Consider the following 60,948-nt stretch of genomic DNA (forward strand, 5'->3'; position numbering starts at 1 on the left):
TGGTGCTGGCTAATAACGCGCCTCTTCCTTTTCTATTCTCGCGCATGCGCATGGGGTTGCGCAGAAGGGGTTTTCGGCGTTCAGGCGACCGACAGACAGACAGACGGATGGACGGACGAATCGGCTAGCCATATACAGCTTCGCTTTCATAAGCAAGAACATGCATAATGGTTCTTTACAATAGTAAATCTACCTTTATCGAGAGCACCGAAAGCACTTGAGCCAATGCTAGACGCATTCTGGGCTTGCGCGAGGAGTCATTAATGTAAACAATGCATGCGCTTGAACTTCGCTTACGACGTTTCACAATAAACCAACAGCATGCAACATGCACATTTTACCAGAATTAAGGAATGCGCATGGCTCGAATTCTAGGACAGGCCACGAATTAAGCCCCTCAGTTATGCGATGTATGTCGCGTTGTTGGCTGCCTACTGCACAGTGGATGCCGACATAACCTTTAGCAACGGTTAAGTGATATTTGTTTTTGTCATTCGGAACATCACAAACTGAAGGATGGGCGCCTACAGCACGCGTTTGAAAAATTAGGCCATATTTTCCAATTCATCCATAAGAACTTAACATCATTTAGTTTGAGAGGATACAATTTCGTAAGCGCAATTTTTTTTCGTCAAGCTATTCAACGCCGGTGTTCCAGAATTTTCGACACTTACCTCTACGGAACTGTCGATCCTATAGGGATGTCAGTACTATCAATGAATGAAAAAAAAACACTTCAGATATTTGTAGGCGTTACTAAGCATTGGCGACTGCTAGCGGATTCGCCAAAAGAAAATAAAATGCTCTCGGACACTAGCCTAGGAGTGGTTATTGCGACCTGAAAGCTTTTTTTCCCCTTATTGGTGAACATAAGTTTATGAGACAAATGCAGCTCCCAAGAGCACGCGAGTAAGATTGTAATGAACCCGAAATTTAACTCCCAGTAAATATGTGCGCGATGTACTTTGCCCAGTGAACTAACACCATGCATGAAAGTTCACTTCACTGGTTATAACAGGCAGGTATTCTTCCGGCAAACGAAGCTGACCTAACTTGCAAAACACACGTGGGCCGTGGCAGCGCGATCAACCCGTAGCCCGCGAATGGCGGCCGGAAAAAAGTAAAAATAGCTAGAACTTTTTGAAAATAACATAACATAGAAATTTTGAGCGTAATTTGAACATTTTGAACCTAACATTACTCATTTATTGTCTTGATGGGTGGTGATCGTGACGGAAGGTACGAACTCATTTATTGTCTTGATCGGTGGTCATTATTTCACTCGCCACTGCAATCGCATTCTTTGATAACGTCAAATCGATGCACGTACGCCGCCGGGTGGTCGGTTGGGCCGGATCGTTGTGGCATCGCTAGCGATATGTCTGCAACACGGAACGCGTCAACCGCTCCCTTTTTCGGTACCGACACATCCACATTGAAATCACCGACAACGACAACAGGGATAGTGTCATCGCAGCTAATTAACGCAAAGTGAGTAGCCATGAACTTTACGGGACTATGAGTCATTGCATTTTTTTGCCTGCTTTCGCGTGTATTAGTCATCGCTCACGGAGGTTTGAGCTGTTCTTTATGTTGCGTGCGTGATTAGAAAGAATTTAAGCACTGTTCGTTTCACTTTCCTGAGTGCTTGTAGCCTCTGCCTTGAGGGGCTATGCGCCTTTGCATTTTTTGCTTGCTTACGGGAGCATGAATGCTTACGGGGGAATGAGTCATTGATGACGATGGTCTTTGTTCACGGTGAACACAAATGCATGGAACCCCATAGCCATATACAGCTTCGCAGTCACAAGTTTGGTGACGTTGCCCTCACGTGATAGGGCGGTATTGCGCGCCGCAGCCAGTCAGCGCGCGAGGAATGCCGTAGTGGCGACAGCGAGGAGTAAAGAGGAGTACAGTGGTGCTGGTGAGGATGCGGCGGCCAGGATGTAAGAGTGTCGCTACTTTCCCGAATAAAGGGGTTTCACGTGGGAAGAGCGCCAACGCGGTTATTTTTCGTGTCGCCACACAATCTTGCCGCTCTTCTGAGCACCCTACATTAAGGCTCTTTCAGGGCGCTGTTAATTGTCTAGTGCGGTTAGGTGGTAGACACATTTTCGTTGTAGAGCCCGAAAGAACAGGCGCGCGACTGTCACATTCACGAAAACATATTGTTCTATGCTTCTTACCATTGTCTACAGCTTCCTAACTGACACTTTTAAAACTATAACAATTCACTTACCAGTTAGGAAATTAATCCTAACTATATCAGTATTCGAATGTCACCAATAAGGATATTACCGCCGGATGATCAACTCGGTTGCGTAGCTGCTTCAATTTGTTCGCGTAAAGGTGTCCGAATTCTAAATCATCCTAATGCATGGTAGCTGGGCGACGCTATGCAAAGCAGCATCTATATGCTGAGAGGCACGGGCTGTGTCATCCGGTAACGTCCTCCCACGTCGCGCGCTGTCAAGTGTCCGGCTCGGCAAAAAATTGGCTGAGGCTTAGCTTGGTTAAGCCTAGTCAGATGCGAAGCATATTGGTGGCTAAACTTGGTAAGTAACTTGTCGCCGAGCCGCATACTGAGCACGTTGCTTGGCCAGACGTTCTTCCCGCTCTTCATCAATCTCTGTAGCACGCCGCAACCTTCGCTTCTCATTCCAACGAGCAGCTCTCTCTCCAGGAGGCATCTCACCTCGTGAGTGTCTAGCAGAGGCAAGCGCAGCTCCTTATATACCGCCGCGACGCCGCGAGCGACGGCGCGAGTTGGAGCCCCGTTTCTCCTCTGTCGTGACGTCACGGTGTAACGTGGTATTGAAGGCGACACCGCCGCGCCTGAGGAGCTGGGTTGAGCTCTAGTAATATGCGTCGCATAAAAAGAGTATTGACGGCATGATTGTGCGCAGGTGCAAAGACCGAACGGCGACGGTGAAGCGCACCCAGCAGCGGCAGCAGTCCGAACGCGGCTCGACGCAGGCGAAGAACCCTGCGATGCAAAGCGGCGTCACCTCGGCGTCGTCCTCCGCGGTCGCTGCAGCCCGGTCGGGCATCGGCCACGAACCCACCGAGCCGGCTTCGGACAAAGACCGCGAACGAAGCACCGGTCGAGCACCCACTGGTTACTCGCACACCGGCCAAACGGGTCGATTCGAGCCGAGCAGAGGGACCGGCGTGTTGAATACAGCAACGGGAACTATGGGCAAAGCGACTTCGACGCGTGATCCGACAGCCGGAGTTGTGGGCCGCGTGCAGCAGGTTGGAAAAAAATTTTCTTTGATAGTTTTGTTGGTCTTTAAAGAAGTGTTGGCGTGACAATTTCAAGTTCTTTCTCTCTCTCTCTCTCTATTTACGGTAAATAGAGTTACGAACCCTCTAAGCCCAGAAAAAGCACTAACAAGCGGCAGCACGCCCTTAGTAATTCTTTACTATGTTTATTTCAGCGAACCACGGCACGAATTCGCAAAAAAAAACATCTTACGCGAGAAATGTTTGTAGGAGAAAATTTCAATTCGATCATCCATGAACTTATTGTCATTGACGGCAATGACGAAGAACACTTAAGGAGGAGCTTTGTGAATCTGGCCCTGCAGCTTTGCTTTCGGTGCCGAAGAGGTGGATTAGTAGTGACGTCATGATACGCTGGCTCGCTCCACTCCAGCGATCGCTGCATCTGCGAGAAGCGCTGCAAGAAACACGCAGCGCAGTCTTAGTAATGGCGCGTTCGAGTGGGAGTTCAGCAGCAGATGCGCCGAGGCAGCTTGCGGGGACGTGACCTCATGTTCTGCCTCTGGAACATGCAACATTTTATGTAATTCGCTCGGTGAAATGACGAAATAATATTAGGCACCCACATACAACAACTCTATCCTCGGAGAACAGATGCGAACGGCGACTGATGGAGGTAGTACAATGCTCCGGTGTAGTTTTGGTGCCAATTCTCGCTTTTGGCATTTTTTATTATTTCGTCATTTCACCGAGCGAATTACATAAAATTGGTTCAAGAACGAAAGAAAAAAGCTAACTTTAATCAAAAAAGAACCTTCCAGTCAAGCAGCCACCACATGCCAACAAGGGGGACCTCGAGTTTAGAAGTACCAGACGTGAAGAAAACTTCCACAAACTTCCAATGTAATAGACATTTCAAAAACATTAAGTGAAAATGAAATAGGCGCACTCAGCAAGGGCCTAAACTTTTGTCCCACGAACCACACAATAAATAAATTCGAGCTTCACAAGGGCCTCTCATAATTCTCCCGACGAATGCGTATCAGACACTTTTTCGCACACACACCAGACACCGGGACGACACCACTTAGAGCCCAATCCACTTGAGCTCCCGAACCAGAACAAGCCATAGAACTTCACATATACCTTAAAACTGACACTAAAGAAATTATAAGCCAATCCAAGACATGTAAGAGACCTAAAAACATAACTGCTTCGGAGAGTTATATCATTTCAAATCTTAGTTGCCGGAATGACATTGTTATTAAGAAGAAGATAAGGGTGGAAGTATAGTTATTTGGCCAGTAGAAAAATACAAGCACGAGGCTTACAAACAACTAAACAACCCAGAACATTACCGTAAGCTAGATGACGATCCGACATTATCCTACACAGTGACAATTACCAACAGGCTGAAATCACTTTTGGCTGATGAATTGATAACACCGTCAGAATACAAATTTCTTGAACCAAAGAACAAAACTGCCGAGAATTTTTACCTCCTTCCAAAAGTTCATAAAATTCCATCCGCTGAACTATATACTGCTATTATCCCAGGTGGCCCGGTAGTATCAAATAACACCCCGACAGGGAGCATCTCCACATTCCTTAACCACTTCCTCGGTGTCTTGCCAAAAGCACTTCCATCATTTGTACGAGATACGTCCCACCCGCTGAGAATTATAGAGGACATTAATACTAAAGGCACACTACCCCACAACACAATTCTCGCAACACTAGACGTCACGGCCCTGTACACCAACATTTCGATCACTGATGGTTTATCTTCAATAAAACAAATGCTGTCTAAACACAATGCAGAACACGCTACTGAAGTCTACTTCTCTCTCCTTGAATTAGTTCTAACACATAACTACTTCGAATTTGACGAGAGTTACTACCTACAGATACATGGTACAAGCATGCGTACGCCTTTTGCACCAACCTACGCGAACATATTTATGGGGATTCTAGAAACAGATTTCCTATCGCGCTGCACTGACAAGCCCCACACATACCTACGATACATAGACGACATACTCATAATATGGGGAACTGGTCAAGGCAGTCTAGATAAATATGTAGCATTTCTAAACTCTCTTCACCCAACAATAAAATTCGCATCAGAATCCATCAGTGAGCACATAAACTTTCTGGACACAAAAATATACTCTGTGTAGGAAACCTTCTGACAAACAACTGTACCTAGAATATACGAGCCACCATCCCAGACATTGCAAACAAGGTATCTTTAAAGGCCAAGCCACACGACCACGTCGCATTTGCGTTGAAAACCAAGACTACATAGATATACCCGATCACTTTAAAGGGCCCCTGAAACGGTTCGGACAAATTTTGTAGGCTCGTAGGGTACAGCTTAAGTAGAACATTCGCACCACAATTTAAGTGAAGCGTTACGTATTAATGGAGCTGCAAGCGATTAGAAGTTACCCTCCTCCCTAGCTATGCTTTTCCTCCTCAACTCGCTCGCCGAGCGAGCGGCGCTAAGCTCCGCCTTCACTGGTTCAGCGTCACGATGCAACGTCACATCGTTCACTTCCGGTTGTTTAGGAGCACGCCCCCTCCCGCGCGAGACCTCTCCGCTAGCCGCTTGGCCGTCGACCGAGAGCTATCGAAGCAGCGTGCGTTGCGAGCATTCTGTCGTAGCGCCGAACGTGTCCGGTACTCCGCTAAAAACAGGCAAGCTGGTCATTTCGGCAAATGACTGGAGGCATAAACTCAAGCTGATGAAGGAACTTCAGCGTAGACGTACGTGAGCAGCCTGATCGGTCTGCACGGTCCAGACACTTGCTGGCGCAGCGCTTAACCAGTCAAACAAAGCGCTAATATTGCTCTAACCAAGTGTAAAGCATTTTAAACATTTATGAATCAATGTGTTGATGATTACACTCCTGCGAAAAATACACACCAGCAGCAAAGAATACACTTCGTTGCTGCTACTGTGTATGGTTGAGCTCTGTGCCACCAGGAGGCTGCACCGTGCAGACCGTTCACATTTGCCCTTCTGCTCATCTCGTGGCTCATCCTGGCACAGTCAAGCGGCCAGACCCTGTCCCCTTGCACTTGTGTTTGCCCTAATACTGGACTCGCGGTTTGCAAGTCGCTAGGTTTACAGTCCACAAGGCAACAAAGTCGAATCATAGTGCTCGCGAAAAGACTGAGACCGACTCTGACCGCCGAGCTCTCGTCAAAATGGAGTACGTTGTAACAGAAGCAGACGACACTTGCTGTGTGCCGGAAGTGCTGAAGTGTACTAAAAAACTATTCTTGTGTATTCTCTTTAAGTTATTTTCTTTTTACAAAAACAAAGTAACTAACATTCCAACTATTACGAGCATCATTTGTTCCCCATAAAGTTGGAAAAATTATCGACCACGCGCCCTGGTCAGCCAATCAGATAGCTCGCCCATGTGACGTAATATGGGTTATTTGCATCATATGGGTAGGGGCGGCTTAAAATTCCGCCGAGCAGTGCGCTGCGATCGGCAGCGATGTGTATTTTTAAAACCTTATAATAAATTACACGCTTTACGCAGAGCACTTAGATGCATCAATTAATGATCAGAAGAACCTACTCTAACGACTCAGTACGTTTGTAGAAAATCGCCAAAATCGTTTCAGGGTCCCTTTAAAGGAACCCTATCAGACAGGACCCACCCAAACAGTGTCCTTCAAATAGCCTACACTGCTGCAACCAAACTTGATCGAGCCGAGGTCCTCAAGCCCCACCCGAGAATCACAAGAACAACAACGCCTCTTCTTACTACTAAATTCTCAAACGCACTCCCAAACGTGAATAACATCCTCAGTAAATACTACCCAATTCTCACCAGCAACCAGAAACTTGAAGATTTTTCCCGACCCGCCCAGAGTAGCCTACAGACGCAACACTAATGTTAAAGATATTCTTGTGCATGCCAAACTAAAGACAAAGAGGAAGTTGGGAACCAGTCCCTGTGGCCGCCCCAGGTGCTCTACATGCAAACATATTCAATATACTACTACAGTAAAGAGTACAGCGTCGAATTACGCACACAAGGTAACTTCGGCTTTCACCTGCACATCAAGCAACGCAATCTATTGTCTAGAATGCGCTGCTTGTAGCAAACAATGCATAGGTGACACTGGACAACAAATTCATAAAAGACTCAACGGTCACTGCGTGGGCACAAAACACAATTTACCTAAAGCAGTAGCCAGCCACATTAATGAACATGGTCATATATTTCACAAAGCAAGGCTCTATATACTGCAAACAAATTTCCGTTCACCTCGCGAAAGGAAATATACGGAATCGTACCTAATACACAAGTTTAATTGCCTACACCCGACGGGAATTGATTTGGCACGTGGCAACGTAGAATCTTTAAAAGCGGTAACTTAAATCTGAAATTATCATATCATCAACCAAGAAAGAAAACATATTATGCCACCAGCTAACCTTAATTCTCAACCTTACCTACTCTTCCATTTCGAACATTTTTTCCTGCCTACTACTCAATTTATTACACTCTTTCAGATTTTTATGTTTATATGAACTGTACGACCCCCTTTTTCCCATGTACACTTGCCCACGCCCGCTTCTGGGCACGTCACCCTCCTATTTGTTATTCCGGTTTCGGTTCCCCCCTTTCTTTTCCTTTTTATATATATATATATATATATATATATATATATATATATATATATATATATATATATATATATATATTGCCACCTGGTGTTTTGAGCCAGCGCTGCGTGCCCAGCAAAAACGGTGATTGAAGACGACGAAGTCAAGGATCTTGCGCCAGCTGGTGAACCGTCCTCCTTGTGTCTGACATTTTCGTGTCTGGCTGCTGATCCTGCTGCTTATTCTTGCCTTAGCACGTGACAAACTGGTGGAGGTGCGGGGTAGGTTGCCTCAAAGCTTGCGAATATGACATATGTGGGCTGTCATGTCTTAGCGGTCGAGCTTCTGTTTTGAAGGGTGGTTCTTTTAGCGCATGCTGAACTTCGTCACGGAGAACGCTGGACAAGGAGCTGAGCGTCGGCTGTGAAGGTACCGACAGTTTCTGGAGTTCTTCGCGGATCACGGAACGAATGAGCTCTCGAAAGAAATCGACGTGGCCCCCGAGAGCTCCGAAGAAGCTCGTTCGTGAGGCAGCGTTCACTTGGCGTTTGTATGATGGTGCCCGCTGCCAAAGCGTCTGTTCCATGGTGACCGCCTCGGAACGAAACTCTGACACAGTCTTGGGAGGACTGCGCACGAGACCGCCGAACAGGTGCTCTTTCACTCCGCGCATCAGGAACCGCACCTTCTTTTCCTCCGACATGCTGGGGTCGGCTCGTCGAAAGAGACGCGTCATGTCCTCGACGTACATTGCGACACTCTCGTTCGGCATTTGGATACGGGACTGGAGATCACGCTCAGCTCGCTCTCGGCGATCAGGGCTCGCATATTTCTCAAGAATCCGCCTTTTGAATTCTGCCCATGAAGTTAAGGCATCTGCACGGTTCTCGTACCATACACGTGCGCCATCGTTAAGGCTGAAATAGACATTTTTCAGCTTGTCTGCGTCATCCCACTTGTTGAACGCGGCAACATGTTCATAGTGCAACAGCCAATCTTCAACGTCCTCATGTATGGCGCCGTGGAAGGGATTCGGCGTTCGCGGATTGAGTAGCATACAATGAATCGGCGTTGTGCCTTCCATACCGGTTGGGGTGGTCGGAGCTGCCATTTTCTCTGGGAGGAGTCCAAACTCAGGGGCTTGTCCACGGATCCTTCTGCTGGCGCGGTGTGCAGGCGTAACCACCGGTACGGGGCTGGAGCTCCTGCTGCCCGGAGGGATTTGGTGCATAGATTAGATTACCCCGCACCTCCACCAGTTCCACCTCCACCTCGGAGCTATCCTGGTGCAACGACAAGACGGCACTGAACGAGTTATAGCCTACGCGAGCCGCACTCTGTCACGCCCAGAGTCCAATTATTCCACCACAGAGAAGGAGTGCCTCGCGGTTATTTGGGCTACCACAAAGTTTAGGCCGTATCTCTACGGGCGGCCATTTAAAGTTGTGACCGACCATCACGCTTTCTGCTGGTTGACCAACCTCCGAGACCCTTCTGGACGATTGGCACGTTGGAGTCTGCGACTCCAGGAATTAAACATCGCCATCGTGTACAATTCAGGCAGGAAACATGAAGATGCTGACACGTTATCACGGGCACCTATTAAATCTCCGAATCCTGACGAGGAAGACGACAGCGCCATTCTGGGAGCCCTCAGCGGGCCGGATCTGCTCGCTAAACAGCGATCGGACGCTGAGTTAAGACCCGTCATCGATCACTTAGAAGGCGGCATCGCGTCCATTCCTCGCCCACTTTCGCGACGGTTGTCGTCATTTTGCCTACGAGGGGGCATCTTATACAAAAGAAACACAGGTGCCGGCGACAAACCACATCTGCTAGTAGTACCTCAAGCCCTTCGCGACGACATCCTATTAGCCTGCCACGACGAGCCGACATCTGGCCACTTGGGCTACTCAAGGACTCTGGACAGGGTACGGCAACTGTACTACTGGCCTAGACTGACTGCTTGCGTCAAACGCTACGTGAAAGGATGCCGTGAATGCCAGCGCCGCAAGTCACCACCCTGCAAGCCTGCAGGCCTTCTACAACCCATCGACCCTCCGCGTACGCCGTTTGATCAAGTTGGAATGGACCTTCTTGGACCATTTCCCTTGTCTTCCTCCGGCAATAGGTGGATCATTGTCGCAACTGACTACTTGACGCGTTACGCTGAGACGAAGGCACTACCACGCGGGACAGCATCTGAAGTTGCCCAGTTTTTTATGCATCACATTGTGCTTCGGCACGGCGCACCGTCATTCATCATCACTGACCGAGGGACGGCATTTACGGCGAAGCTTCTGGATGACATCTTCAAGCTGAGCTACACGAGTCATCGAAAGGCCACTGCATACCACCCTCAGACTAACGGCTTGACAGAAAGACTAAACAAAACACTGGCAGACATGCTCGCTATGTACGTGGATGTGCAGCACAAGACGTGGGACGAAATCCTACCGTACGTAACGTTTGCGTACAACACTGCCACGCAGGAAACTACACGCTTCCCGCCATTCCGCCTCGTTTATGGTCGAGATGTCCAAACTATGCTAGACGCCATGATGCCATATGAAGATACCGACCAGCTCGACCAGTTAGCTCCTGACGTCGAGGAGTACATTCAGCGCGCCGAGGAAGCGCGTCAACTGGCCCGCGTGCACATAAGACAGCAGCAGTGTACCGATGCAATAAGGTACAATCTCCACCACAGACAAGTGACCTATGAGCCTGGTGACCAAGTTTGGGTTTGGACACCCATTAGACGGCGAGGCCTCAGCGAGAAACTCCTCAGCAAGTACTTCGGACCATACACAGTACTAAGGCGTGTAAGCGCCGTGAACTATGAAGTGATCCCAGATGGAGACCTGCCGTCGTCCAAGCGCTGTTTACCACGCGCAGAGACTGTACATGTGGTCCGCCTCAAGCCGTATTTTACACGGTGAAGTGTACTAGTGAAACAACCTTTTTTTTCGCTGTCGTCGCGTCTTCCTCCAAAGAACTGTGAAGCGTTTTTTTTTTTGTTCCCGACCACAGAACACATTTTTCCGTGTGCATTTCCCTATGTGTGCTAGCGCGTCCCCCCCCCGCACTTTTTTTGTCTTACCTAATTTGTGTAGTTCCCCGCAGGGGCGTCTGCGCAAGCAGGCGTTTGGTGTGTTGCGACACCACGGACCCGAGCACATGGGGGTTGGACCCTCCCGCGTGTAGCCGTGCGCGGCTTAGCCGTGTCTGGGGAAAAGGGGATCCTGGGGGTTGAGCCGATGCTGGGTGCTTGGACCTTTAAGGCCCCCCGGCGGAGGCAACACACCCCTTTGGCCTCTGCTTCACATAGACGGCACCCCCGGACTGACCCACCCGGGGGAAATCGGCAGTCGCCTTTTCCTGTCTCTCTCTTCGCACACCTTCGTCTTTCCCTCTCACTTTTAGTCTTTCCTGTCCTCTTTTTCTTCTGATAACTTCCAACTTTCCTGGCGGCTAGGGTTAACCTGGTGTGCTATGACCTACCTTGGTTATAACATATGTGGTTATAGCGATGACGTACAGTTGGCATGGCAGGGCTTGTTTCACCACATACCTTGCCTTGTCCCCTTGTTGGGCTCGGTGGTGGGTGACTGGCGTCGTCGCTGAATACTCAACATATCTCATGGGAACTTCCAACCCTTTTTCAACCGATCGTCCCTCTAAAAGGGGGCGCACCGATGCTACATTTCAATTTTCTCTCAAAGCCACTCAGACATTCCCGAAATTTCACGTTGTTCACAGTGAAAAACCTGACAAGAAGGCAAGAACGATTTCACCATTCGTTGTGACGAAGTATCTCACAGAGACCATTGGAGGCGGTTATAAAATCACCAAGCTGGCCAGTGGCGACTTATTACTCGAATTGAAAGACAAAACACAACATGACAAGCTAACGAACCTTGTAGAACTTGGAGACATCCCCGTCAGTGTAACAGCACACCGAACCATGAATTCGTCCAAAGGCGTAATTTCTGACATTGACTTAATGGACTTGACCGAAGAAGAACTCCTGGAAGGATGGAAGGACGAAAACGTCATAAACGTACAAAGAATAAAGATCAGACGGGACAACAAAGAGCTGCCAACTAAGCACCTGATAGTTACCTTTGGCTCTAGCACATTACCAGAGACATTAGAAACTGGATATATCAAAATCAGAGTACGACCGTACATCCCCAACCCGCGACGTTGTTTTAAATGCCAGAGGTTTGGCCACGCTTCCCAGAGCTGCCGAGGGCGGCTAACATGTGCGAAATGCGGCATCAACGATCATTCTGCAGATGACTGTAAGGCTGAGCCCCGTTGTAGCAATTGTAATGGTGGCCACCCTGCATACTCTCGAACATGCGAAGTCTGGAAAAAAGAAAAAGAAATAATTGCGATAAAGGTAAAAGAAAACATAACTTTCAGAGAAGCAAGACAACGCATCTCATCAACATTTACACAGACCGCATCTTTCGCCGAAGTGGTACGTCGGGGGGCAGCACCACAACGGCACTTGGCGGACGCCAGCACCACGCATAGCGAGCGTGCTGCAACGCCACCCGCCCCCACGGTGGGAGCAGCGAAGGCTGCCCTACCTCTCCCCAATTTGACCACAGTGGAGGCCTCTGCTAGTGCTGGCACCAGTCAGCCCAGCTCCGAGGCCAAGAAAAACCCACCAACCACCAGGATGGTGGGCTCCAAGGCCTTGTCTTCCGAGACAAGGCTTTCACGTAAAACACACCGCTCGCAAGAGCGGCTGTCCAGTGCCTCTCAAGAGGCCATGGACACAACACCGAGTCAGAAGGCGCAGTTGACGCCTAAGGAGCGGCGCGACTTTGTCGACCGCTCCAGGAAAGACAAAACTCCAATTACAGGGCCTCAAAAGGGCGCTGTGAGCTAAATCAAGTTCTCTTTGACACATAGCACAACATTTATTTTAATATGGATACACTAATTATTCAATGGAATATCAGAGGCCTGCTTTGCAACCTCGATGATATCCAGGAACTCCTTAAAGAACTAACTCCAAAAGTGCTGTGTGTCCAAGAGACTCATTTGAAATCTAATCATAAAAACTTCCTACGTCAGTATGTTATTTTTCGGAAGGATCGCGATGATGCCCTCGCATCATCCGGCGGCGTAGCCATCATAGCTGACAAATCTATAGCCTGTCAACACCTACGGCTACGAACACCCCTTGAGGCAGTGGCCGTTCGTGCTGTACTTTTAAATAAACTGATAACCATTTGCTCTTTATACATACCGCCGCATTTTCAGCTTCACAAACAAGAATTCCAAACATTAATAGATCAGTTACCCGAACCCTATCTTGTGCTTGGAGATTTAAATGCACACAGCAACCTATGGGGCGACTCGCGCTGCGACGCGAGAGGTCGCCTGATTGAACAATTCCTTTTTTCTTCAGGGGCATGTCTTTTGAATGGGAAGGAGCCCACGTATTACAATCTGGCAAACAAAACATACTCCTCAATAGATCTTAGCATTGCATCTCCAACTCTTCTACCCCACTTTAAATGGAAAGTTATTAAAAACCCTTACGGGAGTGACCATTTCCCTGTAGCTCTATGCACACCAATGTCTAATGAATGTCCCCCACAATTACCTCGCTGGAAAAATGACTCAGCTGACTGGGAAAAGTTCAAAAATCTTGCTACTTTATCCTGGGACGACATGTGTGCTTTAAGCATAGACGCTGCGATTCAATATTTTACGGTTTTTCTCCTTGACACCTCCTCCAAATGTATCCCTGTAACAAGTGGATTGTCCACAAAACGCCGTCTTCCGTGGTGGAATGATGAGTGTCGAAAAGCGCGAAAGAAGCAAAACAAGGCATGGGCTTTACTTCGGGATTCTCCGACGGCAGAAAATCTAGTTAATTTCAAGCAGGTCAAATCCCAGGGTCGGAGAACGCGGCGACAAGCTAGAAGAGAGAGTTGGAGAAAGTATATATCGGGAATTAACTCATACACTGATGAAACAAAGGTTTGGAACAGAGTGAATAGAATAAACGGTCGACAGCCTTACTCGTTGCCTTTGGTGAATACTCAAGGCGACAGCATGGAAGACCAGGCGAACTTTCTTGGCGCACATTTCGAACAGATATCCAGCTCGTCGCACTATTCTGAAACATTCCAAAGGTACAAAAAGCAAATAGAAGGAAAACCACTAGACCGGAAAAGCACAAAATGCGAGGCATACAATAGACCTTTTTGCATGGCAGAGTTTCAGGCAGCCCTAAACAGCTGCAACAAATCTGCCCCCGGTTCTGACCGCATCTTATATGAAATGCTAAAACATCTGCCGCCTGAAACACAAAAAACACTTCTTTGTCTTTACAATTCTATATGGTCGTCCGGCCAAATTCCCTCTGCTTGGAAAGAGGCCATCATAATTCCTATATTGAAATCGGGTAAGGACCCTTCTTTGGCAAATAGTTATAGGCCGATAGCTTTGACGAGCTGCTTATGCAAAGTTTTTGAGAAGATAGTAAACAGTCGCCTGGTACATTATCTAGAAATTAACAAGAAATTAGATCCATATCAATGTGGTTTTAGAGAAAGCAGATCGACGACAGATCAGCTTGTACGCATGGAAATGTACATCAGGGAAGCGTTTGTTCACAAACAGCTTGTGTTATCAGTGTTTCTTGACATGGAGAAGGCGTATGATACTACGTGGCGCTTCGGGATCCTTCGGGATCTTTCTGCAATGGGCATTCGCGGCAACCTCCTAAGAATAATTGAAAGCTATCTCTCTGACAGGACATTTCGTGTTAGAGTTGGCAACGTGCAGTCTCGACCATTTTTGCAGGAGACAGGTGTACCGCAGGGTGGAGTACTGAGCTGTACGTTATTTATTGTTAAAATGAACTCCCTCCACACCGTATTGCCTCGCACACTCTTCTACTCCGTCTATGTGGACGATGTACAGATAGGGTTCAGGTCATGCAATACTAGCATTTGCGAGAGGCAGCTACAACTTGGCTTGAATAGACTCTCAAGGTGGGCGGACGAGAATGGTTTTAAGTTGAACCCCCAAAAAAGCACATGTGTCTTATTCTCAAACAGGAGAGGTGTACTGCCACAACCAGACATTAACCTTAATGGAGAAAGACTAACTGTTAGTCATGAACACAAATTCTTAGGTATTATCCTGGACACAAAGCTTAACTTCATTCCCCACTTAAAATATCTTAAAGAAAAATGCCTGAAGACCATGAACCTCCTCAAGCTGCTCTCTCGAACAACTTGGGGCAGTGACAGGAAGTGTCTCCTTAGCCTGTACAAGAGTCTCGTACAATCACGCCTCGACTACGGAGCCGTGGTGTACCACTCCGCAACAGAGACTGCGCTAAAGATTCTCGACCCAGTCCACAACCTCGGTATACGACTGGCAACAGGCGCCTTCAGAACGAGCCCTGTTGAAAGTCTCTACGTTGAGTCCAACGAATGGTCCTTACATCTGCGAAGAATATTCTTAAGTTTATCATACTATTCTACGGTAAAATCAGACCCCGAACATCCATGCCATTCCATCGTTAGCGACCTGCGCGCTGCCAGACTTTACAGTAACCGCCCACGTATTAGAACCCCTTTGAGCCTACGCTTGGAAGCAATGGTAGACGAAACAGACATCCATCTCCCAGAAAATATCCTGCCTCCCACTCGCCTTCCACCGCCTTGGGAATGGCAGACCATGGACTGCGATATCTCGTTTGTCGAAATAACAAAACATGCACCTGAGGCACACATACGATCACACTTCCTCGAACTCCAAGCGAAGTACTGCTGTGCCGAATATTATACAGATGCTTCCAGGTCATCTGCTGGTGTTGCGTATGGAGCTCTTGGGCCATTTTTTTCCACCTCGGATTCTCTAAATCCTAACACAAGTATTTTCACGGCTGAGGCGTACGCGATACTCTCAGCTGTAAAACATATCAGACAAAGTAATCTCAATAAGGCCATCATTTTCACAGATTCATTAAGCGTAGTAAGAGCCTTAATGAGTTTACGAAAACATAAGAACCCTGTTTTTAATGAACTATACACACAACTATGCCTAGCATTAATGTACAGCCAGAACATCATCCTATGTTGGGTACCTGGCCATAGGGGCATAAAAGGCAATGTAGCTGCTGACGAAAGTGCAACGTCAGTCACCTTTAATGAAACGGATATGAATAAACCTATATCAGCAAAAGAACTTAAGCCCTTCTTACGCAACAAACTGAGGAAGTACTGGCAGGACCAATGGGATAATGCAGTATTGAATAAGCTACACGTTATTAAGCCAAAATTAGGGAACTGGATAACTGAAAGAACAACAAGACATAAAGAAGTGCTTCTGTGTAGATTAAGAATAGGACATACGTACGCCACTCACTCCTACCTTCTGACGGGAAGCGAACCTCCGACATGTAGCAAATGTGGCAAGAGCCTTACAGTTATCCATGTTCTTATACAATGCACTGAAATAGAGGCAGAAAGAAAAAAGCACTTTCCCTCTGCTTATATCCAACACATACCGTTACATCCAGCATTTTTTCTTAGCAATGAACCCCTTTTTACTTTTCAATCACTATTCAACTTTTTATTTGAAACTGACACCCTAAATGTGATTTGGCCAGGCTACTTGTAGCGCGGCCTCCACCTGGAGGTCGTAGCTGCAATGAAAACATTCTCTAGAGCACCTGCCTCCCAGTCCTTGATTTCAAGGCTTTGCTGAGGCACTAGTGCTACAGATTACATAATTTACTGACCATCTCCATCTTGTGAAACATCTGTTGTCACCGCGGAAACGATCAATCACAGTCATTTTTTATATCATGTATATACTTGTATTTTACGCACTTTAGAGTAAATAAATTTTAGGCCCTTTTACAGCCACATCGCACCACATGCATATACTCAGCTTTTTAGCGAATATTTTAGGCCACTATACAGCCGTGTTTCATTACTCCCCGCAATTAACACCCATATATCATTCAGAAGTACAGACCATCGACTTGGCGCTCTTTGGCCACATCTGGCCCTTGCGCCAAAAAACCCTACTAATCAATCATCAATAATTTGTGTAGTTTCCATGTACGTTTTGTGTTTGAGCATCGAGTCGATGCTCCGTTGGGAGGGGAAATAATGCCACCTGGTGTTTTGAGCCAGCGCTGCGTGCCCAGCAAAAACGGTGATTGAAGACGACGAAGTCAAGGATCTTGCGCCAGCTGGTGAACCGTCCTCCTTGTGTCTGACATTTTCGTGTCTGGCTGCTGATCCTGCTGCTTATTCTTGCCTTAGCGCGTGACAATATATATATATATTTTTCTCTGTGGCTATGGTGTTGGGCTGCTGAGCACGAGGACGCGGGATCGAATCCCGGCCGCGGCGGCCGCATTTCGATGGGGGCGAAATGCGAAAACACCCGTGTACTTAGATTTAGGTGCACGTTAAAGAACCCCAGATGGTCGACATTTCCGGAGTCCTCCACTACAGCGTGCCTCATAATCAAAAAGCGGTTTTGGCACGTAAAACCCCATAATTAAAAAAAAACTTGAAGCATTAGCAGTGGCGTAGCAACCGGGGGAGCCGGGGGGGCGTGGGCCCCGGGTGCAAGGGGCCAGTGGGGGGGAGGGGGGTGTCATATACGTCTGAAGACACCCGGAACTTGTGGATATCCTCGCCTTCCTCGTCTACAACCGGGGTAGGGGTGGAGGGGGAGGTGACAGAAGACCTATGAACCCCGGGTGCCAGACGACCTAGCTACGCCACTGATGCCGCCGCCTACCGATGCAACCGAGCCTTCGCCGCGGTAGCGGCCTCGTCGTCGCAACGGATTTTAAACGCCGCCACGGTACGCACACGTGACCCCGAGGTGACGGAGCAAGTGGCCATAGCCCTGGCAATGCTCGACCAATGCTCGACGATAAGCGAAATACAATATTCAGCGACTCGAGACCGGCTATCAAAGCGTTCGAGAGAGGAGTCGTCTCCGATCAGGCGTTACGCGTCCTCCACGGCGCTGATCCGAGCTCCCTCAAACATCCCACCGTCATCTGGTTTCCCGCCCACCTGGGTCGGATCCCAGGCGCCCCGCCCAACCTCAACGAGACAGCCCACGACGCTGCGCGCGCGCTTACCAATCGCACCGTCACCCCCGGCCAACCGCGTCTCGATGAGTTGGAGGCGAACAGGGACGCTCCAGTAACGTACAGGGAAATCACGAAACACTTGGGACGACGTCTCTTTCCGCCCCCGCACCCCAAACTGAATAGGCCGCAGGCGCTAACGCTACGCTTGTTACAGACACATACTTATCCAAACCCGGCCACCTTACACATCATCTACCCGGACGTGTACCCCGACGATGCGTGCCCCTCGTGCGGAGTCATGGCGACACTCGCACACGTGCTCTGGGAGTGCAGAAACGCTCCGCCCGATTCTACCTCCGACAAGTGGGAGAAAACCATACGAAGCCCGCTCCTACAAGACCAGCAATGGGCCATCCAGCAGGCTCGCGCAGTGGCCGCCAGGTACTCCCTGTCAGTGCCTGCGTGGGAGACGCCCACTGCGCGCTGACGTGAGTCCTGCAGGACTTTTATTAAAGTTTCTCCAATCCAATTTACTAGCACAAAAATTTGAAATGCAAAATAGACTAATTGACAAATATTCAGCAATTCAGTTTTTACCTATTCACCACATGACACATGTTGCAATTTACAAATTCTAGCCGGGAAGTTCGCAAGGCGGATTCACTTGGAATGAATTCTTAGGACGATACCAGTCCCGAAATATTAATGCCCGAACTTTGCGGAGAAATGCATCGACGCACCAGTTGCTTTTCTGCTTCGTTTAATGTATAAAACGACACTTTGTTCAGAAAGGAAGTGGGACGACAGTGCATCGTTACGGCAAGTTGGACGGCGCGTATCTCGTAGATGGTGTCACCCAAACAATTATTTTCAAGTGGATACGTCTTGCTGTCTCAACCGGCTGCCGCACGATGCGTTTCTCGGCGCATGCAACGGCGCGCCGCGCATTTCGGAGGCCACGCGCATGCTTCGCGGCGGCGCCGCTAGGTGTCACGGAGTGTTCGTAAGGAAGCCCGAGGGAGGAGGAGTCCCGCTGCAGTACACGCCTCACGCATGCCTCATTTCGACGGTGGCGACAGGTCGTGTCGCTATTTCTCATCAATGCTAAGCGCATTACCGTTGCCAGACATCATGAGACGGGTTGTCCCAAATTTTTTCTTGTGCTACCGAACAACATAGCTTGCCCCCAGCCATGCCGCAGCTGAGAAGTTGTTTGCTGAATCCGCCGTTTCGCACTGCGCTGTGGCGCGACTTTAGGGGGCTCCACGAGAAACAAACTGAACGGCGTCGGGGCTCCGCGCCGCGGGACGTATAGAGGCGCTGCATGAGGCGAGCTGAAATGGTTTCGTGCACTTGTCAGTCGTTGCGGTAATTTTCGTTTTGTGCGACTGGATCCTTCCTGGGCAGGGCACCGAGGCCGGCAACGACCCTGGCGCGACGTTCAAATGCAGCTTGTCGAAATCTGATGGCGGGCTTTCGTGCGGCTACGCTGACAAAACCGGTCGCCGTGCGATGTGCCCCTGAACGAATGCACGGCACCGTAACGCGATTGCCACAGCGCTTACGCCTGCATCCCTATTATTATTACTTAGTCGTGCGCAATATGAATCCAAACTCATCTCGGAAGTTGGTATGCGCGAACATGAGCACTTGCCAACCGCCCACATCAACTCCGAGCTACGCTCAATTCCGCTCAGCCGAGAGATGAAAGAGCGAACGCGGAACGCAGCGAAGGGTGAAAGACGGAGATATATCAAAGAGCGTGCGAGGAGGAAAGCGGAGGAGGAGGGTATGGCGAAAGCGTGAGAAGGAAAGTGTAGTGCTGTGCAAGACGAGCTCTGCGGCGACGACCACTACGAGATGGCGCCAGAGAAGCGCGCCATCGTCTGTTCACCGATGGCATGCGGCGAGCGCGTTCACCGATACCATAACTGGAAACAAAGCGCTGCATGAGCGGAGGTCTGTCTGCGGCGGCTGCTATGAATTGAGCCCACGCGGCACCCACGAGCTACCTCTCGCGATCTACCGGTTAGCGAGGCAGTCGCACCACACTTCGCTCCATTTGCAATGCGCCGCGCGAGACAGGTAGTCCGCACCAGCCAATATATCGTGAAATAAAAACGCATATACAGCGGCGCTCAAATTTCGCATCCGTGAGTATTGTAATCATATGTGAATTTTTTACGTGTTTTTACTCTTTGCGCCGTCGGCCATTTTTGGTACCACATTTCGGTCACACCGATGGATTTTCGCGACAAGCCCGACTAGGTGCGGACGTTGGGTACCAGCATCGCAAAGAAAATAATATGCTTTCGCACGATATTTTGTGGTTGGCGCTGTCAAGCCGTCTGTCACTTTTTTGGTCGAGCCCCTGTGCGATGCGATGCAATGCCGTGCACGTTCATGGTTGTCTTACACTTAGTTTTACAAGGAAAGACAAAAGGCAGAATGCTTCGGAAGTGTTCTATAAATGGGAGAGCTCAAAACATATGCAGAGGCTCGAAGGCCGGGCTGAAGACCCCCCCCCCCCCGCTCCCCCGTCACCCCTGTTTCCGAGGATCTGGAGCGCGGAAGCCCTGTCCACTCTCACTTTTGAAACCCCTGGACGATCCTACAGTTGGTGTGGATGTTTGGTTTGCCCTGCTTAAGGATAACGGAAGATGAAGGCGGGGATGGGGATGGTGCTCAAGCCCTTCCTGCACCTCCGCTTAAGCAGCCCCTTATATACAAGGAGCTTCGTATAAAAATGGAGCTTAAGGCAACTATCGCCATATTCTCATGACTGCAGGGTCACTGTGTACCAGAATGGTCAACGGGTCTAGTTAGTTTACTTGAATCTTGGCTGTTGTTTTAGAACACGAAAGACGGAAAATGAAATGGGAAAACCACAGGACAAGGCGCACTGTGGCATTGTCGGTAGCACCCTTGGTGGTGATGCCTTCCGGCAAGCCCACAAAGGAACCAAGAGATTTTGGACACCTTTGTCAAAAACTGACGCTGCTTGAAGTCTTCGTTTGTTTGCAGGAAGCTTTCTGGAATAGCCCAAGTGCCACAGAATCCACCTTTCGTTGAAGATGTCAATACCATCGCAACTTTCTCGCAGCAATGCGTCTTCACAGTGCCGCTCTTGCTAGAAATGACTTTTACGAAAGCTTACACTCCTTCATCCTTAGAATAGCTTACGCACAGATGTGTGGCGCGTGAACCAGTGAAGAGACAGTTGAACGCGTGTTGTGTTTTTGTACTCGTTATGACGTCGAGCGCGACATTCTTCGAGCTAGAGCATCGTGTATGTACTCAACCCGAGCTGGTCGAATCAGAAGTCGAGCTGGTCCAATGCCGACTCTACCTCGTTTGCAAGCATATTTCCGTGTAGGGCGCGTGAGTTAATCCACCACTTGCAAGTGGTTTGACCTAAATCGCCTCGACGCTGGCTGAGTCCGACCTGAGCACAGCGTTGAATGTGTGCATCCGACGACTGGCTTTCCGCAGCCGACTTGGCCAAACATCGGGTACATGATAATGTAGCTTCTGTTAAACCGCCTGGACTCTTGACCCTAGGCGTATAATTATTGGTCAATAACCTCATGCGTCGCACTCTCACAAGGCAAGACAATTGTTACAATTGTTGTTGGGCTAGTTGTTTCATTGTAGCAGCAAATGGCGCCACAGAGCACAAGGAGCGAAGAAAAGTATCGTCCCTGTCTCCTTTCTTGCCCCTCTCTAGCGCCTTTTGCTGCCGTTATTACAACTTCCGAAATCGACTGTCCTCAGTGATCAGCGATTATCGCTCAGAGCGTGCGCACAACTACATAGGACGTTTCCTCCTCCGTTTCTCCCTCGCTCAAGTGCAGAGGCGGTACTACTTTATCTGTTCCGAACCCTTGTGAAGCACGGCTACGAATGAGAATCAGAATTATTATTATTTTATTTATTATAAATGACCCCGTGTTTTGTGCTTAGACCCCACCCCCCCTTCCTCCCTTCTTCTGTAATCACATGAAGCCCTTGAAAGCAGGTTACTTTAATTTCGCCGACACCTATGAGAGGTAACGCAACAGGAGAAGCAGCAATAAATGCAACAACTGCATGCACGTTCCTTTTTCCATTTCTTTCTCTCTCCCTATTGTAGTTTCCCCTGTTTCTAACCTTCAATAATAAGACAGGACGAAAAGCTCTATGGGTATAACACATTGCGCATAAAATTGAACTGGCGCCACTGGCACTCTCTAAAGCAGCTCATATAGCCACCATTTTTCTTTTCTCTCGCCCTTCTTTCTTTCGCTACGCGGCCCACTATTCCGCATCGACTAATCGAAAAAAAAAACACTTCATTGTTTACTAGAGCCTTCGGTTTGTCCTTAGGCCCTACGTGCCGAAATTCGTCCTTGCCGCTATAACTATGCTTATGCACAAGGTCCTTAAGTGCACGACAAAATCATCTTAGAAGACACAGGACTGTGTGTATCACTCTGCGTTGCAAAACAACTGTACCGCGCTTGAAGAACGAAACGAGCAGTTAACAAGAAGTGCGCATATTTACAGATCACAATCCAACGTAGCCTAGAGCAAAGTAATTCCTGACTCACCGTAGTCCACCTGGTCATTGAGTTTTCCGAGAAGTACCACCGAGTACACTCTAACCACCATTCTTCACGCAGTTCATGGCCTTCGAAGTCGAGCGGCGCGCGCGAACCTCGGAGGCAATGTACCACTTCGTCTACTGCGCAGCGACGCCGCTAGAGGCGCCACGACCCGTGTTGTGTTATCTTTCAAAGGTTGTCGAATCAGAGGCCGGTTGGGATTGAATGTAATTTGGTGGTGAGTCGCACGTCTCTCGGCGCTTTAGCACCATGGCGGAATGGTAAGCATTCTTCTTTCTGTGTAAAGTACTAAGTTGTAAGTGAATTTCGCAGCGCCGAAAGTAACGAAAGAGTATATTTTTCTGTAAAGCAATATGGCCATTCTAGCGCACTCAATTCACTCACTCAAGGCATATGCTCCGTCCCCAACCAGCAATCAGCTGGTTGAAATCACGGCTAGCTACAATGTGCGTTGAGAACGTGTTATGGACGTTTCGAAAATATATCAAGCATTTTTCGTTAACGTCAACGCTCGCACGGAGAAGTAATAGTGCCACAATGACAGACCATTTGTATCCAGACGCCGTCTGTTGTAGAGTTGTAGGTCGCACACCTAATTGTGCCGTCTGCTGCGGCGTACGTCTGCCACTTTACAATGGTCGATAGTTTTCGATAAATGCTTGAAATGCGGGAATATCACGGATATTGTGGGTGTGGTTTATTCATGCAGTATACGTGTCCGCGAGTCCTGGGTATCGCGTGTGTTTGTAAGCAACTTCGTTAACTAAAAGCAAAGTCGATACTTGATAAATTCGAAAGCCGGAACTTTGCGCAGCCTCGATTGTTTTGTCCACGTAGTATTTTTTTTTCTTTATGTGCACCGAATGATTGGTTAAGGACTTGCCTACCTTGGCATATAGAGAACGAACACCCAGGCTGAGGGCCGTGCGATTCAGACGCTGAATCGTGCTTGAAACTTTCCAAGACTACGTTATGTAGCCTCGCTAGGCGCATGTGCGCGCAGCACCTTTGGGTCTTCTCCGCACTACTGCGTGCCCAATAAGTGGATGAAGTCGGTCCGAAAAATGAAGATGGGCTGCATTAGTCAGTTTCGCAATAATAATAACCTTCTACTCGTCCGCTGGCGACTTCCGTTGGTTGGTTAGCAATAGTGTTCATCTGCTGTGAACGTGGGCGTAGAAAGTAACTTTTTATGCGAAGCATATTACGAGGGCTCAACCCAGCTCCTCAGGCGCGGCGGTGACCATGAAATCACGTGACACCGTGACGTCACGACAGAGGAGAAGTGGCTTTGGCTCAACTCTTGCAAGACGGGCTGGGTGGGAATCGAACCAGGGTCTCCGGAGTGTGGGACGGAGACGCTACCACTGAGCCACGAGTACAACGCTTCAAAGCGGTACAAAAGCGCCTCTAGTGAATGCGGTGTTGCCTTAGAAACGCGCTGTTTCTAAGGCGTGCGTCTTTTGCTCAGGCGCACATTTCGTTGCCGCGCCGAACGCTGCTTTGCTCGACGCTCACCGCGTCCAATGCGGGGCGCGTAGTCGCTGCCCTGTAGCCCATTGTCTTACACCCCTTGGCGGGTCGACGGGAACGCTGTCGCGTTCCACTCTTGAAGGCGAAGAAGTAATGCATGAGTTGTTTCTTCGTCTAGCCGAACCAAATATAGCCAAGCAACAGCAGTTCACCAGGCTAAACAGTGGTTCAACAACTAAAATAAAGGCTAGTATGCTTCGCATCCTGGGCTTAACCTTACCTAAGCCACAGCCATTTTTTTAAAGGGCGGCGCGCTTTTAATAGGGAGAGGAGGGTGGGCCAGGCGGATGTTGTCGCACATCGTGCTATGGGTGATTTTGTGCAGACGGGCTTTGTCCATCACCACTCTGACCGACAGATAGCAGCGAAATCCAGATTGTGCAAGTTGAAGCGCTATCAACAGCTAGCCCAAGTGTATTCTCGGAGGTCGTATCGAGTAGCTGCGCGCTCCAGGTCATGTGTCACTTCCGGCAATCAGAAATGGCGGACTTCTTCTTTTTTTTTTGCTCTCTCTCTCTCTTATGCAGTGTCAGAAACGGCTATTTTTGCGAGCGTTTTGTGACGCTCCCTCTCGGAGTTCAAACATCAAATTTTGTACAAAGGCTCATCTTATGGCTCGTCACTATCTTCATCTGTGCTTTTTATACGCGGTCCAAAATTTTGTTGCCTTTGGCGAAGAAAGAGAACACCGTCGATAACAAATGAGCATGGTGGAAGCCCGCCGACAGGAGACCCGACTATTCACTTAACTGGGTTAGCACCTCGATGGCGTAGGCGTGATTGTAGTTTTTCACAACTACACATTTTATAGACACCTGGTCAGCGTTTTAGGTGCACAATAGTACGTCGTGGCAGTAGCTGAACTGAACTTGGGTCTTTTAGCGAACCGAAGACGAGTCAAGGGACGCATTCTCGGACGATCACTTACGGTGATAGCATCACTTTCGCGCGACGTACTAGTACCCGGTGCGTTGTATGATTCGAGGGGTTCTGCCAGACAAGCCACTCAGCGTGCACTGAAAGTGACGTCTCCGAAAGTGACCGTCCGAGAATCGTATAGGTCGACGAACTCAATGATGAGTGGACTCACTATAGAGTGAGTGCGGCTGAGTAGAATTTTGGTTAGCCTGAGTCCGAGTGATTCCTAAGCAAAAAAAAAAAGAAGAAACTCAGTGAGTTCCGTTTATTTTTCCAACCTATAGCGAATGCGTCCATAAGTGCTCAAGAATGTCTAGACTGCCGAATGCCATGCCGCCCAGCGGCCCGACACCACATCCGGGACTGTCCAGCGCGCGTAGCGGTACATGAGCCAAACGCGTTGATGCAGCCACGATCAAGGAGCGCGACAGCTGAATCCGATTAGCGACTCACAATTGACGGACCGTGCTCGACTCCCGCCTGGAGTTCTCCAGGGACAGAGAGCTTGTTCGCAGGACTCTAGCCCTGTGATCGCGGCACCGTTTATTTCCTTTCCCGCAACCGCGATTCCCTAAAACGGGACAGTGAGCATTCCCTATTTCAACAAACTTACAGTATATCGAGTAGAACTCGTTGCTGGTCGAGTTGGTTGGGATCTAATGAATACATTGTTGCGCCAAAAAAAGGGGAAAAAGAAGTCTTGGGAAGGAAGAGTACGAAACGACAGATTGAGCGCGATCGTCGACAGATTGAGCGCTCAATCTGTCGTTTCGTACTCTTCCTTCCCAAGTCTTTTTTCCCCTTTTTTTTTGGCGCAACAATGTATTCATTACAGTATATCCTATCTTCTATGCAGAAGGCGACGGCATCATTGCCACACACGTCTTCGTGAACTGGCGTTCCCTATTCTCTGACCTCTGTGACTTGCGTGGACAGTTTTCATATAGACGTGGCTGCAGAATTTTGTTATTTGCATTTTCAGGAGCAGCCAGGCGCCCACAGGGAGGGCGGTTTCCGATGAAATTTCGGAAGAGCTGGAGAACATAAGAGTGAGATTCCTCTTTTTCTTTCTCTCTCTCTCTAATCTTTCTCGTTACTTCGGGGAACAGTTCACCATCGTCAAATTCAAGCCGAGTAATAGAGAAGTCGAGTGCTTAGCAGAAATTTCGAGAATATAGCACTGTTCTTGAAACATATTCATTACTGTGCATACGAAACACATCTTGCATTTAACAATTTCCCGAGGCACTGAGTGTGTCTGGTGTGTGTGTTTCTTGAAAGACCCTCTACATTGTTCCTAGGCACTTATTATTATTAATGCGCTGGCATTCCTTGGCTAGTACCCCAGCAAAAGCTATCCGTAACGCGAAAAGTGTCGCAACATTTACCTGCAAGATAAATGCATAATTGTCGATCACACTTATAATCATTACAATAGTGTAAATGTTGATGATCCTCTGCTTTAGAGTCAGTAAGGAAGGAATGGAAAATGAGAAAAATAAAGTCGCAGTTTCCGCGGAAAGGCGAAACATCGATTGCGACAGCGAATTGGTGGACAGCTCTACGAAGTAAGGATAACCGTCCTCGCCGGGCTCCCTTGAAAGCTTACTTTTCCGCATTACTGTTGGGCGTGCAAAGAAGCCTGCTTTGGGATTGCGGAGTGTAAACAATGATAGAACAGCTGATTGGTAGATGTGATAATAGCGTAATAGTAGATGGTTGGTTGCATTAAAAAAGATAGAGAGAATTGGTGACGTCACCGTCGCCGTGTCAAAGTCGTAACAAAAAAGAGGAAAATAAAAAAGTTTGCTGTCGCAAAATTAAAAAAAAAACAGTTGGGACGATGTTTCGGCTCAGTTGATGCGATTTATCCGCAATATAAATGCACAATTGGTCAAGTTAACACATATAATCATTATAATAATGCAAAAATGTCGCAGTTTCGCGCGAAAGGCGAAGCATCGATTGCGATAGCAATTTAGTAGACAGCTAAACGAAGTAAGCGTTCTTTTATCGGCCGTATAAAGTTGGAAACATTCGCTTACTAACTGAATTAGCAAGCATATTGGCAGCGCGCATAGACAGACAGCAACACATCGCACTCGATGACCGCGGACACTCGCTGTCAAAATGCTGGCGTGAGCAAGTGCGGCAGCAGCAGCGAGCGAAGTGACCTTCGTGCAGTGTATCGCTTCAACGCAAACTGAGCAGCGAGAACACAGCACGCACAAAGGCCGTCTGCAGATCGCTTTCAAGATACGGCAAGTAGAAGCGCCAAACCGGCACCAAACCGCAACTTTAGCAGCCGACGCCCGACGAAGTGGCGCCATGTTAGGTGTAATGGCAGCGTGGACTGAAGTCCGCTACCGCGTCAGCCGGGTCGGCCCTTACGCGGTGCGCTCGATGCTTCTTTCGCACTAAAAAACGATCGAGGTCGATCGAACGAGGGGCTCCGAGACGCACGCGATATGTGTCACTGCAGCGGATCTCTATACGGAGAATATGTCGAATGGTCGAGAAACTGAATAGTGTAGATATTCGATTGGTGAATCGAATTAGTCCAACTTTCACTAATCTGTTCGACGCGGTGATATTCGAGTATTTGCACACCCGTAATTGTTATTATTATCATCATTGTTATTGACGTCGTTGTCGTCGTCATCCGCTTGTCTTCGCGGCCAGTATAGCCTGTAAATAACTATACCACTGCTTTCTGTGCGCGTTCCGTTGCAGGCGATGCTCGAGTACCTCCAACAGCTCATGCTCGAGCTCCAGCAACTGCTCTGTCAGTCCTTGCACCGACTGTATAGAAGACGCTAATGCTCGAGCTCCAGCAACTGCTCTGTCAGTCCTTGCACCGACTGTATAGAAGACGCTAATGCCCGAGCTCCAGCAACTGCTCTGTCAGTCATTGCACCGACTGTATAGAAAGCGCTAAACACTGCTGAACCAGACGGAAAATACTTTTCTTTCGTTTGTTCCGATGAAGCAATAAATCTTGCTTGCCTTAATGAACAGTGCGTCAGTTCTTCATTCACAATTAGTGGCCGCAATTACAGACATCTGGAAGAGTGTTCTGCGGGCCCCCTAAACCACTCCTCATTCCACAGTTCTATTCGGAAGGGAAAACACACACACACACACTCGCCGCAGGACAAACAGGACCTCACAAATTTAGGTCCAATCGCGCAAGAATCATGCAGGGGAAGGGGAACAAATGAAACGGCGTAACTGTTTCACGTAAGAAAAACGCGCGGGAAAGGCGAGGGGGTAAGTGGGAGAGAGAAGTGTGTTGAATTCTGCTACTCTGAATGGGTGCCAAGGGAAGGGATCGAAGCGCAGTCGAGGACGGCAGAAAGCCAGGTGTGGTGATGAAATGAGGAAATTTACATGCGCAAGTTAGAATCGGTTGGCGCAGGACAGGGGTGATTGGAGGTCCTGCACCGAACTTAAATAGGCTGATGATGACGAATGAGGGAATTATAATGAACGCGAAAGAAAGCGTAGCGAGATAGATTCAAGAATGAGTCGTCGCATTATTTGAACCACCAGGTACAGTGCTTCGCATGGCATGGCTTTTTACGCCACCGGTGGGCGCTGGGGGTGACGGCTGGGGGATGCAGTCACAGTGCATCACAAAGGCTCTCGCTCATTTAAGCGTATCTTTTATGCGCAAGTGCGTCAACCTCGTCTTCTTTAGCGTCGACGTGGTTGACCCCCGTTTGACAAGGTGGGCCGATCATGGAGATTGTACTGTCTACGGTGCAACGCAATTAATTTTCGACTCTATTGGCGCTAGTTCCGCCCGTACCGGTATTTTACCTACTCTAGCTGCGACTAATATATCGCTTGTTGAGGGCACCGCCGAAGCCGCCTTCCAGACACCATTGCCTCGCGCTAGCCCTGCTTAGCATAAGCGAATTCAATATCCCAAAAGTGTGTCATGCGGCGGCTTTGCCTCAATCCCTCAATATGTCTCTTAGCGGCGAGAAGTTGGAGTGCCGCCCTCTCGCGAGTGACGTCACGGCCAGGACGCCGCTCGCTAGGCTGCGCTCGTTCGCTTCGTACATGCTGCGCCAGCCGTGCTTCCTGAAGCATGTTTTGGCTGCTTGCTGCTGCCACGCCTGAATTGCAGAGTGGAGATTCGCGATGCGGGTGTATGAAGCTCGACGACAAAAGTTGGCACAGCGCCAAGAATGAGGTCAGCGGCGTCGCTGTCACAGTGGATGATGGATGACCTAGATGATGACGACAGGATGTATTCAGGGTGTCTACCAAGTTGACATTTCCAAATTCCCTAGGTTTTCTAGGTTTTCCCTGAGTGCTTTTACAAAATTTCCTGAGTGAACAAAACTTTTAAAACAGAAACGTTTTATGTCGAGACGGGCTCACACCATGTTGCCCAATGCTATTCCTCTCTAGTAAGCATGTTAAAAAATAAAAATAATTCAATCCAGTTTGAATAGTAAGGAGTAGCGCTTATTTTATTCAAAAAAACAAAACAGAAGGTACAAGGGGTTAGTAGACTGCACAGTGAAAATACCTTCGAAAAGAAGGATAAAATACGCTGAAAATAGAGTTGAACATTCTCAAGTACGAATAAGAAGGAGACGCATACCGAATGAAAGATTTTCGAATATGAACTATTTCTATCAACTGATAGTGAGCTCATTGGTATGAGGCCCGAACTTTGTCAGAAATGAGATTCTCTCTCAACAGCTGGTAATTAAGTCAACCTTAACGGTCCTGATAAGCTCTCAGCCCCCGCACTTCACTGATTTAAACATTTTCTTTTGATTTGGATGAGGGAAACCTGCTATCAGCGTCAGCCAACACTTTGAAGGAGCTTGAGCTAAAAAAAAAAATAATTGGCTGCACGATTCCTTTCCCGTTCATTCCTCAATGTGTAGGTCCTTTCTGTTCTCGCTGTCCTTCCACTGCGCGTTTGCCCCACGGACCATTTGAAGCATCCTCTTGCTGAGTTGTACAATCAACGTTCCATTTTTCGCACTCTCTAGGGACCGCGAAAACATCCTAAAAACCGGGCATTTCGAGAAAGGGAGGATGACAAAAAATTGAATGCATGTTTTTTATTGAACTTGAGGGCTCAAAATTGCCGCGGACACATCTGAAAAAAAGCTCTGAAGGACTGTTAGTACACTTATTAGGCATATTGGTAATCGTACTGTGAGAGGAGATGACGGCTGCACGCGTGAATAACTAAGGAATACGTACTGTGTCCCGTGGCAATTGCCCCTTTCTACGCTTGTTATGCTTCGCCGCCTAACACTTCTGTAGTGAGGCAAAGCTGACTTTCGAGACCCGGCATTATGCAACGCACCGTGCTTTCCGAGCTCCGAGGCCAATCGCCAGTAGCAGAAAGGCTGAGTCGGTGCCATTGCTGACAGCGGCGAATCCTTTAAATAAAAAAACACGGCACCAAACGGCAAGCAACTTAATAGCGAACGTCGAAGCAGCTACGATTGGCATTTCTGCGGTGATGGATACGGCTGCCAGCGGACCTGCGTGACAGCGCCGGTTCGAGGCGGCGACATACTCAAAATCGAAGGTGGCGACTTCGACTAATGCCGTTTCGGACCTGCGGTCACGGCAAAAAGTCTGGACAGTCGGACAGGGAAAAGGTTCTTGCGTCCGAAATTTCAGACGTTCTTATACATTCACCCTATGGTGCCGCGAAGCCGTCGGACATCTGGAAGTCGGTCATTGACTGTACATTGGCAACACCTCCAGCCGTCAAGATGGCGTCAACGACGATTCGTTACGATTGCTGTTTTACTCGAGCCAGCTAGCGTTATCGCCACCTTCGTTCCCTTTCGATAAAAGTACAGCAAATTTTCCCTGATAGAAGCAAAAATTCCCTGAGTGTTCCCTGAGTATTTCCAGACTATTCAAAATCCCGGAGAATTCCGTTTTCCCGGTTTTCCCGGTTGGCAGACACCCTGGTATTTATTGAGGAATGGCTCGCAGGCCTACAATGGGGAATAGGAAGAGGAATGACCTAGATAAAAATAGGCGAGCGGTGCTGTAGATGATGTCATCGGCACAACTGGCGCGGTGCGAATTAACTCTCACAGGTGCCGCGGCGCGGAGCGGATGGCTTCAGCGCCCGACATAACTCGGCGCTCGGAGAAGCACGCAATCACGTTATGCATCGGCACTTGGAAAGAATAGTCGATGCTTCATCGCTGTGAAGCAGTACAGACGGAGCGGCTCCTTCTAGTGATCGCACAAGGAAAGGTGTCGACAGACGGAGTAGAATCCGCATCGGAAGAAGGGTAAGAGGAGGAGGTGGAGGTGGCCGAGTCGGAAGATGAAGCAGAATATGAAGGAGACGCAACAACATGCAGCAGCGAATCCTAGTGAATGAGATGTCAAATAAAACAGTCATTTAACAATGTACGTAATTGGGATGTCTTGAAGTAGGCTAAAGAGAAATAATTAGGCAAACAATAGGATAAACAATTATAGCAAATCGATCAGAGAATAATTAGATAAAGAATGACGGCAGGAATGAGAGAAAGTATGCGCACGCGAAATACGGATTCAATTCGGGGAACGAGGGTCTTCCTTTTTTCCAGCTTAGATATCGCAAGCTATCGACTATTGAAGGCGTCTATACTTTTGCAATGCAGAGGTGCACCATGTGTGTCCATAAATTTTGCTTGAATAGAATGTCTTCAAATCCATTATTACACAGTTACGGCAGACACTGCATATTTCCCCCGGAACAGCAATCTTGGTATGATATATACTGCTTGCAAAGCTTTCATCAAGGTGCTTAATTGCTCTGGCGAGTTGCTCTAGTCACATGTGGGCACTGTAATAATGCGTAAAAGGAAGACGTACAGATGCGCATATTGTATGAGAAAAAGTATTACACACGTCTGTTAACAACTGCGCGTCACGTATAGTGCATACTTCGCGAACGTACCACAACAGCAGTCACCTGAAACAAAAACCTCGTGGTTTAAAATTGAGAGCGAAACTATTACAAGCGATGGAATGTTTCACAGTGGCTTAGCTGCAGCAATCTTTATCAACAATATGGCGCACCCCTACCTCCCGCAACGGAAGCAATCGACTGCCGTTTATGGCGTTAGGACGAGGTACACATTGTAGCGAATGGAGGGATTTCGCCAACACCTCTGAATAAAAGGCATGAAGCAGTTCTTTACAGCGCCACTTGCAACGCCCAAAGTATACTCGAGGCACTATAAGAGCTTGGGCTGCCTTCGAGAGGAAAATACATGCGGCTTCTGCTTCACGACGTCTCGAACCTCCACAGTTTAATTATACAAACTGAGAACTATTAATCACTTCGTCAGTCCATAAAATACCTCCTCATACAGCCGCCTCATAAGAAGTACACCACAAGCCTCATAAATTCGCTTGATTTTTGACCTCCTCTGGTGAATGATGACATTTTCACTGTGTCCCCACACTACTATAAAGAGTGAGACTTCGCATGCTTGAGTGCTGTGGCCATACGGCCTAGAAGGTGTATTTCTCCCTAAAAGTTGGGCCGAGTAGCTGCGCCAGTTTCCCCAAACAGATCCGTCATACGTGCTGTTCGCTAAGCAACAAGCACCTGCAAAATGCTGAAGAGTCGACGTGCAGCACCCTAAACGGAATATGCCTTTTCGTGTGGTACGAACAGCTGAAAGCCTCTATTTGTTTTACTTCAATCGAATAAACCAGCAAATAACGGCTTAATTTTGAGAAACTTAAAAAACTCAGTGCCCTTCCACTCTGTGAATGTGTATGTGAATGTGTGAATGTATGTGTATGTGGGACCCCTAATGGCGAACTGCAACTCCGCCGCGGGTCGGCCCGGTATTGCAGTATATTCGGGATCGGCCCACGCCTGCCGGCAGCAGCAGTAAAGAGCTGCTGTCGCATAAACAGCCGATTTCAAGATGCCGTTTCGTCTGCGAAGCAGCTCCTTCTTGTTGCTGCCGGCAGGCAGCGACACAAGCCTGTGCCAGCGCCGGCTTTTCAGGCGCCATTTTTCCAATAGGTGAAAACAGTTTCTCATTTTTGTCTTAAAAAACAGGCGACCAATCGTGCAAAGTGTTATAGTAAACTAAGCAGACAACAAAATGCAATCGTTCCGCAAAATTTGAGCAAGAACAGTGCAGCGGTGAGTGCAAAATCTTTTTGAACACACGCAGACAAATATTCAGGACCCTGTACATTGCCGCTTGGGGCACACATGGCGATGCCACACAGGAATAGTAGAAGTGCGAAAAACAAGGCATCTGAAAAAGCAGTCAGCACCTGTGTTTTACATTTTTGCAACCAGAATATATATCTTAAGGCAAGTGCAAACATTTGCTTTCCTATAACTGTTGCTGTGTTGTATCTCATATTTTCGCTTTCGTAATAGCATACCACTACTGAAGCAACACGTGATCAACCATATTTTACACTTACCTCATTATATCTGTGTTTGTTACATCGAGGTTTAACTATATTTTAGTGCTTTCATATTTTAAAGCGATACAGTTTTCATTGAGAAACTTCATTGAGAAACCAAAGTTGCCATGCAGACATGCTCTCTTTGGAATCAGTCCACAGATTTACTTTATCACATCACTCTCAAGGCATGGCATTTGATTGGCAGCCACATACCATCCTCCCTCATCTGATCGCAATGGTGAATTTTCACCGCTCCCTTTATATGAACGTTCTTATGGTGCACATGGTCTGTGATATCAGGACATAGCTGGCCGATTCTCACATTCATCAGGAATTAAGATGTTGGCACACCAGTAATGTCACATAATGCAATTGGAAAAGTGGTGAAATTTGCAGGCTTGATACGGAGATAAGGTGAGCACCAGAAATTTACAACAGATTTAGTCAAGGTGTTGACAACATTCTAATGCCTTTATTTTTCAGTTGGAGCTGCAACATTTCTTTGGCATTTAGGAATAAAAAGCCAAGGAGGAGACATACGTATAACTTGAACACAACATGCAAGTAAACTGAAAAGTGGCACAACACTAGGCAAAACAGAAAATAAATGATCAAAAACAGACCGAACAGTGTGCTCCAGCACACTAGAGCTCAAATGCTCTGAAGGCATGCAGAACCTTTGAGAAGTGCAAATATGTATTCACACAGCTCCGTATGATTGCACTGATGACATGAAAACAGGTGAAAGCAAACTGTGGTGTTAAACACTCCTGAAGCTGCAGAGCTGGTTACAAGACACCGTAAGGGAAAAGGGGGGCTCTGAATCAATCGTGGCCACGTTGGGTTTTTGAAGCAAGCAAAGTACCATCTCACAGGCAGAAACCATCAATCCACTCATAATAAAGATAAATTCAAAATCAAGAAAATGCCACAAGTGCAGAGACAACCAAAAATTGTTTGCCTAGCAATGCTAACAAGTGATGTGGAATTTCACTGGCCAATTTCTCTATAAAATTTATAATCAAAGAGTGTGAAGTGATATTTTACTAGGAAAGCACCGATGTCAACTATCCAGTGGTCAGACAACAAAATGCATCATAAAAACATAGACGAAACTTGGAATGAAAACTGCAAATGGACAAGTTAGAATTCATATTGAGAAAGGAAAAAAAAACGCAAAGCAAGGAAAGACAAGGATGCAGATGCATCGATGTTTTCCCCTGCTTAGTGCATTCTTACTTTTGCACTTTCTTCAAACTGAATCCGGGAATGAGGCACATTTGCTTCCTTTGCAGCAAGCACTTACATCATACTAAGGAAATCTCAATGTACATAAAAGGTCAAACTGGCATTTTCTCGAATATTACTGTCTACAAGCACAACAAATAAAGGAAAAATTGAAGTACACCATCTTCTTCCAATACTGAAAATGGGGCCTGGACATGCCTTGCTCTGCAACGACTATGCTTGTATACCATGTAAAAACAACCTAGCCCATGAGGAGAATTTCTCGCACCTAGTTTCAGCCAGATTCCAATTTCTCCCATTGTGATCGCAACTTGATGAACAACCACAGGCCTTCACGCACTTTATTCCACTACTGCGGCCCCGAGTACAAATGACAGTGGCACAGTGGGTGGTGCTCATGGTGACATGAGCACAGGCACTAACATTCACCATGAGCAAGTCTTCTTTGTATGCTCACTTGCTTACATCTACCTTCGATGCACGTATGTAATTTGTGATTTTTCAAACCATTGTATCTACTCGAAACCATGTCGAACACGAATATAGGAGAAAAAGAAAAACAATTTTAATTCGAATATAGGTCATCCCTTATATTTTAAGAAATACTAGTTCGAACATGACAAACATTTGCTATAAGCTCGGCCACAAAATATCACTAGTCAATGCCACAAGCTGCATCCTCATCACAACTGCCCGGGAAGTCGTCCTCGTTGAATACTTCGCAGGCGTCCTCAGCACCCCAAAAGACGTCGGCCGTTAAGCGCATTCATTGGATATGCAGCATTTCTTAAAGCCAGTTCGGATAATCTCCAGACTGGCAGGCACGACGGAGTTAACTGCATTAGATCAGTACTTTTGCTAACTTTGTTCACAAATGTAAGTCCAGATTCTTTGGTCATGAATATAGGTTAATAGCTCATTATGGGTAACATTTTCTAAAGGAAAGGTCACCTATACTCGAACAAATATGGTACATCATAAAACAGAGTAATTGCATGAACACAAACAGCGTTCCTTTATCTGACTTCAATAAATGTTCAGTAAGCATAGTAGCACAAGCAGACTAGGATGTCGCGACTCATTAAAGGGGCTTCCTCTTGTACAAACAGGAGCTCCCCTGGAAGCACTGTTGCGACACCAGCAATTTCGTGCACTCTAAAAATGCACTCAAGCGTTGCACAATATGCCATAAATATTGGCAATCAGTCTTTCTTTTCGTCAGAGAATTATGAAACTAACATATTCATTACTACAAAAAATGCACTTATTTGCCCTTTATCCTCTTTTAACCACTCAACCTTTCAATGAAGTCATCTGATGCAGTACATAAACACTTAGACTAGAGTTCTTAAGATGGCATTTTATAAGCAATAACGTGGTATTCAAGCTTTCTCTTTAGCCATAATGCAGCATTCAAACTTTCTTCTGGTTCAACATGCAAGCAACACACAGGTATTCATTTTCTGCAGCCAACCTTTAGGATAATAAATACATTTCACATTATTTTGTTCCCATGACAATATCGGATTAGAACAACCTTCCTGGAGATGTGGCAGTCTACAAATTCTGTTTAGACCATTGAATAGTGTGAGCTTTTGGCAATTGTACATGTTTTATTGATGCAGTGCAACTGCTATATACATGCAGTATGTAATTATTTCTGCTGCACAACTACTGCAACATAATTACGTGTTTTATTCACATATCCCTATTAGTGGTAATTTTGCCAAGTGCATTGTTCTGGCAATACGGGTTTCATTGTTCTTGAAAAGAAATCTGCCAGGAAAGTTGTTACCACTGGACATAAGCAAGAAGAAGCATTTTTTCTGTGGCTCTACATATCGAACAGCCACCCCTTGCTATGTCCCACAGCTATGGAAACAAGAGCACGGAAGCGCAATGACTAAAAGAAATCATAGTTGCAAGAGGCCCAGTACTATATCACTGCAACGTCTAAACTTGCCAGCATTTTTTTTTTTCTCATTTTGAGCCATACGACCGGAACACTTCTTCGACCTAACATGGCAGTAACATGGCATTGGTCGAGTGAAAGCTTGCCACTTTCTAAGAGAAGCACCAGCACCAAACCAACCTGCTCTTAAACTTTGTAGCTTTGCTGATTCCACAAATTACATAAGCTCATTCTCGGTTTTGATTTCACGAATGTGCACCCTATCTATGTGCCTCTTCAGGGTATCTTGCCTCGCACATACATAGGGGCACTGGCTGCACGGAAAATTTCTCTCGCCCGTGTGGGTGCGCAAGTGGCGCTCCAAGAGAGGGGCTGTGACCGACGCGTAGGAACACAGATTGCACTTGTACTTCCTTTCTCCCGTGTGTGTCAAGCTGTGCCGTCTCAGGCCGTACATGTCTGAAAACGAAAGCAGGCACACGTGGCACAACGGTCGCTCTCCGCTGTGAGCTCCGATGTGGTTCTTAAGCTTGTAGGCATATATCGTGGAGAAGGAACAGAGGTGGCAGGAGAACAGCTTCACCATCCTCTGCTTCCTGAATATCAGGCAGGGACGCGGTATCCACCGGGACTTGAAGAGCCTGCCCATGTCAGTTGATGATGCCTCGGTTTCCTCCCTGTCATCATCGGTTGCTGAATGCAAAGGCATGCCAGGGCTGTTAGCACTAAGCACCATTCCTGCAGTGGCAAGAAAACTGCACTTCAAGAGCAAACACTAAATCATATAAACAGTGCTGAAATGATGGAACCCCCCTCCTACACACACGCACACATATATATTATTCACAAACGTGTGCTCGTCAGCCACCCTTCATGAGAAATACAAAATGTTTGCATAGAAAAACACATACATGTTCATGATACCCCCCTCCAGCATGTCAAGGTAAGTAACAGTAACCAAACAAAGCAAAATAAGCACGCGAATGTGGAGGTGAAATGTGCAATGCAACATCACCCACGTCCCCTCTGGAACAGGAAAGAAACATCAGCTTTGCATGTAAGGTGCACTGACGCTATATTCACACGCAAGTTGCCCAACGATGCTACCTCTGCTGCTTCAATAATTTCCCCAAGTGGCTTTGATGTGCACTTCTCCTCAATACAAGCGTACTGTTCAATTACACATGCTGTTGTGCCTCCTAAACCTGATTGTGTTATTGTGCCACCAGCTTCCCACACGAACCTACATATCTTTCTTTGAATAAATACCAGCTGACAGTCGAGCACCTGTGTCATTCATTCACTTAGTCCTGTCTACAGAGCTGTTTGAGCAGTGTTGAAACCTAGCCAACTGTCCCAACCTAACACAGCTGCCAGGTCATACAAGTTAAGTGATGCTCGCTGCTATATGCAACAAAAGCACCATTTTTAAACGGTGAACTTCTGGAACTGCTGCAACACACTGTGCAACATTATTCGTTATCTAAAAAAGTCAGCTATGTGTTATAGTAAATACAGACAAATCAAGAGAACAAACCACACAAGTTCAGGGCACAAACAAAGTGCACAAATGTAAACGCATTAGATGATTCAGTACACAGAGAAATACGGCTTGCTGCACACACAAAACAAGACCCACATATTCAAGCTGCTAAAGCCAGCCAATACATTATGAAATTAGCATTGTGAAACACTCTGAGAAATCGACACTGGTCCAAAATATTTTCCAAGATTTCCAATGGAAAAATGTCAAGTGAAGTGACAGTAATAAGCATGCTTTTATCCTTTGAACATGGAAATGCATCCTGATTTTTACAGAAAACTGTGCAAAATGGCACGGGGCAACACTTCATAGTAAAATGTTGTAATGAGGTGAATTCGTATCCACATTAACTTGAAGACTGCAAAATACACTGCAAAAATATTTTTTTGTCAGCATTAAAGTTATTGCGCCTTCAGTTTGTAGCTCCACCTATGGGTTTAGCAGTCAGCTGAACCTTCTGCAAAGCCTACGATGCCACTGAAGTTACGTTGGGACGTGCCAACAATTATTCGGTATCAGTGCAGGTGTAGCATAGTGACCAACTGACCAACATTTCAGCATTGCTGAGGTCCTAGATCCTGGCAACCACTCTATCTTCATGCAAGTCTCACAGGTGGTGCTATAAGCTTTTGTTGGCATGACTGTTTCAACTAGAAACAGTTCTTATTGACAACAGGTACGTCAAATAACAGCATCCGCTGCCTACAACTGCCATTGCTGATACAGAGCTAAGCATCAATACTGCCAGTAAATGGTCATCACAGCAATAACACACAGGCCACGCTATCACCTGGAATAGAAATTGAGCTGCCACCTTTACCATTTTGATAGGGCCAGCCATTCAAGCGTCAACAGGCTTCCATAAAAACATGGATTGCTTGCACAGTTCTATGTTCTCCGCAATAAAATGTGACAGCTGCAGCAAGAAAACCGTCACAAAAAAACAAAGACCATTCAAGAAGTTAGGATGCACAAAGTCTCTCTACTTGAACTAACTTCCTTTCGTTGCACAAGCTTTCTCATATGCACCAGCTAGCTTGGCAAGAAGTCATTCCGTCAGAACGGCAGAGGAAAATGCATAGGAGGCAATACAGCAGACTTTTCTTTGCAGTGCTTCCAGATGTGTCACTGGTTCCATGCTATGCAGCTTGCAACTAGGCCCTGAAATGGAGAGAAGCACTGTTAAATAAAGCAAGAAATAGTGACAATACAGTCACATAACTGCATATAAAGCGTCGACAGTGTTACAGTGACACTTGGGATGCAACACCATTCATGTGTGAGACGCAGGCAATGGTGGAGCCCCACAGAGTCAAAAGTGAAAGCTGTCTTGTGATCTCGTGTGATGCTTTCTATATGCAGTGAGGGAGTGCAGGTGCAGCGACAGGGTGCAATCTTGTCATAATTCATCTTCACCTGGTGTAGTGATCTCACTGCAACTCCTCCGGTAAGAGAGCTGCGTTGGCTTTCAAATAGTGTATGGAACTACACATACATTAGACACAAGCACTTTCCATAACATTACGATGTGCATGATTTCTAGAGAGAAAAGTTCAATGATATGAAACGCAGCGAGACTTATTGTAATGTATGGGAATGAAAATGCAAACATAAGCAGGGATTGCATCTATCTGGTGCCTGTTGTCAAACGTGCCCCGAGACAAGACAATACCATTAGCCCAGGTGGCCAACTTATTTCTGTGCCGATGCATCTCATCAGGACTACAAATATCTTGGCCGAGATTTCGCAGCAATGCCTTTTTTGATGCTAATACCTTTCGGTGCTTTTTTGCATTCGTGAGTAGCCGTTGTGGATGCTCCACCCGGGGGGGAGCATTGCTTGAACCCCCAAGAATGAACAAAGCACCACTGCAAAATGGCGGCTTCGCAGTCAATGAACAATCTCAGAAATTGGAGAAGCTAGATATTTATAAGACACAATTCAGGCGAATTGAAAGAATGTGAAATCTTAATCCTTATTTACTTGGAGAAACCATAGTGAGAGCACAGCCATCAAAACATTTTGTTGAAGCAGCAGCCACCATTCCTGCCATGTCTGATGCTATTTCCTAGTGTGTGCAAACGCAGTGTACATTAAGCTCAATTCGATAACGTACAGACCATGCACACTGAGAGTGCCTAATATCTTTTTTTAGAGCGCAAAAGGCCTTTAAGCTTTAAGTTGCATACACGTGAGAGCTAGTTGGTGAGCAGTTATGAAAATGTGTGTATTCACATTAATTTGATTTTTTTTTCTCTTCATGATCTTTTTGTTTGCTCAAGTACGTTATTGTAAAACTGTTAATTTCATTTATGTATACCATCAATTCCTTGAGGCATTATAACAGAAAGGTCAAGTACAGTAGCAGGAGCTTCAAATGACACAGCAAAAAATTAATAAATTACTACAAATGTGTTAATTGGTTTTGTATGACCAGAAGCAATAAAAATAATAAAAAGACCACACTTTTGAAAACAACAGTTGCTCAAACACATTGCAAGTTTGAATGTCATCCTCATAAATACTTCAAGACAAATACCAATATCAATACAACTTTAAGTACCACAATAGTTACTACAAGAGAAAACCTCTGTGTAAATAGAAATTCTGTGTCTGAACCATACTTGTAAGGCAGTATTACAAAAAAAGAATGCTACATCGAGTGTGTATATTAATGTAGTTGCATAAAGGGGAAAAATCGGACATCCACCCGTTCGTAGCAGTTGCTACAAAGGAAACCCATACGGGTTCCTCCAAAGAAAAGCCTCAGAGTTGACGAAAAATTCGTCCTGGTCTGGGACTCTGCGAGCCACCTGGTTAGCTCAGATGGTAGAGCGGCTGCCCCGGAAAGGCGGTGGTCCCGGGTTCGAATCCAGGACCAGGACAAATTTTTCTTCAACTCTGAGGCTTTTCTTTAGAGGAACCTGTATGGGTTTCCTTTGTAGCAATTGCTACAAACGGGTGGATGTCTGATTTTTCCCTTTATTAATTACTTCTCTCCACCTTACGGGTTTCCGCAGAACTACTACGTCAATGTAGTTGCAATAGAAAAACCTCAGTGTCAATAGAGGGGTATGTAAACCGAAATTGGGTGAAATGTACTGTAGGAGGATGGTGCAACAAATGATAGGATGTAAATGATGAGTGCAATCAATATGCAAAAATTATGGCAGCATGAATTCAAGGGCAAATGCACAACTGCATCTGTTCATGTGGAAAAACTATAAGGTTGAGTTTCCCCAACACGAAACATTTTAGAATATTCCAGAAGATGCAAGACAATCTTTGCAAGTCAAGATAGATGCAATTAGATCTTAAAACCATAAACTGGGCGTTTCTCTTGGTATTTTATTTTCTTTTTTTTTTTGGCAGTTTGGGTCTGTTAGGTTATTGTAAAAAAGCGCACAAGTTTTGCAGTGGGGCAGCAAATAGTCTGGAAACGTTTACAGAAATTTCCACTTAGTCTACATAAGGTAACAACTGCAACTTTTTTTTATCGCCCCACTATATGAAGCCCCTGCTACCTTTCACTGTTATGAGCATCACACAGGAAGCTTGACAGCAACGGCCAGATTCCTTGACACTTCACAACTAATCGGTGCTTTTGGCAAGAGCAAGAAAATTTCCTCTGCCTGGCTCTCAAATAATTGCTCTTCAGCCCAAAAAGTGTAACTTGCGTAATAATGCAACCCACTACAATCATTGTGGCTTATTGCTTATTACAGCAATCATGTAAAAATAAGTTCTCACATTTTTATTTGCTACCTATGAGCTCACTAAGCCGTGTCGATGGCAGTGCTCATGATTTACACCAACTTACAAAGCCCAGCTGAGTCAACTGACTATGTCTACCAATTGATTTGTTAATTAATGTCCCAAAACAATGACAGATGCCATAGTCATGTGGTGTGACCATGCGAATCTTTGCAAAGATGTTGTGTTCTTGGCAACCTTGCTTCTAATTCTGTATTGCTTCCTCTTCCCTTTCCACAGGGGTCTAGTTTTCAGACTGGAGACGAAATCAAGTCAAGGTAGGTCACAAAGTATGCATGAAACAAATGCCACTTTCAAGAAAAGGGCTTACAAATGCTTAATTTTCAAAATGGAGCAACACTAAGTCTACCTTCAATCCACAATTGGCTACCAATAATTGCAAAACATGCTTTGGCAAAATGCATTCTTAGAAGTTGGCCTCTTCCTGCAGACACTACTTCATGTTCTGCACTGCCCGCAGTTGACTGGCAATACATTGTCTTCTGGGGCTAAATTTGTAACTATTCTTCTCGTGGTTCATCCTTTTGTCCACCTGCCATTGGCGGCTTCTGTCCCCAACGTTATAAGCTGGGGACCTATGTTTACATGCGTCTCGATTTGCGATTACAATGCTAAATGCGACGAAACCACTTTTCGATGCCAAGGACTTTTTAGAATCGCGAGAAGTACGAATCACATTTTAAAAAGAATTGAAAGTAATGGCGCCTTTTTGGTATGGGGGCTCTCAAACTAATTCCGGGCATAGAAGGACAAGTGAGAATGCACTACAATGCATTTTGAATGCCTAATAAGCTTTCTTGTGGTATAAAAGTTATAAACAGGGACAAGGTGCCTCGGAAAGGCTGGCCAATGTTTGCCAAAAGTGGCCTCGTCATCCTCGGCAGGTTAGTTATAACGGGTCAGTGGAGTGGCGTCAAATGCAGTCGTCACTGGTGGCTGGCTCGTCGCACTTTTTTTTTCACAATTTTGAGGAGGTGCGACCCTTAAACGGGGCTGAACCTCTTGGTCAAAATGGTGCCAGCACAGTCTTCCTTGTGCACACCCCCAATCCCTGGAAGCCCTATTACATCAGAGTTCAATGCGCAGCTCTCACCATCTAGCAACAGCACGTGGAAATGTGCAGCATCCGAAAATTAGTCAATGCACGTGCACGGCATCGGGGCACTGAACAGAATTGTTTCTTTGTTGGAAATTTCTTTTTTTCCAAATTTTGGAGTGCCAAGTTGGGGGTGCGGCCCATATATGGGTGCGGCCCTTACACGAGTGTATACAGTATGTTGGTTGATGAGCGTTCATCACAATTCAAGTGCCTAGAGGAAACGATGCATGGAAGGCTTGGTATAGGAGCTGCATAAGGTACTGGATCATCAATGGCACAATCATAAGTGTGCGTTTTGCTATCTAGAGTAAGATGCGTGAATTGTGCAGTGGAGGTTTTTTTCGAGAGTAGCATTTCCCCACCCTCACAATGCACAGATGTACTACACTGATACGCAGATCCCTGGAGTCAGCACACTCATTGTTGCATTTCCGATGCTGCAGTCCCTCAAAGCTTGTCTTTTTGTCTAACAACTTTAGTTGAAGCATATGCGTCACAACAGAGTTGAATGTCCAATTCTACTACCTATGGCACCCTCTCGCATAACACACAAAATGTGCCTTCAGTTATCTCCTGTGCTTGGAATCTCGCACGAGAAAAGCAGTGCATGCAACACCCGCAATCCCACCGTACAGGTAAGTGGCGTTGTACTGACACCTTACGAGTCCTCCCATAGAGTTCCATACAATAATTACTAGAGGTAACTCTGCCACTGCAGTCATTGTACCACCATGGGAATGATAGGAAGTACATGGACTTGTCTGATCTTTGTGCTTGCTTTGTATAATTAAGCTACATAAATCTTATTGTCGTGAATTTCAGCACAGTCTACAGTCTTTGAAGTGCAGAAGACGCGGCGAATGTGCATAATTGCTATTAATTGCAATGACTGAGCTTGTCCAGGTGGCCAAATCGAAACACGCCAAGCGTTTCAAGGCACTGGCATGCCCGCGATAAATTCACGAGGGCGTTTCATTCGCTTGTCGATACGTGCATCCATGGCTTAATGGTTTCAATGTCAGGCTTCTGTGCTAGAGTTCCTGTCTTCGAATCCTGCCATCAGACAATTTTATTGATGTTTATTCAATTATTTATTACGCAGTACATTGTTGAAAATGACCAGTTTACAAAGTCACGAAGCCGTTTGAAAACAAAAGGACGAAGTTTAGGCAAATCCATGTACTTCCCATAATTCCCATGCTGGCTCAACCGCTCCCATTGCAGCTCCTGTAGACACTAACGCCAGAGTTCCTGCTAGTACTTATTGTATGAAACTCTGACTCCTACATCACATTCGAGCAAAAACATCACGCTTATTATTTGGTCAATCAAATGGAAACAAGAATGGCCTTAAACAGCTCGAAATGCTTGTAAAATGTGTTGTCTGCCCTTCCACTTTTGCACAGTTTGTATGCAGCACAAGCAAGCTGCAATTTGCAATGAGCAGCACATTTCCTTTCATCAAGAAACAATTGGCAGCAATGTCTGTGGCACTAGAATGCATTACATTGGTAATAAAACAGTGAAGAAAACTAAGCCATCATGTGCTTGCACGTAAATGTTTATTTTGGCCCAACAAAGTGATAAAAAAGAACATGGCAATGCAATCTAAATTCAACAGAAAAATAAGAAGTCAATGCAGCAATGTCCTCAGAGCAAAAATTGTTGCAAAGACAACTGGCGACCATACTGCATGCTTCAGCACTAGCAATTTTAGCAAAGAAGAGCATGTGAAACAGACTCGCAGAAGCTTTCCGTGCATTATTACAAACCAATTAAGATGGTGGTAGTGGAAGCATCTTTCACTAACAGCCAATAACATTCGCCTAGGGCAAAGCAGATGGGATGGTTCAAAGTGAGCTTACTTACAATGTAGTTTGGTAATTTTAAAGTTAAAAGCTGTGTTAGAATTGCTTTATGAATACAAATTAAAATTCTGTTAACCCTTTAAGTGAAATGCCTGAGTTATAACCATCTGGCTGCCACTGCACACTCCTCGTCATACCAAAGATAACTTGTGACAATGAAAAATCCACATACTGGTATGGTAGCACCATCTACTCAGAGGTCATTAAACAAAAATTTTACAATAGATTTTTTGCATAACATATGAAACAACAAAACTTATCGACTGTCAATGTAGCTTGCCTCTCTTGTTTTCCAACGTGATCGACCATTGCAATCTTTTGAAAGAGTTAATTCGTGAACTTCATATGAACTCTGATACAGAGGACTTCAATGTTGATTACTAAGTGCCTTCAGGGAACAATAACGGTGACAAAGAGGCCATATTGCTAGAGGAGCACCAATTAGCGATTTTTTTATCTTAAGTCGTAATTTCATGTTCAGATTTTAAAATGTAATAAATATACATTAAAATTGAAATGTAAATACTTTGAATATATAGAATATATAGAATACAAGGGGGGACGCGGGTCTTGAAATCGCGAAAAATGGTCAAAAATGGCAATTTTCAAAAATTGCGTTTTTGAAGTCTTTAATGTCCCAACTATGCCTCTACAAAATATTATGGCTCAATTCCTACTCGAAGTATAAAAAAAACGGCAATTTAGAAACGTCGGTGAGCCGAAATTGAACGCCAAGCGCGAAGATTTGCCTCATTTTCAAGCTGCCGTAGCTCCGCGCGACGCGAACCGATCGGCGCCATCTTGGTCTCGTTTGAAAGCTGGTTTCCCGCTCTCCATTCTGGCGCCCCTCGGCACGCTGTAGACCCTCGTGCAGCGGAGCGATCGGCACCCCAAGCACCCGTTCTCAAGAGCGAAATCGTCGCGAGACAGCCGCTGATTGGGTGAAGCGGGCGCCTCCCCGAGGCGCAGCCCTCTGATTGGCCGCGTAGCATGCTTCGCCTGCCGCGGCCCCGCGGCCGCGTTGTTCGACTCCTTCGCGTCGTCTGCTTTCGCCGGCGCGCACGTCATTTTTTTCGCATTCCTCTTGTATTTTTCGTTCTGCCTTTTTCTTTATCGTTCTTGTAGATATATTGGCTATTGAGTCGCCTCTTTTAACCACGAATTTCTTGCTTTTGCGTGCCTGGTGTCTTTGTTCCGCGTGTCACGATGGCGCGAGACGCGCGCTTGAAAGCAAGCACGCGAAAAGCAGTCAGCAAAACGAGGCGCGCATGGAATAAGAGCGCTACATCGTCGAGAACTACAGCTTCGGTGATGCCGCAAGCTGCTGTGGCATAGAGATATGGCTGTGGCCTTGGTGGATGCGGCTGGAGTGAGCTCGCCAACAACAGCTTCGCCGGTGGACGCGGCTGGGCAGTCCCGATCGGTGTCAACTTCGGTGTTACCGCAAGTCTCTGCAGTGCCGGTGGATACGCCTGGACTAAGCCCGTCGAAAATGCTAACTTTTGAAACGCTGCAAGTCGCTTCGGATTCCGTGTCGTCGGAAGCGGCCGAGCCGGCTGACCTAAGCCTAACGTCGACTTCGGCGTTTCCGAACGCCGCTTCGGTGCCGACGGACGCGGCTGAACCGAGCTCGCGTGCTCAACGCTTCGACGCGGTGTTTTGCGCGGAGTGCGCGGGGCGTGAAAAGTACGCAGACAACATTAAAACTTCATTGGCGAAGAAGTCCGCGACTTCCCGCAAGTTCGAGCTAATGAACGTCGGCGCAGCAAGTAATGACGACTTTCTGAGCTTTTTTTTTTTTGCCAAGTACCAATGAAATACAGAGGTTTTCACAATCTTTACATGAACAGATTTCTTTGAGTTTGGTGTTATTGTGTTCAGTAATGACTGGGCTGCATGCTAAAGCATTAAATTTTTCCATGTGATAGGTAAACAAAAGTGGCAGAGTAAGCAAAACTTTGAATGCAATTTTCTCAGCTTTGCTTTTTCGATCAAATGCCTTTGCCTTACAGAACTTTTCATAATGTTTGCATCAACTGATTTTATTGAATTAGGTATCATTTTTTTCAGTAAAACCTCAACTACATCCTAAAGCTTTCCATTTTTCATTAAACCCATTAGACTAGCAATTAGGTCAGATGTAAGCTAATTACTCCCGCATTGTTTTTTTCTTCCTACTTTGTTATTCATTCATGACCTATATGATCACTTTTTAAAAATTTCTTTAGCTTTAGGATGTGCAGTGGGCCCTTGGAAATGACAGCCATTCTTTGAAACTAGTTTTTTTAATTAAGAAATTATCATAATGGCCCGTAAGAAAAGACCTATGTGGGATGAATTATTTTGAAATATCTTCATTTATAGATGAGATATATAAAATCTGAATATATATTTGGGATCAGCATTCAAAGATATATCTGCATGCCAATTTTCAGGAAGATATGTTACGAAATAAAAAAAAAGTTTTCAAGACCCTCATCCCCCCTTAACATAAGACATATATAAATGTGAAATACTGATACCACCAATAAGTCACATTTAAACTTAAGATATGGTAATGGGTTACTTAAGACATAAATGTGTTGCATTTCGGAAGAACACTTGGCACTCAGAAGGTCAATATGCAAAAAAAGGGACGTTTAAGGACTTTTTTTGTGCATAAAACCATCGACACATTAGGACAGTTCCTGGCTCAGCATGTTGTTGCAAATAGGTGCAAGTTTCTTCTACTACAGGCTAGTTGACGGCATGCCAACACATTTCTTTCTTTGTGGCCAAGGTGCACGTCATGAATACTGTGTCCCCTTTGCTATTGATTTGTTTGCATGTAGTAGCAGCAGATGGAGAAAGGCAAGGTACAATTGCAGTCTTAGGAGCAGTTCACCAGGTGGCTCGAGGGCGATGCCTCGATTGAGTTAACATGTTAATGGATTCAATGCATCTGTTAGTGTGGGCCAAATGTTGCACAAGACTGTATTTTCGGCAATGTACGAACCTGCAAGATTGCTTCTTGGTGCATGCACTCTTTCAACTTCTCTGCTTACCTTATATGTACTACCCATTCGGTACAAGTTGCAACTTGCAGGACAGGGCTGGAGTGTCCTTTAGGTCAAGCTGGTAGCACAGACGTGCAACGTGTATGAGGAAAAAGTGGAGAGGGTTTTGCCACTCCACCAATGCACATCAGTCCCTATGCTTCATGTCATTGCTTTCTCTAGATGTGGAGTGGCAATCTCGTGAAGCCATGACACACTAGCCTGCTAATGCTTAGCACAGCATGCTTCGCAATGACACACTGCTGCTCATTTACAGGCCAGTGTATTCGCAGGGCTTTTAGGTGCGGTGTGCCTGCAAGCCAATGCAGGCACACCACACCCAAAATGCAGTTGATGCGCATTGATGGAACAACGATACAACCTCTACTTTTTGCTCGAGCTTGTATTATACAGGCGAGATGAGCTCTGCATGGAAAGCACTCGAACCCCATATTGAATGTTAGAGCTTATACTGGATGCAATAATACATCCTTGGACACTTTGTTTAGCTTACTAAGGGCTGTAAACATTATTTTCTTCTGCAGAAGGTGGACACCTCGTGCATCCTCGAGGTCCCCTCGTTCTCTCGCTCGCAGTCGCACAGAAGAGATTGAGGGATGAATACAAATGATCTGGCAGTGTTTGCAGCTCGTTTCATTTCTTTGTTATTTTGAGCAAGAAGAAATTCTGAAAATTGTAAAGTTTCACAGCTGAAGATTGTACTCTTCAATAACATGACTGATTAAGAAACTAGATGAGGCTTGCGTAATGAATGATGTGTTTTGTGATGTGTAATGTGTGTAATATAATGAGAAACTGGCTTACAATTACATAAAGGGTATGCTTTGTAAATGTGCTAATATTCTATCTCCAAAATTTATGGGTACTGGTGAGGCTGGGAACATTACAGCTTCAGTGTATACATGCATGCCTTTAGATGTAACCTTAATGCCGAAAGCAGCCTTCTGTAACTGGGGTCTCATATATATAATAAAGTAAACCACTTGTAAGTGCTGTATCATGAAAACAGTGAACATTTTATAAGCTGCCATAAAAGCTTTCATAAAAGGGTGTTTGGTTTATTGAACTTTATAGAAAGTGTGTTACACAAATGACAAGTTTTATGGCTCCAACTATGTCTAAGACAGGCAGAAAATTTTTGAGCGCCAACACCTTTAACATAAACAATGACACCGGACCAGATGATACTTGAAAAAGTCTGTGCAATGGATTCCATGCCTGCCTAAAGAAATAGTAGCTCTCTAGTATTATCACAAATAGCATTATGATATATGTGAAACTCACAACGTACAAGGAACCATTTGAATCATTTTCGCAGCAACAAGGGAGAAAATTCCTGCTAGCGCAATGGCAATGGATTGACAGAATGCAATATGACAAATTCAATGTTCGTGATTCACATACCCAAGTAGTGAAAATTTAGGGTCAATGTCAGCCAATTACTGTGCCAGCATTGCCCTGTGTAGGGCCAATGTGACCCACATTTACCTAATGTGGACCCTTTTCCTAATTGCCAGATGCACTTCTCTGCAATACACATTTGCCTATCTAATTGCAACACCAGTTACACTTCAAATAAAGAAGTGTTAGTTGCACATGCTGGGGTTTGAACCTCATGTGTGGTTTCATTACGAGACCAGCATCTACATTTTCCATATCATAAGGTGAAACAAACTGCTCGCATGCATTCTTTACAAAAAAAGACTATGCATCGTGGCCTAGCATGAAACCTAATCTTCAAAATTATGAAAAAAGTCTGTTGGCCCAGCTACCTGCACTGCTAGGGTAAAGAACTTCCCGTCTTAAAACAACTTCATGCATAAAAACTTAAGCGTGCTTAATCTTCACTGACAAAATGTTTCATTGAATACACTCATTTTATAAGTGCGCTAAATGCTCAAGATGCCTAAAACTCACCGGCTGTACTGCCACAGACCTTTTGAAAATGTCATCATGTGAGGTATATGCATATAAACATAAAGGCACATACGCCAACTAAATAACCACAAATATAATGATACATGATAAGTATGAAGCACAATATCACTGGTGTAAAGAACAGAAAAGAGAACAATTCAAAACTTGAAAGGAATACACTTGGCAAACAGAGGAACACACACGCAACAATGAAAATGAAATAAAATTGACAGAGAATAAAAAGCATGGAATAAAGAAATCTACATAATGGACATAAATACCAAAGCTCCGATCACTTACCACTTGGTGAAGAAACAAAGCCAAACACAAAAAAAAAACACTACGTCAATCCGCAGTGTGCTGCAACCAATGATGCAATAAGCTCCTGTGCGTCAGCCATCCGCTCCACGGCCTTCCGGATACCAACTACCTCCGCAATCACAGCATCAAATGCCGCAGTCTGGGGGTGCTTCTTCCCCGAGAAGTCCGTCGGGGCTCGCAGTGCACCATCCTCGAACTGGAAAAAGAAAGGAAGGAGGGGGCCCCTCAATAGACTACTCGCAAGACAAACTTCACTACACTTGTTCTTGCGGTACCTATTTAAGATAATTTACATAAACTATATGGGGGAACATGGCTAAAGCCACAAGGGCTCAAGAGGTCAGGCCAGTTGCAACATTGAAGCAGGCTGACGGTTAACTGGAACAGTGTTTAAGCAAGTGCAACAAGTGGCGCATTGTGCGGCATTTCTCGCGCATCACGTTCATGTAAATGGTGGTAATGTGCAAGGACAGCAAATCACACTGATGCAATGGGAGCGATCAGTTGGTGCGTCGCATTGAGGATGAAGGACTGCTGCCACCATTGCGCTCCTCCACTAGGTGGAAGAATGCAAATCGCCAGAAACAGGTTCCGGCATGCTTTGGACCAGGGCAGATGAGCCATTAATAATTGCTGTTGCATAGCAAAGAATGCGACATGTTACTGTCGCATTTATATAAATGCGGCTTGTGTGAAGAAACAGACTTTTTAATGTGAAGCATTCATTGCCTCAATGGAGCCACTTTGTAATTTGCAGGTACTATGTATATATGTACCTGTCAACAGGTCCGATTGTGCGCTGCCTTCGAGATCAGCCCAGTTCGGATCATTCCAGACAGACAATGCCCCCTGCTCACTATCATGGACAGTGAAGCACTGATGAAGTTTTTTTTTTTTCTCCATAACCGAGAACTTCGTGAGTAGGTGCCAGACTCACCTCAATTCCCTGTGCACCGACTTCTTAATTGGCTACTGCCACGCCATAGTCTTGTTGCTGCCGTCTTTGAGCCACCTTCAACACCATCATACCTTTGTCAACACTATCGCGCCTTCATTTTGTCGCCATGACATCATTGCCCACACAACTGTGCTTCTTACATGGACACATTGGCGCATCTGGTAACATCTTGCAGAATCCACAGATATCCAGTAGCTTCCATTGCCACGTGCAAACCGGTTTAATTAGCACCGAAAATGAAAGGACACGGAAATCAAGAGAAAGATCTCAGGATAGGAGCAGGGTTGAAGGGCTGCAACCTACCACTAATGTCCCCAATAATTCACTGGTAGAATGCACAATGTAATTGTTTTTGGCATTCCCTTCAGGGTTGCCTAGTACAGCAGGAAAGCAGTGGTGCAATGTTTAATCGAAATTTACATGTACAGCTGCTCATTTCAGGAGCACCTGCCTTGCACTGAACATGTGCGTTTTTCAGCTTTGTTGCGGTAACTGCTACACTCTAGATAAAGCTTAGACAACTTGGAGTGTATCTTGCCCCTGAACAATTATAGACATCTCTTTTTGTTGCCTTTGCATTTCCTGAAAACTTTCCGCTTGCTACTTTCCTGGCAAGAATGCTGTGTCAAGCTGATAAAGCACATTCGTGAGCTGGAAGTATACTGAGTGTACAGTGTTCACCCCGTAAGAGTTTTACTTATTCTGACCAAAAGTCACCTTATTTTGCTTCATTTTATGGCTTATTTTCAAACTTCACTCCCTCAAAAACCCTTCTAAAATATTTTTTCAAGTAATCTGCTGCATGTTTCAAGCGTGAAAATGTCATTCAGCCACTTTACTATGCAATACATATGTACTTGTCATTGCCACAAACAGCACACTTAGAAACAATGAAAAATGTGTTATTTTACCCTGTTTCAACATCAGCGATTGTACGAAGAAGCCATCTTCTTTGCAGAAGAAAGCTTTTCGTGCGTTCTTGCACAATGGAAAGCGGGACGGATACAGAGGACGGCTGTCGGTGTCCACGCTGCACCACTGTCAGGCCAAGTCAACGCTGTCTTCACTTTCTGAATCATCACTTTCAGCAGAAGTGATGAGAAGGCTATTGTAATCATCCTCTTCACTTCAAGAACAAGACTCTAGTGCGTCGCTTTCACTGTCATAGTCAAGCAGCTGTTTTCTTTTACATGCATAACTCACATGCTGGCTGACATTGACAGATGCCATCTTTCCAAATCTGCCAAAATGCTCACTATTCCAAAAATGCTGTCTTTGAGCGGTGACCAATCGCTGCCATCTATATAGCAGAAAACAAAGACTGCAATAAAAGCACCCCTCCAGCGCTAACGAAATGACAGCCATATATGTTGTAGAACATGAAGGCTGAATTAATGCGGCCTGTGAGGCACTAAAAAAGTACTGACATCTATGTAGTTAAAAAAAAGGGGGGGGGGGGGGGGAAACGGGGCAAGATAACCACGGATTTCAAACGTTGGCACTGCAGCTGTCTATATAATAGAATAAAAACTGAGTGCACATGCCGAATATATCCAAATCATTTTGAAAATGGTATTACTGATGTTGACATTCTAACTTTGAGAGTAAAAAATTTTATAAAATGTTTACTGCATTTTCAGCTTTTATACCTTACTAAGACAACAATGTAAACAAAAAAATTACATCGAATTTGATTCACAAACCAACAACCCAAACAAAAAATAACAAACTTAGCTTTTGAACAGGAAGCTATATGATGGGGCTTCTCTAACAATTTTGTAATGTGGCTTGTAAAGGGTCCCTTTTGGGATTTTTTATGCATACTTTGCCACCAACTGAACATGCAGTATGGTAGCATTCTGTCTGTCTTTCGTACTGCTGCTTTGAATTTTGGGAGCACGATATAAAATGTTGTGCAACATAAAAAATATGAGTTTTCACAGAGAAATTGAAAAAGGCAATTCTTTTGGTTAAACTTCACCCGATTTATCTCCTGTCATTCGCTATCTGCTTTATGCAACATGTTAGAATATTTTGCTCCGAGCAGAAAATAAAGCACTGTACAATGATGTCCAAGCTGCTCTTTTCACCGTCTTTCAGTGTCGTTTTTAAAGAATCGTGTCATGCAAAGGTCGAATTTAATGATGGCTTCTATTTTTTTCTGTGAACTAAGAAGCAACCTGAAGTGGTAAATAAGAAACAATTAATTCATTTCAAGTTACACTGTTGTCTGAATAAGGCATAAAAAGAATGAAGCCCAGAACATTTTTTCACTCTTTTAAGTTCGCAACAATGTGAAATTAATTGCATTCCCTTGTCTCAATGACAAGGGAATTCTGGACATGGACACTATTCTTAGTTCGTCACTGTGACTGAGACTAGGAGACCCTATACGGTTACACAAACACACACAGACAAACACACACACACACACACAAAAAGGAGCTGAGCTCTCCGCAAACATTTTAATAAGAAATTTCAGTTTTAAATTATAGCCTCCAAACCCTTCCCAATAAAGCGAATGCCATTTTGACATGGACTGTGAGATGTCAGGACACGAAAGTCTACCAGTACATTGTCTGCATTTTAATGGTTCGAGACCTCATCTGGCGTTTCTTTGCTGCACTTAGCAGCACTGCAAGGGCGTCGCCATTGAATTTTGCCCAAAATTCCATCACTCACACTATAAAAAGCAGTAGCAAACTGCTGAAAAGCACAAGGAAAAACAAACTATGCACGGCAGCCATTAGGTCTTTCCAGCTCCTGCAATCGCATTCAGTGTTTGCAATACACGAAAGCATGGCCTTCAAGATCAGCTGTGAGATCACCCGAGGGAGATTCTTTCAGGGGTGCCAATTCATTTTGACACCACTCGGTGTCGCCAGGCTACTGTACAATTCAACTATGAAACAGAAGAATTTGAATAAAAATTTTCTACTGCACCACAGCATAACCACTAAACAGCGCTGCTGTGTGCCCAGTAGTGTTGTGGTGTACCAGGGCATCAATATTTTTTGTGTGTGTGTGCGATTTACACATTTTCTAAAATAACAGCAAAATCTTAAACATACTCGCTGATGAATTAAATCATTATAAAAAGTCCTTCACAACATAAAACACAGCCAATATGAATAAAGGCAAATTTCGAAGTTATCAACAATGCAAAGAGGGAAAAAATGAATGCCCTCCAAACAGCTGAGGCAGACTTGTGATAACATAACAGCTGTGAAACACGTTTTGGTTACAACTCAGGTATACGCAGGGATGCTAAATTACATTAGATGATATAACAGTTCAAACATCGAAAACGACTAATAGATTGGCAGATGCCTGAATAAACTGGTGTAGTCACACAAACCACAATTGAATGAGTGCATTTAATTTTCAGGCAGAAATGTTTCATGCAGTCTCCTGCAAATATTCCACAAGAACAGCTGCCCACTTTAGCTTTTCATAAAACTAATATATCACATAGCACAACAGCCATAAAGTAGACATTATTTGACTGAAGAATAAACGCAACTCACTGTAATCGTGATCACATGATTTTCACAAGATATTTTGGGACAAGTTATACATTTCCTAATATACAGTGTATCACTTGTTGGTTTATAAGACCAGGACACTTATTGATGCAGAAAAATGAAATGTCACCAGAAAAATAATATATAGGTGTTTCAAGTTTTTAGGTGATCTCTGTTCGGTGTACGAAATGTACATTAGCTAGCCCTATGGACTTTTCTTAAAACCTGGGGAAGTTCAGTTGGGCGCTTTTTGGCCTTTAGTTGAAAATTTTCACTGCTTTTCCAATGTCTTCAGCTTTTGAGCAAGGAGAAAGAGGCAAAAAAGTTAGGTCGACTAGCTGTGCCATGACCATTTCTAACCAGACCAGTTTTCATCGAACTATGATTCCATGCTACACCTGAGCAGCTGAAATTAGATGGCATTATGAGGATCAGCCCACGAATAATATAGAGGCAATGCAGAATCGTTAAGCACGTTTTATCTTAAGTAACTACCATCAAACTTCCAGCATAACTAACATGAAATCGATACTTAATCTGCCCCCGCTTGCAAATAGACGGAAACTCTCTCGACTTGTCTTGTTTCATAAGATCTATCATCATGACCATGTTCTTAGGACCCGACTGATTAAACCGCCTAATTTTGTTTCATCTCGGCTTGATCACCACCACAAAGTACATGTCCCTCACCAAAACACTAACATATTCGCACTCTTTCCTGCCCAAAACCAGCCTTGACTGGAACTATCTTCCCGCCTCATTAGTTAGCGTTTCCAACTGTGACCATTTCCGTGACACTGTTGCCAGTGCAATTTAACCCATTTCATCATTTTTTTCTGTAAACATTCCCTATGTTGGTAGGAAACTTCATCTTTTAGTGTCTTAATGGGCTGCAATAGTATTTTCTTACCGTAATTATTGTACAAGCCTAGCATGAGTGTATGGATTCCCATTGTTATTAAAAATTACATTGGTCCCATTTTTAAAATTTTCAATAGCGTATGTGCAAATTACTGCATTTGTGTTGAACAATTGACCCCTCCCCTCCATAATGCTTGTATGCCTTGAGGGTACAATAAATAAATAAATGGTTTTGGTTGCACTGCCTCCAGGTTCAGCCCAATCTAGTCTAGTAACATTGGGTCCAGCCCGCGTTAGAAACCACATTAGTGAAAGCCCTTGCAAGGACACACGTCATACATATGGTGTCAGGATCAGATTACCAATTCGCCATTTTTGATTACACAGTTGTAAACAGGATAGATCAGTGCAAGCTTTGATCTCTCGTTTGAGGTCATAGTCTCTGTGATCCACTTAGTTTTTACTGACATAATAGTTCTGCGGAAACCCGCAAGGTGCTAGCCGCCTGGTTAGCTCAGATGGTAGAGCAGCTGCCCCGCAAAGGTGGTAATCTCGGGTTCGAGTCCTGGACTAGGGCAAATTTTTCTTTAACTATGAAGCTTTTCTTTCGAGGAACCAGTGCGGTTTTCCTTGGTACCAATTGCTAGGATTGGGTGGATGTCTCACTTTCCTTCTATTAGTTTTTATTAATATACACCTTCGGGATCAGTCTGGTTTTCTCGAGGATTGGCCCACTTTGCTCAATGAGATTCAGACACTTCCTGAGTCGCAACAAACCCTGTCGAGGTAGGAAAAAAAAATGCTTTAGCTTTAAAAAGCCTTTGCAAATGTATGCGAATCTTTCATACCCATATGTCAAACGCAGTGAAGGAAACTGTATAAGGGAGTTCTCTTATTTTTCACAAGTTCAAAGGGTACAGTCTGCCGATGCCCAATAGCTCAACTATATCCGAACTCTCTGCTATATCCGACGCATATATGCCACTTCTATACCGACGCCAGCTGTGCATTCTCACCAACGCCTTGGTCGCACGTTGAAACAAAGTTTGTCATTACGTTGGTCATACGGCCGGATACAGCCGCTTCGGGGCTTCTCCGCAGACTGCGTTGCTGGATGTTCGACGGCTTACATTCGATACCGAGTGCCACACGGTGCATGGCCAGGGCGTCTGCAAGAACGCGGAGCCGGCATCGGTACAGCCGGCATGGCATCGTTATGTTTACAGTGAGTTCACCATGCTATTTTGAAGGAATTGCACCGGACGGCGGTGCGTCTGTGAAGCCTTCGGGAGTTCTCGGGCAGTGGCAGGCCGGGCCCCTACGACTTCCAAAGGGTGTGAGAACCACACAGCTTCGATGCCTTTAATGCACGAGTTACTCAGATTTGCACACATCTACGAAGTCGTCTGCCTCTATAACCGAACGGGCGCGAAAGAAAAGCCTTCATTTGATTCGATCAGCGAGCACAACTGTGTTGCTTCATGAACGGCGCGCGTTCTCGGTACGCGGACTTACGTCAACTAGTTCCTGCTTGATCGTTGTCGCCGGACCAGCCATAGCATGTTCCCTGCCCTGCGTCTCGCTCTGTTGCTGCGGTTGTGGCTCGCTCGTACTCGCACCCAGACTGGGTACTGGCGGAAAGATGGTCGGCATGGCGCCGCCGCTGACGTTCACTCCATCGTCGAAGTGCAGCGAACACACGCACAGTTTATCGTCCACGAGTCTGAGTGACACTTTGGGTATCACGGCGAGCCACTCCTTGCATTGGATGTCGTCCGCGGTGCAAACGTACAGTATATGCGACGGGTCGCTCAGTACGAATTCGTTGGGGCAACCCCTGATGCTGCAGGTTATCGCCGCCGTACCCTGCTCCATTGCGTCGGAGGGCGTCTGCATTGACTCTCACTGAGACAACGCGTGAGTGCAAGGAAGAGTGACTGTTTACACCACGTCAAACCGATCAAATGACGACGGACAGTTACACTGGGAACGCCCACCAAAAAAACGTCGACCCTAAAACAGAGCTGTCATGAAACGCTACGATGCCGAAGCAAGGAGTGCCGTCACAGAACAGCGCGTGACATTACTACAAGAGTGTCAAGACCATGGACCACAAACTCACATGACACAAACCATCAGAAACTACATCAAACGACGGACAGCGCGGATTGGCATGGATTGTCGTGGATCGGTTGAGTATTCTTTCTCGCTGTCAGACTATCAACTCACATTATCTTCTTGCAAAAAAATCTCATTAAAGTCTTCGTTGCGCTCACACTTTTTGAAATTTGCAATAAATTTAAATAATTGGATTGAACGATTGCGCAGTGTGGACTTTGTAGTTTCGGTTCGCGTTTCCGTCCACAAGCGCCGCCATCCTGCTGCTGAATGCTTGACTTTCTCGTGGACTAGGCAATTAATTACACGATTACACCAAGTACCTATGTGACCCCAACGTCAAATTATTGTGCCAGCACGTAGTCATAGTCCAAGAGTTTCAGGTCGTAGCTAGAGCCCATGCATTGAAAAAAACATTCGTTCATTCATAAACACACAGGAACGTCCACCTTCGACAGCCCGTCCTGGCAGCGTAGCAGTCCGAGGCTTGGGCGAAATCGTCGTATTTTGGTGATTCGCCTTGACTTGGCGCACCTTACAATCCGTAATTCTCGCTCATGTCCAGTGCTTCCCACGTGAGGTACGTCAAAGCTGGAAAGAAAATACAAACACAGCGCAGACTATCCTATCAACTGATTAGCAACTGCATTCGCTAGTCTGCGTTGAGTCTTTTTCTTCTTTCCGTCTCACGTTGTTTAGAGAGGTCCCCGTTACGACCTTGAGCATTGCCACTTCTGCCACCTTACCACTTCCACATCACCCACTCTTGGCAAATTGTCAGGTGCTGCCAAACGTAGAGGAGGAATAAATTTCATTGAAAATTTCACGGACGATTGCGAGAATCCCCAATGCGAAATCTGAGCGCAGCTGTACACAAGCTTGTTCTCATTTCGCGATGTATTATTGGCTGGCGCGGACAATGTCTCGTGCGGCGCGACTGCCTCACTAATCTGGAGATTGCGACAGCCAGTGGGTGCATGGGCGACGCGGGGACGCGATTCACAGCAGCCGCCTACAACCGCAGCCGAGACCTTCCAGACGACGCGCGCTACTCTGGCGCCATCTCGTAGCCGTCGTCGCCGCACTACGCTTCTCACGCTTTCGCCATACCCTCCTCCGCTTTCCGTCTCATGATTCCGCTACACCCTCCTCTTCGCTTTCCTTCTCACGTATTTCATCCCCCGCTGCGCTTTCATGTTTCGCTCGGTTACGGCGCCGACGCTCGCCTCAGAAACGGGCGAGGCCATCCCCAGCTGGGTGGCTTCGTCAGACCAGGTTGTCACGGCCCTGCGCGGCCAGCCTGGTCCCGAGGGCTTGAGCCGATTGATCAGCTAGTCGGGCCACTGCTTCTGCGGTTGGTTAGAAAATGGGTGTGTGGATGTGTTGCTCTCACTCCCATACCATATGGTAGTGTGTGTTGGGCACTTCGCAGTTCTTACCCTCTCTGTATCTGACTAACTGTGACTAATAATGTAAGAACTGCAAAAAGGATGAAAATATCACTGGACAGGTGCGATACCCAGCTTAGTTTTGTCTTTTTTTTTTCAGTCCGAGCATATGAAGTAGCGTGCTGCAATCATTCAAGAAGGCAGGCATTATTAATATGCCAAAGAAAGTCAAGAAAGACAAAAGTTGCAAATCAAAGAACATTCTTTATTACATCTCAAATGTCCCATTGAGCTTTCATCTACACAGCAAGTATTCAATTTCACGTATATAGCAAATGGGTATAAATGCACCTCCACACCTAAACCACTGGCTAATCTGTCTGGCAATTTCACATAGATGTGGAATCCCGTGGCTGGTTTAAAGCAATGTTTCCTTAACTTAAGGCATAATCAAACCTACAAACCTACCACTCGTTAATGCAAAGAGCACTCGCAGCATCACATGCTGTTGGACAAACAAAGCATTTGCCATAAAACACTGCAACAGCGACTGGTACTTCAGATTTCCAAGACCAAATGGCACATCATTTAGTTTGTTCGATGTTAATGTCTCCATGTACAAAGGGCAACAGCCTTTTATTTTATTTATTTATTGGGGACATGTTGCAACACCTCCAAATTCGGCCAGAGAGATCACATCATCCAGGCAGAACGAGTTCTTGATTGACCCCATGAGTTCGGAATGCACACAGCCCAAGGTGTGCGCAACATAAGTGCACCTTTGCAATAATAGGTTTATAGCAATGCGTAGGCATATTTGCATGGACGTACACAACAAGAGCAAAGCTAGTGGGGACATCTGGTGACGCCAAGTTCAACCAGATCACACAGAACTCTTATTGCAATGAGTGACTGAATTCTACTTGACTGCTGGTATAAACTTGCTTCCAGTGACTATCCTAAATTTTGGCACTTTCTTTACACACATAGTTTCAAGCATACTTGCTCACGAGCATAGTGACAAGTATTTGATCTGCACTCATTTCACAGGCTTGAAATAGAGCTTTAGCGAGTGTAAGAACGTGGGCGCTGAAAATTTTGAGTGGATGTGTGTTACGAAGGTAAGAGGCTGCCGGTGAGTGTGAGTAGATGTTTGCAAGTGAGTGAGTGCTGGTGAATAGCTGTAGGTATGAGAGCGGGTAGGTGCCGGTAAGTGTGAACAGAAGTGACTATGAATGCAAGTTAGTGTTTGTAGGTATGAGTGGGCACGAGTAGGAATGCGAGTGAGCGCCACGTGTGGGTCAGTACATAGCCTGTGTTGGCAAGTGTAAGTACACGCTTATTCTCACGATCTATGGTTTCAAGCACATTGTAGCAGAGAAAAAGCGTCACATGTTTCGACCAGTCCTGCTCTTCTTTTGTACGTCTTCCAGCACTGACATTGGCACATGTACGTTATGTTAGAGTACTCCTATTCTGGCATCTCGCATTGTACTATGACAAGCATGTTCACCCAACATGGTGGTCCAACTGAACGGAAGCATGTGGTATTGTGGCCATTACTGGCCAGCGGACCACATACCACGAACCACAAAATATTCTGAGCAAGCTGAAGTAGTGCTATCGTAAAGTTCGACTGCATAAAACTTGCCACCAAACATCACCTCCAGGCGAAATTTTATCTCAAACTAGCCAGCGGTCTATGCACAAAAAGCACCTACACCCTTCACCATGTGCAATGCAGCACTTCACTGTGCAACCCGGACTCAAGAATTAATTCTAAAGAACTGCTGCTCACAAAACGCAATTTTCTGAAAAATACTGTCACCGTGAAACATCGCCTGAAACTAGGATTATTGCAAATAGCATATATTATACTTCTCTTTACATGATACTT

The 60,948-nt window shown here is 45.8% G+C and overlaps 1 protein-coding gene and 1 long non-coding RNA gene across 6 annotated transcripts; one reads left to right on the forward strand and one right to left on the reverse strand.

The window, feature by feature from the left end:
* The first annotated feature begins 22,715 nt into the window (after positions 1 to 22,715).
* Positions 22,716 to 28,039, forward strand: LOC135919717 (uncharacterized). The gene is made up of 3 exons (XR_010570036.1): positions 22,716 to 22,833; positions 26,007 to 26,073; positions 27,758 to 28,039. It is a non-coding gene; the product is annotated as an uncharacterized lncRNA (long non-coding RNA).
* Positions 28,040 to 33,915: 5,876 nt separating this feature from the next.
* LOC135919738 (uncharacterized) lies at positions 33,916 to 58,291 on the reverse strand. Of its 5 annotated transcripts, none has more exons than XR_010570044.2 (4): positions 57,061 to 58,285; positions 50,182 to 50,398; positions 39,163 to 39,327; positions 33,916 to 37,316 (listed from the first exon to the last, which is right to left on the reverse strand). XR_010570044.2 is itself a non-coding variant. In XM_065453613.2 (3 exons), exons 1-2 carry the CDS (start codon positions 57,439 to 57,441, stop codon positions 50,222 to 50,224), a joined length of 558 nt encoding a protein of 185 aa, XP_065309685.1. In that variant the 5' UTR covers positions 57,442 to 58,291; the 3' UTR covers positions 33,916 to 37,316; positions 50,182 to 50,221. The 5 variants fall into 5 exon arrangements, 3 of the variants coding, with proteins under 3 accessions (XP_065309685.1, XP_065309684.1, XP_065309683.1); XR_010570043.2 differs by having other exon boundaries at positions 33,916 to 37,361; XM_065453613.2 differs by lacking the exon at positions 39,163 to 39,327 and having other exon boundaries at positions 57,061 to 58,291.
* Between the last annotated feature and the right edge of the window lie 2,657 nt (positions 58,292 to 60,948).

The sequence above is a fragment of the Dermacentor albipictus genome, chromosome 7 (genome assembly GCF_038994185.2).
Source record: "Dermacentor albipictus isolate Rhodes 1998 colony chromosome 7, USDA_Dalb.pri_finalv2, whole genome shotgun sequence".
NCBI lineage: Eukaryota > Metazoa > Arthropoda > Arachnida > Ixodida > Ixodidae > Dermacentor > Dermacentor albipictus.

What these genes read in the sequence shown, in the direction of transcription:
- LOC135919738 (XM_065453613.2), bottom strand. Translation starts at nt 57,441, where the DNA reads ATGCAGACGCCCTCCGACGCAATGGAGCAGGGTACGGCGGCGATAACC. An exon ending in TCAAGCAGGAACTAGTTGAC is followed by an intron (nt 50,399 to 57,060) that starts GTAAGTCCGCGT and finishes TTCTTTTTCCAG; the next exon opens with TTCGAGGATGGTGCACTGCG.